The sequence below is a fragment of the Trachemys scripta genome, chromosome 24, assembly GCF_013100865.1.
Source record: "Trachemys scripta elegans isolate TJP31775 chromosome 24, CAS_Tse_1.0, whole genome shotgun sequence".
NCBI classification, from domain to species: Eukaryota; Metazoa; Chordata; order Testudines; family Emydidae; genus Trachemys; species Trachemys scripta.
The window spans coordinates 6,615,910-6,685,794 of record NC_048321.1 but is presented as its reverse complement, the minus strand read 5'-3'; the positions used below and the strand labels follow the sequence as shown (position 1 = coordinate 6,685,794).

General features: G+C 53.9%; 4 protein-coding genes across 4 annotated transcripts in view; 2 read left to right on the top strand and 2 right to left on the bottom strand.

Moving 5' to 3' along the window:
• Nucleotides 1-10,449, bottom strand: part of CDC42SE1 (CDC42 small effector 1) — a 56,110-nt gene extending 45,661 nt beyond the window's left edge. Inside the window, exon 1 of the mRNA XM_034756410.1 lies at nt 10,282-10,449. The gene's annotated coding sequence lies outside the window, so the exon portion shown is untranslated. The remainder of the gene's footprint in view (nt 1-10,281) is intronic.
• Nucleotides 10,450-23,496: 13,047 nt separating this feature from the next.
• Nucleotides 23,497-27,614, top strand: MLLT11 (MLLT11 transcription factor 7 cofactor). The gene is made up of 2 exons (XM_034756724.1): nt 23,497-23,790; nt 26,684-27,614. The coding sequence occupies exon 2, from the start codon at nt 26,690-26,692 to the stop codon at nt 26,957-26,959; it is 270 nt and encodes an 89-aa protein (XP_034612615.1). The 5' UTR covers nt 23,497-23,790; nt 26,684-26,689; the 3' UTR covers nt 26,960-27,614.
• A 15,255-nt stretch (nt 27,615-42,869) lies between these two features.
• LOC117869625 (SLAM family member 9-like) lies at nt 42,870-47,469 on the bottom strand. Its single transcript, XM_034756606.1, has 4 exons — nt 47,273-47,469; nt 45,430-45,795; nt 44,517-44,783; nt 42,870-43,966 (listed from the first exon to the last, which is right to left on the bottom strand). Exons 1-4 carry the CDS (start codon nt 47,328-47,330, stop codon nt 43,830-43,832), a joined length of 828 nt encoding a protein of 275 aa, XP_034612497.1. The 5' UTR covers nt 47,331-47,469; the 3' UTR covers nt 42,870-43,829.
• Nucleotides 47,470-62,717: 15,248 nt separating this feature from the next.
• Nucleotides 62,718-69,885, top strand: part of S100A10 (S100 calcium binding protein A10) — a 17,185-nt gene continuing 10,017 nt past the window's right edge. Inside the window, exon 1 of the mRNA XM_034756656.1 lies at nt 62,718-62,875. The gene's annotated coding sequence lies outside the window, so the exon portion shown is untranslated. The remainder of the gene's footprint in view (nt 62,876-69,885) is intronic.

Genomic DNA, 69,885 nt, shown 5'->3' with positions numbered 1-69,885 from the left:
GGTGCCCTGGCAGAGCTCCATTTCCTTGAAGGAACACTGTGGGCGGCGGGGAGGAGGAGGAGGAGGGAGCAGATGACTCAGGTCCCTTGAGCTGCTCATGGAAGAGAGACTGCGCAGCGAGATCCTAGCTCGTGCACCAGAGCAGGCCGGCTGGGGGGTTATATAGTGCTCAGGGCAAGGCCGGGGGACAGCAGGGGTGAGCTCATATCACTGCTGGGAATATCCCTCTCCCACCTGCGCAGCTTTGGTGCCGGTATCAATCCAGCTGTTTCAGTGGAGTGGCTCCTGATTTACATCGCTGAGAGTCGGATCAGGCCTGGGGCTGCTTGACTCCATTGAATGCCAGGCACTGAGGGCTCAGAAAGGGGCCACGTTCTCTCCCTGGACGTCAGCGTGTTGATGCCGGCAGAGCGGCTGGCTCTGTCACGTTATGTGCAAAACGTCACTAATTCCGATGCAATTCGATGTCCTGACAGGACGCGCTGGGCCCAGCTAGTCCGTTTTGCAGGAAGGGGTCAACACGAACACGTTCGCACTGGCCTCTGTTGCATCCCGGCGCGCTACAGTGGGGACCTGGGGGCCAGGACTCCTGGGTTTTATCCCTGGCTCTGGCAGGGAAGTGGGTTCTAATGGTTAGCGCACACAAAGAGGAGTCCTGACTCCTGGCCCTGGGAGGGGAGTGTCACTTCGGGTCTGTCTACACTGGTCTCTGATTCAGGTCTGAGCCTAAGCCCCTGCTTCTGTCCATTCACAAACCCGCCTGACTCGGGTCAGCACTCAGGACTTGGGTCCTAGGACCCTGCTGAGGGGGTGGGGCAGCACCGAAGTCCTGCTGTGACTTGGGTCCAGTCCTCCTGCAGCGTGGGTGCAGCTCAAGGCACAGACCCCATCGGAAGGTCTGCGTCGCGCAGCATGGACACCACAAGCTCGGGTCCCACCGACCTGGGCTTCGGGTGCGGTGGAGCCAGACCCTGAGCGGTCAGAGCAAGGCAGCGGAAATCAGGCCTCCTGGGTTCTGTCCCTAGCTCTGCTCCTGGCTTTCGGGCAGCCCCTTTCCCTGCTCAGCGAACCCTCGTGCGAAGTGGTGAGGAGACGGACCTGCAGCAGAGAGTTGGGACTGATGCTCCGTCGAGCAAGGAGACCAGAACAGGTAGAGCGGCCTGCAGACCGGCTCTGCCTTCCTCTTAGACTCCATTACCCCTCTCCCCGCCTAACCGGGAACGTCCGATCGCAGCTTGGCTGCTCCCCCCCTTTTGCCAGCTCTAAATTCATTTTGAAAGCAACAGGGCGCACGTCCAGCGGGTAAAAACCAAACTCAGGGCCCGATTCGCCTCTCGTTCCCGCTGGGGTCTGTCGGGAGTAACTCCGCGGCCCACAGTGGCGTTCGAATCCTGTAGGGGAGAGGAGACGAGACAGGGGCCCTGAATCCGACTCGGAAGTGGCCCAGCGCATTGGGTGGTCCGGGCCCGTTGTAGCAGAGCGCGTCTGAGGGAACCGCCGGCCTCCCGTCCACGCGCATCCCCAGGCGGGGGGTCAGATCACTGTGACTCATGCTCCTCTATCAGCTGTTGGGGATTTCGCCCCAGTTCTCCAGTAACAAACTGAAAAGGGGAAAGACACCGACCAGCCAGCCAGACCACCCGCATGACTGCAGAATCTTGCCTCCCCCGCATCCCGGTGCCAGTCCTGCCCCATGTACAACTGGGAGGGGGGGAGATTCTGATCCGGGCTGGGCCTCTGCTGACTCCCAGTTCACACCAGAGAAAGGCAGAGGAGAACCAGGCCCAGGGCTGATGACTAAACGGCTCCTTCCTACACCACGTATCTGCCCTGGGCCAAAGTCACAAGCGGCCGCAGCTCACGGTGATTTCAATGAGACCAGCAGCCTCCTCCCATCAGGGCTAGATCCATCTCATCTGCTCCTGGGACGTCCCGGGGGCAAGAAGGCTGATACAGCTGTGGGCGGGGAGTGAGTCCGTTCGGCCGCTCAGGGTCTGTCTACGCTGCAATGCGAGCCCAAGGTGAGTAGAACCCGAGTGAGCAGCCCCCGGGTTTGGTAACCTAGGGCTTGAACGTCTACACTCGTCTGTAACCCCAGGTTAGGAATTGTTGAACCCTGGATCCCAACCTGCGTCTCCACTGCATTACATGGGCCAGGGTCCAAACCCCCGGACCGCAGCTGGCATCCCTTCGAGAAAAGGAAAAGGCCCCATGTCACACACTCGTTCCAGGGCCTTTCCCTACAGCCCAGTGCTGCCGAAAGCGGAACCTGATGCCAGTCAGGGGCCAGCCCAATCCGCTGACCCAGTAACCCCGGTGCCATCCCATTGGACGGCCAGGCGAGCAGCGAACAGGCGGGGCACAGTCAGCATGCCCTCGACTTGCGCAATGCACTGTTTTATTTAACCGCTGCTGTCGTCTAGCAACTGCGGGGCTGGTCCGACACGAACAGCAGGAGACGGGTGAGGGCAGCGCCAATGGGCGTGACTGCACTGGGGCCTACCGTGCCAAGACAGGTCCTATAGTCATGTGCCAGGGATACATCTAGTGGCCTCCTGGACTAGCATCTCTGGAGGGGCTTTGGTGCTCACTGGTGATAGCCTCTGGTCATGAGATTCAAACGTGCACGAGGCATGTTAGTTTCATACTAATTTAGGGCTTGTCTACACATGGAGTTATTCCCGATTAACTATTCCTGATTCACTCCCTGTGTGGACACACTTATACTGGAATAAGGGCTTGTCCACACAGGGACATTCAGAAAGTTAATCCTAGGGTGACCAGATGTCCCGATTTTATAGGGACAGTCCCAATATTTGAGGCTTTTTCTTATATGGAAGCCTATTACCCCCCCCGCCCCCGTCCCAATTTTTCACACTTGCTGTCTGATCACCCTAGTTAATCCTAATTAACTGAAGGTGGGAATTGGAAGTGGATTAGTTAAAAATCACATTCGATCCCTGTGCAGGTGCTGTGATTCAGATTTAAAGTGGTCTTTATGCAGTTTAGTTTAATTAATTTTGGAAATGAATTAAGACCAACCAAATTAAGACCACTTTAAATTTTTGAACGAGGGTGTTCACACAGGGGTTTAATGTGGTATAGTTAATCCTCTTTAAAATGTACACCCCCACCTTAATCCAAATTAATTTCCCCATGTAGACAAACCCAGAGTCCTAATTTTCCTTCCAGGTGGGTCTAAGGCTGAGAAGTTGGATCGATTCACTCATGGGTGCTGTCGAAATCCAGGCCTGTTGTGCGGACTGGACCTGCAGCACGACCGGATCCACACTACAAACCGGAACGCTGCTTCGCATCGGCGGAAAGCGCATCCACATGGCTACTAGATCCCCAACATGGCTGTGTGCGTGTGTAGCACAGACTGGGCCTCGGCACGCAGCTGGACGGGCCTGGCAACAACACTTTGATTTATAGCAGTAGCCCCTAGAAACGCCAGCCCTGATCTGGGACAGTCCCTGCCCCAAAGAGCTTACCGTCTAAATAGACCAGTCAGCTAATGGATGGGAGGGGAAACTGAGGCACGGAGAGGGGAGGTGGCTAGGTCACACAGCAGGTCAGAGCCAGGAACGGAACCCAGGACTCCTGAGACACACACACACACACCCCCCCAAGCCTAACCACTAGGCCACACTGCCTCTGCAACACCATCCTGAAGGTCAACAAACTCAGGTGGTCAGGCCCAGGGGGGAAGGCAGGTGAAGCAAAGTTGCATGGCAGGGCTGAGCAGACTCTTCCCCCAGACATACCGGCCCAGGAACGCCGAGCTCTGGCCCCCCACACCGGATCTCTGCTGCACAGAGAGCTATCCAGACGCGGCCTCCTGCTTTAGCTCCAGGCCATTCCTCCTTATTTCCCCCTCATCTCATCGGAGACTGAGCAATTCCTATCCGTATTGTTCGGTGTAGATATTTATAGCCTCCGTTCACCTCCCTCCCCCATCCCCAGCCCAGCCTTCTCTTTCCTGGGCCATTATACATTTAGTTCCCTGCTTTCACTACCGCAGCCTAGTGAAAAATCACAAGCGTCTCCTCTGTGGCGAGATCAGCTGGCGGGTAGGAGGGGAAAGCACATGTTCCGGGATCTCTTGCTGGTTTCACTGAGACATGGGGTCCCTGTTCCGGGTTGTCTACAGATCAGATAAGGAGGGGGTGGAAGAGGAGACGTGTGACAAGACAGACAAGAATACCGTGATCTTCTGTAGCGCCTTCAACCTGCACTTCAACTCCACTTTACAGAGTGGGAAACTGAGGCACCACGGGGCACGTCACTAATCAGCAGCAGACCCCAGGAGTCCTGTCCCGTGGTCACTAGACTATGTCGATTTCCACCCCCCCGTCACAGCAGCGAGAGATGTGCCATGGCCCATGTGCCATGGATGATACACAGCGGTAAAAGCGAGCCCGGTTCGCAATGCCAGGGCCCTCAGCGCTGGGGAGGCACCTCTGAAAGAGCCGTGAAGGAGATGAACAGTTCTCCCACCCCCCGCGGAATCACTCATGCCCGTGCAAAGAGGTGCCCTCCCAACTGGGTAGCAACTACACCCAGTTAACCCTGGCGTGCAGCAGCTGAACTGATCGAGAAGCCGCCCGGCCGCAGCCCCTGGCCAAACCTCGTGGCCCAAAATTCCTACGTGCCAGGAGGTCACCATGGGCAGACCCCTCTGCTCAGCTCCCAGCGTGAGCGGGAATAGAGGCATCTACAGAAGTAGCTTTTATGTTAGCTGGTCATGGAAACAGAACAAAAATGAATAGAAAGAAAAAAAACCTCCTCCCCCCCGAAACACACTCAAACCGGTTTAGAACGTAGCTGCGCTCCAGCCTGCCCCTGGGGTGACCTGTCTGTGCACAGAGCTGCCACACGGACCTAGCCAGCCCTACCACAAACGGCCGCTCTGTTCCCCCCAGCAGGGCCGCGGCTACGCTCAGACCCAGGGAACTCTTCAACGGGGCAGCTGCTAACAAGGACGCTCACGAATGACGTCTGCCTTGGAAACGCCAGCTCCAAGCCGCCAACACAATTCACGATTCGGCTCCACCGGGCCAGACCCCCAGCTGGTGCAAATCAGGACCGCTCTGCTGACATCAATGGAGGAACACTGATTCACATTGGCTGGGGAATCTGAGGCAGAGAGAGACAGGGGCTGCTCCAAACAGCAGGTGCTGCAAAGCAGAAGGTCCTTGCTCCCACAGGGGAGAGAGGGTGCAAAGGGATAAAGAAGAGGGCAAACAGGGAAGCGAGCAGGGGATGGGAGAGATGCAGGATAGAGGGCAGCAGGTGCAGAGGCGAAAACTCTGCTGACCTGGGTAGAAGGAGCAGAGAAAGGGGCAACTGGGGGTTAGCAGCAGTGAGTCCCCGGAGGGTTTGAGACGCATGGGAGACAATTCTGAACCACTGGTGTGAGTGGCAGAAGTTCTGAGGGGGCCGTGGTGGAAAACTGGGCATCTGAGCTCAGGCAACAGGGCCCGGCTCACCCTGCGTTCAGGGCGAGGGGGATCAGAGGCTACGACGGAGGAGAACGAGGTTGCCCTGGACCGGATCCTCAGCTGGTGGAAATCAGCACAGCTCTGCTCTTCGCCGTATCTCGTGACAGAGTGACGCTGATTTCCACCAGCAGAGGACCCAGCCCCACGTTTGTCACTTGCTACTGTGTGTTCCAGCTCTGTGTGCATTTTCTTTGCCCCTCGTCTTCCTCTTTGGGAGCCTGATTCGGATCTCACACCTCTGGAGTCACCCCTGATTGACGCAGGGGTGAGAAGAGAATCGGGCCTCTGGGGTCTGTGGTGTGTCAGGCAGTGGGGAGACAGAAGTCACGTCCAGGAAAGTACGCCCTGATAGTCCCTGCAACCTCAACGTGGATTGTCTCTTTGCTCTGTCTCTGTACAGCGCCTAGCGCATTGGGGGCTGTACCGTTGACTGGGGCTTCCTACTGCAATGCTGTCAGTCATCCCCGTATCCCCCACACCGTGTTCTCACCCTCAGCCTGGGAGAAGGGGGTGCAAAGGCCTCTCTGAAACCCACCCATGTGCTCCCCACCCCCTCTGGTAAATGACTGAGGTTGTTCCTCCCGCAACTGCTGAATGAGAAGAAAGTAACAGTCCACAAAGACGTTCCCTCCTCCTCCCCCTCCACGGTCCACTCTTGCGAGCAGAAAATCTGCTCGGCCCCAAAGACAGAGCATTCCTCAGCATGCCAAAGGCTCATTGTCCCCTGGCCCAGCCGCTGGCATTTGCAGAGCTCGGCTAAATTCCATTAACCCTCTGCGGGGCGCGCCGGACTAGCCGGGCAGTCCCCATTCCAGTCGGGCTCCCTTGGACCCGTCACCAGCCCACGCATCGGCCCCAAGCTAAGTGCCGAGCAGGACTGGGCCTCTTTTCTGCCCTCAGCGTCACAGCCGGCTCTCCCGGGCTTGAAGCCTTGTGCGTTAGTCCAGTTTCGAGTGGCTACTCCGGAGCAGCAGCGTTCCAGCAGCACGGCCTGGCGGCGAGTCACACCTGGCACGTCCCCGTGCCGCTGGCAGGAAAGACGGTGAGATGGGACGCTCCATCCCTTCCCCTGATCGCCTTGGAGTCGAACCGCCCTTCATAAGAACGCTGGCCAGCTGCACGCAGGCCTTGTGGTCATATTCAGGTCACCTCTGCTCCGGGCCAATCATTCCCCTTCACGCCCCTTAATCCTGGCCTGATGGCGTTAGGACTCAAGAGATCTGGGTTCTGGGATCGGGCTGCTCCACTGCCCTGACATTATCCAGCACGAAGCTCTCTGGGTACGTCTCCACTGCAATGAAAAGCCCACGGCACCAGGCCTCAGAGCCTGAGTTGGCTCAGTTCTGCAGGGCCAAAAACAGCATTTGGGCTTGGGCTGGAGCCTGGTTTCTGACCCCCTCCCTGGGTCTCAGAGCCCAACCTGAGCATCTACACTGCAATTATTAGCCCCCGGAACCAGCTGACCCACGCCAGCCGCTTTGATTGCAGTGTAGACGTACCCTCTGCAACTCTGTTTCCCCTCCCGTCCTTTGGCTGTTGAGACCAGGTGCTCGTCAGGATAAGGGGTGTCTGTGTGTCGCCCAGCACAAGGGGAGCCCTGCGACCATCTTTTCGGTCTGTGTTTGTACCGCCCCTGGCACCCGGGGCTCCTAGGTACTATAGGAACACAAATAAAATATTATTTAGTACCATAATGGAGGCAAACTTGCCCCAAATCAGGGGCGACTGGATCATCCGTTTTGGCTCAGCTCACCGTAGTGATCACAGACGGATAGGAAATTCATATCCGGGTGCCCCTAAAAAAATCAAGTGGTGTCTGGATCCCCTGGCGAGGTCTGGGCTCACCACTAAGGCGAACACACGCAGCCTCTCTCTTCAGAAGCCGATGGGCCAAATCCTCACCTGGTGCAAGTTAGTTTTGCCTCACTAAAGTCAACGGCGCAATGAGGATTTATTCCAGCCAGGGATCTCGCCCTGGCTTTTAAAGAGATGGGCCAACCCTACGATATTCAGCTAAGAACTGAAGGACCAAGTTCTGCTCGGATACCTGCCTGTCCTCTTTAGTCCAGCTGAAGTAAATCGACCTGGCTCCACCGCTGCTGGTTTACCCCAGCCGTGGATCGAGCCCTTTGACGCCCGAGCTTTGCACAACCGCAGCTGAGAACTGAGGCTGCACCCAGGTGGGTCTGAAAAACCAGGCTAGAGACGGCAAGATTTCAAACCCGCGTCCGCCCCCAGCCGAGAATACTGTGAGAACGAGCCTTTTGCGCAGCGTTTCTCCTGCTGGCCCCCGGGGAACAGCAGAGGCAGCACGAGATGTCTGGTATTTAATCAAGATCCTTTCTTGCTACTGTGTGGAAAAATGGGTGCCCAGCACGCCACACGGGGTAGCAAAATTAAACCCTGCTACTGAAAAATGCAACACAGTTTAATTTCCCTGTTAAGTCCTTGGGAGGCCGTGAGAGCCGCAAACCTGCCCAAAGGCAGTGAGTCACTGTGTTTATTCTGCAGGGCTGACCAGAGGAGTTTCTTCATAGAGCCACAATTCTAAAATCAGACGGGACCCACGGTGACCACCTAATCCCACCTCCTGCACAGCACAGGCCAGAGAACCTCCGCGAAATCATTCCTGTTTCAGCTACAGCATCTCTTTCAGAAGAGGAGGCTTGAAGAGGTTTAGGTTGGATATTAGGAAACACTATTTCACTAGGAGCGTGGTGAAGCACTGGAATGGGTTACCCAGGAAGGTGGTGGAATCTCCATCCTTAGAGGTTTTTAAGGTCCGGCTTGACAAAGCCCTGGCTGGGATGATTTAGCTGGGGTTGGTCCTGCTTTGAGCAGGGGGGGTTGGACTAGATGACCTCCTGAGGTCTCTTCCAACCCTAATCTTCTAGGATTTCAAAATCGCCAGTGACGATGGAGAACCCACCACGACCCTTGGGGAATTGCTCCCACGGTCTAAAGTGTCTCATTCAAACACACACCAAAAAAATCCATCAACCCATCCTTCATCACATGAGAGACTGCTTAAGAAAAGCAAAGGCCTTACAATGAATCCACCCTAAGGGAGTTTCCCCTGCAAAGGACAGAGGCTGGACAGGTCTGACTCTCCAAGCCACAGGCTACATTCTGTCCTCGTCGCCAGCGGCGCATCTCCACCAAACGAGGCCAGAATCTGACACAGGTTCTGCTGAGACGGGGCTGGGGTGGAAGGTAGGTTTCCCCCACGGGGGGCTTTGAGGATGTGCAGACCACGTTTTGCTGACAGGGAAAGGCTCTGGGGACCCAACCTTGCTTCCACGGACAGCACGTCTGGGCCTGCCTGTTCCTACGGCCCTTTGGAAGGCAAGGGAACCATCCGGTTCTCAGCTCAGAGACACAGACACACACAAAATGACTTCTCTTGCAGCCCTCGTCTGGCCGCTTTGCTGTTGAGAAATCCTACAGCAGCAGGCAGCACGTCACAGGCGTGGGATCCTGCCAGGGCCGGAGTGCCCCACTGTCCTGGACTCTGGGGGGGGGGGGGGGGTCTGCATGAAGCAATTGTGTAGATACAATCAGAGCTCTAATGCTGTCTTAGTGGGTCTCCAGTTTCTTACTCACCACTGAATCAGCAGGGATCACGGGGGCGGGAAAGTTCCCCAGAAGGCTTGTCAGCAGCCTACATTTTAAGGGGCCAACGCTGGTTTTATTCCTCTGCATTAGAACTAACCTTTGAAGACCCTTATTGACATTTCGGCCACCACCACAGAGGTCCTGGGCTTGAGCCTGACCTCAGGCCAAGGTCACAGCATTGGGGTGGGTCACACTATTGGGGGGAACAAACCGCTCCGGCGCCACAGTCCCATAACTGGGGCAATTGCTGCATAACCAGCCAAGACCCAAACGCACACAAAGGAGAGAGGAAAAGGTGCAGTCCCCGTCCCCGACCCGCTTGGATCAAAATCACCAGTTTCACCATCAGGAACATGCCGCCCAGAGCCAGGGGGTGACCCTGCAAACCCCTCACTGGCTCCAGGGCGGCCGGAGTAAAGGCTGGCTCCATGAGAAAGGGTTCCCACTTCCATCAGCAAAGGAGACACACCACAGCACCAGCCCTCTCCCCTGCCAGCCATTCCTTCACAGGTTTGCAAGTTACAGCCTGCAATGCTTTGCTCCTAGTCACCCTGCCCATTAGTCACCGTGAGAGGAGACAGAGCGATTTGAACTCCCTGCTTCTCCGGCTTGAATTCAAACACATGTCTGAAAAGAGCGAGACTTCCGGCTCCATCCCACCCCGCGCCCCTTTTCTGTTGGGAGCTTTGAATATTTCAAGCCCTGGAAAAGCATTTCACCTACCTGCTTAAAAACAACCCCCCCCCCCCAGCTGTTACAGGAAAGGAGGAGGGGGGGGAAACTTTCCCACAAGTCCCAGTTCAAATCTGAATCAATGGGACGCATTCAAGCCAGGCTCTGGAATGTTTTAAGAGCTCCTGAAGGTGCAATCGGGTTTCACTTCAGAGAAAGTAACAGGCGGGGGGGAATTGCCGGTGAACTGAGCGAAGAGCCATGTTGCCTTCAAACACAGGCTCCTTCCCCACCCATGGGGAAAGGGATCAAGCCAGGCGGGTGCCTTAGCTAAGGCGAAGAAGCCCCTTGTCCGAGCCACTAACCGCTCCCCTCCCCTTGTGCCTGGGTGCCGGGTCTCCCACGCACAGACACAGGGTGAAATGAACCAGGGTGAAATGAACCAGAGTGAAGAGTCTATTGTTTTTTTTAAATCAAGTCATCTCCTTACCTTCCCCTTCTCGCAGCCCGATCCCAGCGGGGCTTTCTCCGGGGCTTTCCCCCCCGGCCGGCTCTCTGTGCCCGAAAAGGAGGAGGAAACTTTCCTTGGGAACTTCAACCCCTGCCCGAGGTGTGGTTCTGTTAGAGCGGAGCGAGGAAATGGTCGGGTTGCAACACTGTTGATGAAAGAGACGCTCTCCGGAGGCACAGCACCGACCCTGGCCACCGGCGGGCATTGCACAAGGCAGGAAAAGATGTCAGAGCAACCCTGCCGCTTTTCCCTTCGTGCCGGCCAGATTAACTCTCAGCTCTCTGGGCTCCGGGCCAGATGAGAGGAACCAGTTTATTAGGGCCAGAGAATTGTTGGCTTTTGGGGGTTTTTTTTTTAAGGCTGATTTTAGGTGCCTGGGTCAAAATAAAAGGCTCCCCCCCACCTCAATTAGCCTCATTTCCTTGAAGTGAATTGAGGCCAACCGAGCCATTGGCCAGTAAGTTGCCCAGAATAAAAGGCCGTGGTTTGAAAATGAAGCTGAGATGTATTTCCCAGGAGAAGTGGTTGGCAGCAGCTGCAGGGGTGTCATGGGGACATCCCCAGGTAGAAGTGGGGAAAGGGACTTGGGTTTAGGGTACAGGGTGCCGGTACAAATGACTCTACAAGGTGCAAGACAAAATCAGGCCCAGAAAAATCACAACCATATTTCTGTCCATATTAAACCATATTTATTTTTACACCCATTTTGCCCAGAACACTATCCCTGAGTGTTCTTACACAAGTAACTGCCTCAGTTTCCCCCACTGGGCTAGTGAGACAAGCCCTGTGAATACTTATGCAGGTGCTTAATTAATGGTCTGCTCGTTTGAGAGAAGGTAAGTATGCATGCCATTGTTGGTAAGCGCAGGCCTTAATACAGTTCGGTTCTGAGGATAAATTCTTTAATGTGCCTAAAGTACTTGGCGATTGTCAGTGATGCCTGGCCTGGAGGAGTCGAGAGGGAACGAGACCTGGGGCATGTCTACACGACAGCTGCAAGGCTTCAAGCACGCCTCTCCGTCCGGGTCGATAGACACACGCTCACTCTGCTCGCGTTGGCACGCTATACATCACGGTGTAGGTGTTGTGGCTCCGGAGGTGGCACAGGCTAGCCACCTGGGCATGGACACGGGGTCGGTCGGGCATGTGCTCTGGTGGTGAGCTGTGCTCAATGGCCACTTGGCTGTTTTAGCACACTAGCTTGAGCAGAACCAGCATGTCCGTCTACCCAGCCTGGGAGGCATGAGTCCCTGCTGCAGTGTAGACGTACCACTTGCATTCGGCATGTGGCTGAACCTTTCTGGGCCTTGGTTTTCCCATCTGCAAAATGGGTGTAAAAATAAATATGGTTTAATATGGACAGAAATATGGTTGTGATTTTTCTGGGCCTGATTTTGTCTTGCACCTTGTAGAGTCATTCGTACTGGTGCAAAATGGGCATAAAGCACTATTCTTCTTGTCGCACTGGAGTAAATCAGCATCAGCATCATCCCTAGCAGATCTCAGAGCACTTTGTACAGGTCATCGGTATCATTATCCTCATTTTACAGATGGGGAAACTGAGGCACGGAGCGGGGATGTAGATAAGAGACAGGATAGCGCCTCTGGAGATCTGAGTTCAGTTCCTGGCTGAGATTAAACTTGCCTCTGATTCCAAACGTGGGCTTGCTAGGACGGAGCTTGCGTGGTCACTGTCCATCCTGTGCCTGTGCTGTGGAGATCTCTGGGGCTGTCTATAGGTGCTTGAAGTGATTTTCATCCTATCCAGGGTTTACAGTTCAAGGCTCTCGGCACCCCCACTATACAAATTATTCCAGCACCCTGGGCAGTCAGTCCCATTCTGTTCCTTCCTGAAATGGTGCTAGCTTGCCCACAAGAGAGGAATCAGGGAATGGCAGGAGAGGAAACACGGGAATTGCGGCGTTTGACCCCCAGGATTCCAGACCCTTTTGCTTTGTGTCCCACAATGCACGGCGAGGGATGTCCCAGAATGCACAGAGCCCAGCGATGAAGCAAAGCACTGGGAACGTTGCATGCTTACCCTACACAAAATCCCTGCTGTGTAGGTGCCCTGGCCGGCTAGATCCTCAATGACGCTGAGGTGCCTCCCTCCCATCAGCTGTGCCCTCCCCCGTGAGTGTCAGTCTTCCAGGGAGGGCACAGCCGATGTCTTGTAGGACAAGAACCCCCCTAAGGGGGCATCGAGGGAGAACCGACCCAATTGTTTCAAAGGGACCCTGTCCAAGCACTCTGTGGAATTTAAAAAAATACCGGGCCAGATCCCCAACTGGTGTAATGTAACATCTCTCCACTCCATTGCAAAGGAACTACAATGATTTCCCCCAGCTGAAGATCTGGCCCATTGTTTTTCATTCACTGCGCTTTTAATAACAACCCAGTTGGGGCTTCCTCCCGGTGCATGCACCGAGATTTATTATTGTAGGGTTGCTTCAGACACATTGTTAAAAGGAAAAATAAACTCCAGGACACAGCAGGTCTGAATTCCTGTTGTGGCTGCCAGCCTCCACAATCCACAGCTTTGCCCAGTAGAGAGAGGGGGGCGTCTGGACCAGATTGTGAGACGCTGAGGCCAGAATTTTCAGACGTGACCACCGACTTCTGCAATGCAATTCGTGGGGCTCCTAATCACTGCGGGCCGGCTCAACTCGCGCAGCAGCAAGGAATTGTTTTGCATCGTGTGAGTAAAAGATCATTCGTTTTGTCACTATCCCTGTGGCAATGATGGGGCAGGGGAATCGGAGTCTGGCTTTTTGCAAGGCACAGCCGGTCTCACACATCCCTCGTGTCGAGAGATGGCTCTCGGGTTAGCTCCAAACCCTAAACACCTTTGAGGATGTGGGCCAAAGTGCCTTATGGCCCACGCAAACGGCCTCACTTTTACAGCTGAAAATGATTCGCGTCACCAATGCCTGGTCCTGAAGCTGCGGTTAAAGAGACCGACAGGCCCAGCTCTGCAAAGCTACCTAGGTTCCTCCCTTCCATTGATTTCAGTTGACGTTCGGAGCTGTAAGTCTGAGGATCAGGGCAGAGGGCTTGTGTCATAGGTTCAGGCGCGTTGGGCCCAGCCTCATCTGTGATTGACCAGGCAGCTGGGATGGATCAAGTGAGTACACAAGCCAGCAAGCGGCTCTATTGAGGAGGAGAGCGACAGAAAGCAAGGTGGGTGAGGGGAGGGGAAAGGTCGGTGGGCGCCCGCAGCCTGCTTTGTGTTACTTTGTGAGTGTCGCGTTTGAAGATGCCAGAGGTGCCCTGATGGAAGGTGACAGTTCTTGCGCTGGGAGAACAGGCTGGTAGCTCTGCCGCGTTGTGATTCTATAATTATACTGCTCTCGTGCAGTTCCCCCGGAGACAAGCCCGGCTTTACCCCAGGGGAAGGAATGCCAGGGCAGTTCAGGTTTCCTGCATGAATAATGTCGAGGCTCTGTCTCCCACACGGCATCCCCCCCATTTGGGCCTTGGCAGTTTGGTCGGGATGTTGCCAAGCAGAATGTATCATCGCCTCTTTGGACAGCTGCAGACCTTGGGCACCCGCTGTCCCTGGGCGTGAGAAACCCAGGCTTGTTCCCAGAATGGAACTTTGTGGCAATGCAACTGTTACACCAGGAACACTCCGGAGCCTTTCAGAGCCCCCGGGTTGCGCTCAGAATGTGTTAACAGCCCGGGGGCTGGCACGGCTCCTCCGGCCGCATGGGAACTGTGGGCTATCGCTCCGCCCATGTGTAAGGATGGTGGTAAGTGGGCCGATAGGACATCACTGGTTAGGCCTCCGAGCAATCTCCCATCCCGGAAGCTCAGCTTCCACTCCTCGTTAATTTCATTAATTTTTCAATGGCAAAATGCTTTTTGGGAATGAATTATAGAGCAGCTCTGGGCTCAGCTTATGTAACGCGCTGCAACCGTTCTTTCTTGGCCTCTTCCCACTCTCCCTCTCACCTGCCCCCACGGATTTCGTTTCTCAAGGTGGGTTAAAGGCACAGACTCGACAGGCTGCAGTCCTCCTACGGGAGAAGCAATGCAGGAGATTCAGGAGCGGGGGGTGGGGGGTGGGAAGGAGAGGACTGCCAAGTAGCGCCCCATAGATCTGTGGGGGCCGAATCCCTTTGTTGTGCCAGGCTGTTGCTCCAGAGAGAATGAACCATGGAGTCTCCCTCATCTTCATCCTCTGCAGTAAGTGACACCGCCCCCTGCACAGAAATCAGAGCTGGGATAGCCTAGAACAGGTGCTCCTGGGCAGTGCTTCCTACGGCCTCGCCTTCGCGCTGCGCCCAGCCTCACGGTCAGTGTCTCCAGGGATGGCTCTTCATAGAATCCTAGAAGATCAGGGTTGGAAGGGACATCAGGAGGTCGTCTAGTCCAACCCCCTGCTCAAAGCAGGACCAATCCCCAACTAAATCATCCCAGCCAGGGCTTTGTCAAGCCTGACCTTAAAATCCTCTAAGGAAGGAGACTCCACCACCTCCCTAGGGAACCCATTCCAGTGCTTCACCACCCTCCTAGTGAAATAGTCTTTCCTAATATCCAACCTAGACCTCCCCCACTGCAACTTGAGACCATTGCTCCTTGTTCTGTCATCTGCCACCACTGAGAACAGCCGAGCTCCATCCTCTTTGGAACCCCCCTTCAGGTAGTTGAAGGCTGCTATCAAATCCCCCCCTCCCTCTTCTCTTCTGCAGACTAAATAACCCCAGTTCCCTCAGCCTCTCCTCATAAGTCGTGTGCCCTAGCCCCCTGATCATTTTTGTTGCCCTCCACTGGACTCTCTCCAATTTCTCCACATCCTTTCTGCAGTGGGGGGCCCAAAACTGGACGCAGTATTCCAGATGTGGCCTCACCAATGGCGAATAGAGGGGAATAATCACTTCCCTCGATCTGCTGGCAATGCTCCTACTAACGCAGTCCAATATGCCTTGAGAAACTCTTCCACAGTCTAATGGGCTGGGAATGAAACAGAGGGAAGTGCCCCTAGTGGCACTGGATCCAACTATCCAGCTCTCTGCTCACCACGCCCTCCATCAGGGCTGGCTGGGAAACGACTTTCGGGTTTGTTCCTGGGGAGAAAAAAATTCAACAGAAAAGTTTTCATTTTGGGGGAGGGGAGAATCCAAAGATTTTTGGGGTTTGTTGAAAAACTGAAACCCCCAACTCAAAAACTGTCAGATAAAAGGAGGTGGGCTTTTAATGAGATCCTGAAACATTTCATCCAAAACAGACGTGTCCGGTGGAAATTTCTGTTTCGATGGGAAAGTGATTTTTCGTTAAAAATTTATCAGTTGAAAAGTTTTTTTCCATCAATTCTCCCTCCCCCGCCCTGCCCAGGAGCGTTTGTCCTGTAACAAATTATCCCCTGACCACACCTTGGCCTTTTAAAATATACATATATATTTCCATCTATTCACTACTGGCCTTAGGAAAATGAAAATCTTTCAAGTGTCTCAGGTTTCCTGCAGTGCTCAGGAGAATAGGAGGTTCTCGCTGTCCCCAAAAGAAAGTCCAACTCCAAAGATTTGTATGGAAAAGAGCCTCCTGATTTCCCCACTAGGTCATTCTGGTTTTACACTGATGTAATTCCACAGATTTCAATTAGGGCTGCCAACTTTCTAATTGCTGAAAGCCTTGTCCCGCCCCCGCCCTGCCTCTTCCCCGAGGCCCCACACCCTGCTCACTCTCCACCTTCTGCAGCTCACTCCCCCCTCTCCCAGGACTCCCCTCCTACCTGCAGAACAAGCTGGGAGGAGCTGACACAGAGCCTGCCCACCTGCCCAATTGGGGCACAACAGGGCGGAGGGGGGCCAGGGCACAGCGGTACACGGCGGGGATCGGTCCCCGTAGCGAGGGGCCGGGGCAATCGGAGCACAGTGGGGCAGAAGGGGGGGCAGACAGGATTCCCTCCCCCTGGGTGGCGGCACCTGCCTCTTGCAAGCCAGCCAATGCTCTGTCAAGTTTCAGCAGCTGAGCAGAAAGCAGCTCCTCCATGTGGCTCCAGAAGCCGCTGCTGCTCTTTCCGCCCCCCAGTGGCAGAGGCTGGGTACTGTGGCTAACCGGACTTTTAGTGTCCGGTCAGCTGTGCTGACTGGACACTGCCAGGTTCCCTTTTTGACCGAACGTTCCGGTCGAAAACTGGACACCTGGCAACCCTAATGTCAACGGAGTCCTGCTGGGGTCAAAATGGAGAAACTGGGGCTATGTCTAGACTTCAATCTAAGCTCTGACTGCTGCTGAGATAGGCATCCCAGAGCTAGCTTCACCCGCAGTGGCGTGGCTAAATAGAGCCGTGTAGACGCAGTGCTGGTGAGATGGGAACGCAGCACCCCTGGCCTGCTTGCACTGACCATGCTGAGACGCACTCCGCCACATTTGCACTGCCATTTTTAGCCATGCTCGTGTGGGGACGTGTACCCGAGCTGCAATCACCCCTCAGGTTGTGGTGTAGACACAGCTGGAATGGGGAATCCAACCCAGCATTTCTTTATCTTAGCTTCACCTTGGGCACTTTCCATCCCAATCCACACCACTGCCAGGTCAGCTGGAACCGGGACAAAGATCCTGGCACAGGAATAGAAAAGTTATGATGGGAGCACTTAGCGGTTCCACTCAAGACTAGTCAGGCCGGGTGCTGCACTGACACGGAGTGAGAGACAGTCCCTGCCCCAAAGAGCTTCCAGTCTAAATAGTCAAAGAGTGGGAGGGGAAACTGAGGCACAGAGTGGGGAAGTGACTGACCCAGGGACACCCAGCAGGTCTATGGTAGAGTTGGGAAGAGACCCAAGGTCTCCTGAGTCTATGTTTAGTGTCCTAGCTATCACACTGCGTTGCCTCTCTCTAAGTTGAATTCAGATTCCTCATCGGGGAGTCCACGTGGCCCAGGAAGGAGGGGAAGGGTTACAGCTCCCTGATCTTCGGAGTCAGCCCCAAAGAACAGATGGGCTGCATTAGCTTATGCCCCAGGCACAGGGGCCCGGCTCCTCAGAGGTATTTAGGTGCCTGAGCCTCACCACCTGCCTTGCGTCTCCTCTGCCCTGCGCCTGGCACAGTCCTTGATACCAGTGCCAAGTGACCCCGAAGCAAGGAGGCAGTGCGGCATAGGGGACTGCGATTCTGTTCTTGGCTCTGCCACTACTCAGCAGGGGGCTTTGGGTAAGTGACGTAAGTGACCCCCATGCCTCGGTTTCCCCATCTGTAAAATGGGGGTAATGATACTGCCCTCCTGTGTGAAGCGCTTTGAGACCGACGGATGAACAGCGCTATAGGAGAACTCGGGGTTATTGTCACCTGGTGTGAGCGCACAAGGCACGGAACCACACCAAGCCCTGCGTATACGCTGTCCGGGATCAGCAACTACCTTCGTGAGTAGCCGCACGTTTACCAGGCACCTTAAGCGTGCGGGCTGCAGCGGAAGGGCTCTCAGTGGGAATAGAAGCCTCTTCTGCTTGCCAGCCACATGGGGAAATAATTCACTGCTTGGGGCCGGGCTTTGCCGGGAGTGGGCAGAGGGCATCATGCGACGATGGGTAACATTTTCAAAAGCCCGTAAGGCAAGAGCCTCTGTCCCATTTTCAGCTGCCACAGAGGCACTCGGGAGCCTACGGCAGTACTTAGACCCCGATTTTTAAAGGGACTTAAGCCTTGCTGCACTCAGCATTCCAATGCCAAACTGATTTAGGAGCCTAGATGCCTTTTTGATTCTGGACCTTTTGCAAATGAAATTACCCGTCTTATCTACACCAGAGAGCTGTCCCCCGTCAGCGATCCCGGTGTAGTTAAAGCAGAACCACCGCCTAGTGTGGCTGTGGTCACATCAGTATACAGGTGCTTCATAGTGGTACAGCCGTTCCCATGCAGGAAGGAGAATAAGGTATAGCCGTATACAGCACCTTTAAACCAGTATAACAGTGCCCACACCAGGGGTTGTACTGGTCTTACTAAATATCAGTTAAAAAAACAATCACACCCTGGGGGTGTGTCTGACCTGGAGCTGGAAGGTGGAATTCCCAGCTCCAAGAGCGAACATCTATTGCCATGGCAGTGCAAACAGTGGGAGGGGGCTCTCCGCCCGGAGCACGTTCCTAGTATCCCCGACAGGATCGTCCTTGGGCTAGCCCCACCCGCTGCTCGCACCCCCGTGGCTACACACTACCTGGTTATACCTAGGACGGAGTACGGCAGAAAGGGATCAGGGGGTCCGAGTGGACCACAAGCGAAATATGAGTCAACAGTGTCACACTGGGTGCCCAAAAAAGCGAACATCACTCTGGGCTGTATTAGCGGGAGGCTTGTAAGCAAGACGTGGGAAGTCATTCTTCCGCTCTACTCCGCGTTGATTAGGCCTCAGCTAAAGGATTGTGTCCAGTTCTGGGTGCCACATTTCAGGAAGGATGTGGACAAATTGGAGAGAGTCCAGAGAAGAGCAACAAAAATGATGAAAGGTCTAGAAAACATGACCTAGGAGGGAAGATTGAAAAAACTGGGTTTGTTTAGTCTGGAGAAGAGAAGACTGAGAGGAGACATGATAACAGTTTTCAAGTACATAAAAGGTTGTCACAAGGAGGAGGGAGAACAATTGTTCTTGTTAACCTCTGAGGATAGGACAAGAAGCAATGGGCTTAAATTGCAGCAAGGGCAGTTTAGGTTGGACATTAGGAAAAACTTCTTAACTGTCAGGGTGATTAAGCACTGGAATAAATTGCCTAGGGAGGTTGTGGAATCTCCCTCATCGGAGATTTTTAAGAGCAGGTTAGACAAACCCCTGTCAGGGATGGTCTAGATCAGGAGTGGTCTAGATCAGGGGTGGCCCATGCCTCCAGAGCTTCAGAAGTTAATATGCGTCTCCTTATATTGGCACCGACTCCAGGGCTGGAGCTACAGGTGCCAACTTTCCAATGTGCCAGGGGGTGCTCACTGCTCAACCCCCTGGCTCTGCCATAGGCCCTGCCCCCACTCCACCCCTTCCCGCCCCCTCCCCTGAGCCTGCCGTGCCCTCGCTCCTCCCCATTCCCCCCACCCCGAGCATCCTACACGCCACAAAACAGCTGATTGGGAGGTGGGGAGGGAGCGGGAGGCGCTGATCGGTGGGGCTGCCGGTGGGTGGGAGGCGCTGGGAGCGAGCCAGGGGGGGAACTGATGGGGGGCTGCTGACGTATTACTATGGCTCTTTGACAATGTACCGTGGTAAATTCTGGCTCCTTCTCAGGCTCAGGTTGGCCACCCCCTGGTCTAGATAATATGTAGTCCTGCCTTGAGTGCAGGGGACTGGACTAGACGACCTCTCGAGGTCCCTTCCAGTCCTACAATTCTATGATTCTACACCAGGACAGACAGTGTGTGCAGACCAGGCCTTAGGCTGCTAAGTCTCTTAAGTGCTTTCAGAAATGTCACCCCATGCAGATGTCATTCTGATAGGAGTGGGGAAAGTTTTGTCGAGGAGGAAGGTTTTGCAGTGATTCCTAGAGTAGCTAGGCTCTCCAGAAAGTCATTCCACATCCCCCCACTGAGCACGCTTTGTTCCCCACTCTCATCAGTTTGGCAAGCCAGGCAAATGGTGCCTCTCATGAAAACTCCCTTCTGAGCTCAGTGGAGAGGCCGGCCTACAAGCCAATGGCATAACGTGAGGCCACGTCATTTATAGACATGGGGCGCTGCAGCCCTGTTTCAGACAACAGTGGTGTAGGGATTGGAGGTCGTTCCAGGCTCGATCTTGACTTCGGTATGTCGCGCCGTCTGTCGCGACGTGCCTCGTCTGGCGAGACCTGCGTGGGTTCAGCTGTCTGAATTTGGCGGCAGGGGGTCCTTCCGTGCTCCGGGTCTTCTGCGGCGAGTCCTTCACTCGCACCGGGACCCACCCCCGAAGTGCCCCGAAGACCAGGAGCGTGGAAGGACCCCCCCCACCACAGAATTGCCAACAACGACCGGGAGCGTGGAAGGACCCCTGCCTAGGGTGCCAAAAAACCTGGTGCCGCTCCTGCCCAAAGGAGTTGTGACACTTGTCAAAAGGCATCGCCTCCCATGTCCGAATGCATCGAGTCCCTCCAAGAAGCTCATCAGGCCGTGTGTGTGTGTACTTGTGCGGTGCACCAGCAAAGAGAGACCTAGCGCGCTGGGAGTGGGCGGGACTATCGGCAGTGACAATAATCCCTACCTCTTATCTAGCACTCATCAGTTGAGTTCAAAGTGCTTTACAAAGGAGGTTAGACTAATCCCCATTTTACAGATGGGGAAACTGAGGCACCGGGCAGCATAGTGACTCGCCAAAGGTCACCCAGCAGTAGGGTGACCAGACAGCAAATGTGAAAAATCAGGACAGGAGGTGGGGGGTAATAAGAACCTAAGACCCCAAAATCGGGACTGTCCCTGTAAAATCGGGACATCTGGTCCCCCTACCCAGCAGGCCAGTTACAGGGACAGGAATAGCACCCGGGTCTCCATCCTGTGCCCTTTGTACTGGGGAACGCTGCCTCCGCAGCATGGCACCTCCACAGTGCGCACACACATAGCACTGGGCGACTGCCACGGGCAGACAGCCCTGTTTCCTGTTATGCACCCCTTTGAGAGCAGGAAGCAGTGGGTGTCTCCTGCTCTCCCCAGGGATGTGGACCCAAGTGGATTGGGTCAGCTGAACAGAAAGCAGCATGGGCCTTGGCACTGTGAGGGAGGCAACAGTCATTCCATGGCAACATCCAGTGATGTGCTGGAGGAGTGGCGGACGCTCCCTAAAAGTAGGGGGGGGCCACCAGCACCTGCACCACACCTGCACCACGCTGCCCCAAGCTCACGTCCCTTTCCCCAGAGGCCCCGCCCCATGCCATCCTTCTCTCTGCGCCCCTGCCCTCACTCCACCCACTCCATGCAAGGCCCTGCCCCTGCACTGCCTCTTCCCCCCAAGTGATGGGGTGGTCCCCTGTGCCCACGCCCTTGGCTGGAGGGGTAACTTGGTGACATTTAATTGCCTGTGATATGCCGGAAGTCAGAGTAGATGATTTAATGGTCCCTTCTGGCTATGAATCCATGAGGGAATCTGCTGACAACCCTAGCTGCCCACTTGGTCCCTAGCTAAGGGTCTGGTTGGAAGGACTAGATGCAGCTCTGGATTTTCCCCCTCCTTGGTTTATCCCATCGAATCTGTGTGCTCCGGATCAGTTTCCCACAGGGTCTGTCATTCGGCCTCCGTCAGCAGAAAAGCAAAGGAAAACAAAGCTACTCGACCTCCTCGGAAAACACCAGAGAGAAAAAGGTCACCAGTTTCGGCAGCAGAGTTCTCACACCTGCTAGGTTGCGCAGCCCCCTCCTCCACCCCAACCCCAGCTGGGCGAACATGACGGAACTAAAAGTGGGTCTATTTAGGGAGAGAGAGCGGATCCTCACTGCTCCGCTAATGGCCCAGGCGCCGAGATAAGTGGATCTGAAAGCAAAAACAAGGAGGCAGAAATAGACAGTCTGAAAACCTAACGCAAAGGGGGCTTGGCTTTGATGGGAATTATGTGCACACAGCAACAGGAAAACCACTCCAGCTGAGGACCCAGAAGAGAATTCTAATCCTATGCCAAAAATATAAGGTCTAGGATAGTAGAGGCAGATTTTATATCCTCGGGAATTTGCTAGGAAGCCGGAACAATACAGCCTTATTTGGTATGGGGTCTTTTCAAACAGTGTCTTGAGTTAATTAATTCCTCCCTTGCTGAGCAGGTTCTAAGGGATTCACAGGTCAGTTTCCCCTCTGGAGCAGAACTCGGGTGCAGTCTCAGGTATTTGTTTATTTGCAAAATGTCCCCAGCTCCTCTACGAGACCTGCCCCGAAACCCTTCCCAGAGCAGAGCTTTTACCAAAAACACCCTGTCTTGATTTAAAACTGGTCAGTGCCGGAGAATCCACCACGAGCCTCGGGAAATTGTTCCGGGGGTTAATTGCTCTCCCTGTTAAAAACGTGCGCCTTATTTCCAATCGGAATGCGTCTGGCTTCAACGTCCAGCCGTTGGAGTGTGGGCTCCCTTTCTCTGCAAAACTGAAGAGCCCCTATTAAATATTTGTTCCCCATGTAGGTACTTACAGACCGTGATCAAGTCGCCCCTTAACCTTCTCTTTGTTAAGCTAAATAGATGGAGCTCCTGGAGTCTATCATTGTAAGGCAGGTTTTCTAATGAATCATTCCCGTACCTCTTCTTTGACCCCTCTCCAGTTTATCACCATCCTCCTTGACCTGCTGGCACCAGAACTGGACGCAGGATTTCAGCAGCGGTGGCGCCAGTGCCCAGGGGTGAAAGTAACGGGGAAGACTTACCGGTACGGGGGCCGACTCTGGTCCCCGGAAGGGACGGGGCCTCGGGTGGAAGGGGCGGGGCTGGGGGTTCAGCATCCCCCAGCTAGCCCATCTGTGTGCTGCCTGGCTGGTGCCAGCCAGGGCTCCAGCGGCGATTTAAAGGGCCTGGGGCCAGCCAGAGCCCCGGACCCTTTTAAATCGCTAGCCCAGGGCAGCTGCTCCTTCCTCCCTCCCCCACCGTTGGCGGCCGGGGGGGAGGGGGCAAAAGGCACAGCTGGGTATGGGCTGGTACCGGTGGCCAATTTTTACCGGTATGCCGTACCGGCCCATACCGGTTTACTTTCACTCCTGCCAGTGCCAGATACGGAGGTAAAATAACCTCTCTGCTCCCACGTGAGATGCCCCTGGTTATGCCTCCTAGGATCCATTCACCCTTTTGGCCACGGTGTCGCACTGGGAGCTCGTGGTCAGCTGAGCACCCCCCATGACCCCCAAATCTTTTTCCATCACTGCTTCCCAGGAAAGAGTCCCCCGTCCTGTAAGTACGGCCGGCCTTCTTTGTTCATAGATGTATACATGTAGCCCTATTCAAGCAGACAGCGTCTGCTGGCACCCAGCTTATCGAGCGATCCAGCTCGCTTTGTATCAAGGAACGCCCGTTCGGTTTCACCAAAGAGCCTCCGGATCCTACCATTTTAAAATGAACGTTGCTTGCAGTTGTGAGCGGGTAGAAAGGAAAAGTATGGCGCTCCTCAGACCACACCTATTAGCACGCAGAAGATGAAATGGGAGGGACCCTGCCCAGGTATCACAAGATTGTTCTATTTTAAAATCCTCTTGGCATAGGTTTTCCCTAACATTATAGAACCTGCAACTAAGATCAAGTGTGTGGATGAAGTCAGATCGCTTCTGCTTTCAAGCCCGCTCCCCCACCCCGACTATAATAAATCCTGGGTGCACCACTCAAATAGCAGAGCGTTCCCACAGCTGAATCATCGGCCCACCAGCCCTGGGAGGAGGGGTAATGAATCTGCCTCTTCAGGAGGGGCTGCATTGCGGAGACAGACAGACACGCGCGCACACTCGCACCCAGACAAAAGCAAGGCAGAACATTCTGCAAGCCTGCCTGACGCCCAGCTGCAGCAGAAGACGCTTTCGGCACAAAGAAGACCCTGTCAGCTGGGTTAGCAGCCACCAGATCCGACCCTTCCTTAAAACAGGTAAAAAAGCATCACTATTCCTTAAAAAGAAAGCTTGGGGGCGAAGGGGGGGCGTTGCTGAGGCTTGGATTGCTGGTGTGTCAACCCTCAGAGGTTTTCCATGCCTTTGAAGAAGTGGGGTTTTGTACCCACGAAAGCTTATGCCCAAATAAATCTGTTAGTCTTTAAGGTGCCACCGGACTCCTTGTTGTTTTTGTGGATACAGACTAACACGGCTGCCCCCTGGTACAGGGAAGGAGAAGAAATGGAACATATAGGATCAGTTTAGCACTAGGCTTTCACTGCAGTGGAATAAAGGCTCCAGTCCCCCATCGAACCTGGCTGATTGCCCGTTAACATGATTCCATTAATCAAGGTGACGCGCTTCTCTTTGGCCCTGAGGACGACAGGCAACGCAGAGGAATTTTTTTAATATCTGCCTCTTTTTTTAATATATATAATTACCCTCCCGCATCACGGCTTAGAGGCTGGCGTCGTTGAGTGCATTTCTAAATCAAGCAGATTGCCCGGTGCTAAATGCATCACGGAGCTAATTTTAATAATCTGCTGTCCTCTTGCAAAAAGAAAGCCGGAAATATACCCGTGAGCAGAGTGCTATTAAAAAAAAACCACAGTTGTTCGTTTTATGGAAGGGGATGACACACAGTCTTTGGGTTTTTTTAAATTTAGAAGCAAACTGGTCCCTGTGTAATTTGATGGGAATGTGAGCGCCCAGTTGCAGGGGATGTCGGAAACCCAGTGGATTCAAGCCTCGTAAGAAACAGTCAGTGGAAAGCAAGGGAAATCTAGATATATAGACTGATTGGTGCTCGCTGTCTTTGATTTTACAGTCAAAGGACAGAGTTCTGCCAGGGAAACGCACATTAAGGGTTGGATTCACTTGGACTAGGGTAGGCCAGGTCTTTGGGGAGTGGGGAGAATTGTATTTTAAGGTGGTATCAAAGTGAAGAGCAAGAGCGGGGGAGGGGCGCTGCAGCAAATCCGTCTGGGTGGGGCAATTGCAGGAACCGTCTGGCTCGGCACACAATGGATGTCGCGTGATGTGCCGTGCAGCGGGAGGTAGGGGAGGCGTCTCAGGTGTGTGACGGGGGGCCTAGAAACCCCAAAGCAGAGCTCTGTTCCAGCCGATTGGGTCCTGATTCTGCTCTCACATCTGGCGGGGAGGGGGCTGGACTGATGTCAGTGGAGTGACTCCTGATTTGAGCAGGGGCGTGGTGGAAAGAGGATGAAGTCCTTTGTCTTTGTGGATGTGTGTGGGGTTAGGATGTGTATACACACCCCCTCCCCACAGATACACACGCATGCCCACACAGATATACGCACACATACCATGGCAATGCCTCTTAGACGCTTCTCATCAGAAGAGCTCAAAGTGCTTTACAATGGAGGTCAATATACCTTGAGGAAATGGGCCATTATCCCATTGTATAGATGGGGAAACTGAGGCACAGAGCTGTGACGTGAGCTACTCAGCAGGCCAGTGGACAAGACAGGAACAGAGCCCAGATCTTCTGAGGCCCAGGCCAGCGTGCTACTCACTAGGCAACACTGTCTCCCCCATAGGCATAGGTGTGCATGTACACACACACACACACACTCTAATATATATATTATATTCTATCCGGAGAGTTATAGTCAAAGGATAGCAAGAATTTGTTGTGCGTCCTTATCATGAATCCTACTAACCCTAATTCTATTTCTGTTCCTGTTTTATTCCCATTGTCCACACTTAGTTCTCTTCGTGTTCCCCGTCACCCGCAAATTTTCAGCACTAGAAACAAACCACAGGGGATTTTATTTCCACGCCCCACATGATTAGTTTCCTACCATGCAAACATTAGGGTGGCTCCTTCCGAGAACGTCTGTATCTACATATCCAAGGTAAATGCTATAGCGAAGCCCATCGTAAGCCCAGATCCTGAAAGGGAGTTAGGCATAAATACCTTTGAGTAGCTAGGCCCTAGCTCTTACCTGGCACTTTTCATCAGCAGCCCTTAAGGCACTTGACAAAGGAGGTCAGTGGTGTCACCTCCATTTTATAGATGGGGAAACTGAGGCCCGGAGCAGTTAGGTGACATGCCTGAGGTCGCCAGGAGGCCCGTGGCAGAGCTAAGACTAGAACCCACCACTGCTGAGTCCCAAGCCAGTGCACTAGGCAGCGTTGCTTCAACAAGCTGGTTTTGATCCTTTATCAAAGCAGGACAAAACGGCCGCTGAGGTGCAACACGTGGCTGCTGGGATAGAAGGCGGCTGTAAAACCAACCCTGGGCAGCCCGGGGAGGGGAAGATCCGGAAGGGCTCGGGGGCTGGGACCTGTCCCAAGATTTGTGGAATGTTTCCATCCCATAGTTTCCTCATTAGGAGGTGTAGGCGGTGGTACCACCCAGGGACCCCGTGATGCTACACAGACACAAAGTAAGAGACAATCCCTGCCCTAGAGACCTTACGATCTCCCTAGGCCAGACAGAGGAAGGCACCAGTACTAATTTACAGATGGGGAGCTGAGGCCCAGATCTTCAAAGGTGCCTGACAGCCTGGGCCGAAGGGACCTGCCCTAGAGCACAGAGAAGGGCGCTGGGACAGAGCCTGGACTAGAACCCAGTGTTCCTGGCTAAGGCCTGCTGCCTTCTCCACCTGCCCACACAGCAATATTCTTCGCCGGCAGCATTGATGGGGGAAGGGACCATTGTACCCCCAAACCTCTAACTGTGGTGAAATGGGCTGAGGGGATGACGTATTGGGGCCTCAAATTTCTCTCCACGGGCCCTGTTCACAGGTTCAGGGCCTGGGTAAGCACGAGGCAGTAATGTTTTAGCTCATTCCTTACCCCGAGTGGCTAGGACTGCGCGGTAACCTGTGTCTCCAAAAGACTTTTCCGTCCTCTTCCTTCTAGGCGGAGATGTTGGACACGGCGAACAGCCAGTACAACTCCTTTCTCTATTGGAGGATGCCCATCCCGGAGCTCGACCTGGCGGAGCTGGAGGGGCTGGGGTTGACCGACGCGGCGCTCTACAAAGCCAAGGGAGGTGTGGGCAAGCGGTCCGGGGCCTGGAAACAGCTCAGGCAGGACATCTCCGAGGAAGAGGACACTCTCCTGCAGTTCAACAGCTTCAATTTCTGGCGCGCACCGATAGCCAGCGTTACCGCGTTCGATTTTGATCTGGTCTGATGCCAGCGGCCCAGGCACGCAACCGGGTCTTTTTGGTTAGGTCTCTGTGTTGTCCTTTACTTTGAAAGTGGTTGCTGACGATTCTGATTAACGAGTTGCCCAGTGATGACGCCTCCAAGGCTCACCGTCCGTGTTTCCCCATCCACCCACCTTCTCTCTTCTCAAGGGTATGTCGACACAGTCAATGCAGGGGTAGGCACACCTGAGCTAGCGTTACTCTAGCTGGCATGGGTAACCATCGCAGGGTAGATGCGGCAGCCGGGCCATTTGTCCCATTTTAAGCCGGGCTGTGCTGTTTTTCTGTGGTTGGGCCTCTGTCCAGCACTGGGATAAAACCAGACATGGGTTTGTCCAGTATCAGGCACAGAGGACACCATGTTGAAGAGTGCGCCCCTCTGCCCCTGCCAGTGTGACTGGGGTCAGGGGCAGTGAAGCCTCCCCCAAAGTGGGGGGGACAGGGACCCCTACCCCCTCCGTGGCACCGCCTCTGCCCCTCCTCTTATCACTGAGACCCCACACCTGGCCAAGCCAGAAGCGGGGCTGGGGAGCCCGGGCCCCTCCACTTACCCAGGGTACAGGGGGCTGACCCTTGTTCCCACCCCCTCCCCAAGCCCTCCACCCAGGGCAGGTGGAAGGTCCGCGGCTCCCTACAGCTGCCCAGGCTCCCGTTGCCGGTCTAGCCAGGGGGCGGGGCCTCAGGGGAAGAGGAGGGGCAGGGACAAGGCCCGTGGCAAAAAATGGTCCCTGCCCTCCCCCGTTCCAGTGTCCCTGACTGGGGTGCTCTTCAACATGGCATCCGTAGGGTCATGCCAAAGGGGCAGTGTCACACAGCTGAGGTCGGCCCCACGCCATTCCCAGAAGTACTGAAACGTCTGGTATTTCTGGGGATGCATCAGTGGCCCCCTTAACATCTGGTGGCCCAGGCTAGCCACCCCAGTACTAGCCTGCCAGAGTCCCGGGGTGCCTATTTGGGTTGCCAGCCCATGCCCAAGTCCATCTCACCCTTTTCTACACTGCTATTGTTACTCACGCTGGCTAGACCAGAACGACCCGGGACGTGCCGAGCCGTACTGCAGTCACACCCTCACGTGCCCGTGCTGAGCTCAGAAGTGTTGGAAGCCACAGTCAGTTTGTCTTGGTGTGAGCAGGCATTGTGCGATAGCTCTGACCGTACCTGTGCGACAACGTGCTAGAGAACCACCAAGTAGCGGTCGGATCCGAGCTCATTCCTATTGTGTTTTATTAAGAAACGTGGGTGCAAACAGAAGACCACCTCACCTATCCAAATTCTCCTCTTAGCTGAAGTCCGATTGCATTGCCCTGGGGAGGCGGACATCCCTGCTTCTCTAACCCCCCGCTCCCATTTTTCCAACCCGTGCTCAGTTCCCCCACCCTTTCCATTTGGATATTCAATGGTTTCTCTGCCGGACATCGCCAACAGGCCCTTTGTTCTGCTCAATTCTGATCAGGCACAAGCAGGAGTGCTGCCAGCTTTTTTGCCGCCCTAGGCGGTGGAAGGCCCCGCCCCCAAAATGCCGACGACGACCAGGGCGGCCGAAGATCCGGCCGCCGCAGTCGCCGCCCCCCAAATGTTAGTGCCCTAGGCGACCGCCTAGGTCGCCTAATGGGTTGCGCCGGCCCTGGGCGCAAGGCTCATTTCTGAAAAGAGTCCCAGCTTGTCCGCCTTGTGTGTCCAAAACCGCAGAGCAAAGAGAAAACCAGCAGTGTGAGAATTTTGCTAGGAACGTAGCTACATTTTCATTAGGATGTAGAGAAATGTCTGGGCCAGAGCCTCAGGAGGTATTGATGGAGCCGGTTTCCACCAGCTGTAGATTTGGCTGCCTGACCCACTAAAACCAAATACAGCCACCACATCAGTTTTGCCTTAAAGACTTGGGGTTAAATATTGCTCGGGCTCCCATCCCCTGAGATTACTGCCACGCTGAACATGGGTCGCACGTGGGCTCTGAGGACCCGATTCGGATTGCCTCGTAGTGCCTCACGCCATGAGCCGGGCATTGGCCGTCTAAAGCCAGGGAGCAACACGTTACTCCGCATGAGTGCGGCCATCAGAGCCGCTCTTGCTGCCTGTATCACAGGAGGGCCACCCTGCGAACCCTCTCGCTGGTGATCATCCGATTCCCCCCACTGAAATATTTTGGGGATACGTCTGAGTAGCCACTCGCCAGTGGGATGAAGACCTTGGCAGCCTGCTTACTGAGTCGTAAGTGGCTCTGCATGTTACTCTAGTCGGGGCGGCTTTGAGCAGTAAGGCTCAGAGCCACAAGACTCATAGGACTGGAAGGGACCTAGAGAGTCCCCTGCTCTCGTGGAGTTTTCGGATACTCATGGAGTAGCAAGAGGATTAGGCATCGTGCTTTACCCACACTGGCTTCACGGGCGGCTGTGGGGTCCGTCGGCCCCGCCTTGCTACACCTGGCTGGCGTCAGGCTTGGAGCGAGGGGAGAGCCCAGCTCAGATGAAGGCTGATTGGGGAGGAGAGCGGCTGAGCCTTGCAGAGCCTCCCTAGGGAAAGGCAGGAGAGTTGTGGGACCATGTTGGGATCTATGTCAGCCGTGAATGACCTGCCCCTGCCCCTGCGTTAGTCTGCTGCAAGTGGTGCTCTGCCTGAAGGGGGCGACTGCTTGGGAATCGACCTTTGGTTTCCTTACGCCCGACTGCTAGTGCTGACTTGTCCGGAGCCTAGAAACAACCTGACCGCAGCTGCCTAGCGCTTATTGATTTCAATGGGGGTTAGGTGCCTATGAGGATCTGGGCCTTAGGGGCTACTTGGAGTGAGCAGCCCTCAGGTGAAGGGGTTAAAAAAAAGTTTTTCCTCCCCCAAGTGCAAAAGAAGTGTCTGCAAACAAAGTGGTAGAAAATCTGGGAGGTTTTTTTTATGGCCACATAAATAAAAAAAAAGGCCTGTTGGCTGGATTGTTCGTACCTGTGCTGACGCCAGGTATGAGAAATGTTAGTCCAAAAGGCAACAGGACAAGAGAGATGGAAAAGGCTGAAGAGGAGGGTTTGTGCTGAAGGGTAGCATTGCTCCAATGTACGTGCTGTTTATGGTACACAGTGCTGCAAGGGAGGCTAGGAACGTCTATTCTATATGGAGATTAATTGTAACAAATCTGTGGCAACGTAGGACTTCAAAGAGGTCACCATGCTGCATCCGGTGGTTGTTTGGAATTTCAGAGTGATAGAACTCAGAGCCACTGCTCCAGGCTTCTACAGTGTGAGCTCAGAGTGAATTTCCTTTAGCAGCGACCAGTATAGGGTCTATGACCCACAGTGGAGCAGTTCTGATTCCACCCACCAGAGGGCAGGGGTGCAGCTGCATGCTAGCCGGTTCTTGATGTTATGATGTTAGTCGGGAAATTCGAAATGTGCAGCAATTCAAAGCCTTCCTGGAGCTTGCAGAGTATGTGACATGTAGAAGGGAACGAGGCAGCCTGCACTAGTAAACGGCCGGGAAAAATGTAAATTCCACATACAGAGCATGGCTATTTCACCTTCCAAAAATAGCCGGGCTGCTGACTATAAGATGCCGATTTTAAACTGGAGGTGAAGAATGTAAACTTTCCTTCACAGGCCTGTATGGTTTTGTGTCCCAAGCCAAGAACCCATGGAAACCAGGGGCGAGGTACTTAGAATGAAACTTTAAATAAAATTAGTTTTAAAAAAAGTACGCATTCCTGTGGACACTTGAAATCCATACAGACTGGAACAAAACGCTCTTTATAGTTGTTATTCCTCAGCTGCCTTTAAACCGTTTAAAGTTCTTTTAACTATATAAGGTTAACAAACATGCCAAACAGTGGGTGCGCCTTGTCTGAAACGCCTGCCTTCTTGCCTGGGGGAGTGAAAAATCAAGAGGCTTCTCAAATAAAGGGTCTGCTTCTCCTTTACCCTGCACCAGTGCCAACTCAATGTAAGAGACAGCTGTGCGGGAAGTGCTTTCTGTTTCACGAGAAATCCTGCCATTTTGAAGTTTTTCCCCCCATTCCAGAACAAAACAATTCAAAAATTTCCTGTGAAACAAAATTTGGAGGGTGGCGGGGCGGTGTGGGGACACTATTTGGGGTCGATCACAATGTTTCACTCGGATTTCAGCTTTTTCAAAATGTTATAGTCTGTGGTCTAAAGTCAAACGATTGGACAACCATTTTGAAATGGAACCTCGGGACGTTCGGCTCCAGAAGGAGTGAAATGGAACATTCCGCCGTTAGCGGAATGCGCCATTATGATTTCGTTTCTGAAATGAAACGGTCAAAATTGACACGTTCCCGACAAACGTTTTGATTTGGATGAAACGGCATTTTCCGAAGGAAAAACATTCCGCTGGGAAGCTTCCCAGCAGCTCTAGTGACAGACACTGCCATTCTGAGCACTTGATATCCACTTGGCATTGGGGTAAGTGCTATACAAAGGTGCAGGGTACCAGGGAATTGGGCCCAAAGTCTCCAAGACCGACCTGTTTAAATGTTCAGTGTGCCTTACAAAAGAGTAAGAAAGCAGGTAATGAATGGGAGAAAGCTACTAAATTAAATTGAAACGAAAACCACTGTATTCTCCATCCATCCTTCACTGCTGGTTTGGTGTCAGTGCTGATATAAAAGGCCTCGGAATGGATTACAGAAACCTGCCTTCATCTTGGTTTCTGTGTGAATTCTGAGGCTACGTCTTCACCCTTCATGAGATCTTTCTATGTCCTGAATTTAGAACCGGGATGCTTCCAGGGACTATATATTCCTCAGATCTCACAGAGAAACAAAGGTGTCCTGATCAAGCCAATATGGTCAAGGGGAGGGTGTGTGTGTTTGGTCAATAGGTACTGGGGATCTATGGTTCACGCACACAATCTAATGGACCGCAGCAAATGCTGAGAACTAGAAATCTCAATATCTGGGTGGACTAAGTATCATACGTTGTATGCAGAATGTAATGCTACTGTACTTTGTCCTAGACCATGCACAGCTGTATAAGCGTCCAGTAGTCCTCTTACATACAGAAATCGGCAGAGTATAGACACCAATCCTGTGTATGGCTCTCTCGTACATTGCAAGTGGCTTCTGAGTAAGTTGTGTTAGTGAGGAGTCCTTGTTTTACCTCCCCTTTTATAAGGACAGATGCCTTGTTTGCCTTCACAAATTGTTCAGTCTTCCACTGGCCCAGCTGTCTAGCACTTCCACGGCCGCTTTGTGTTCTCCAGGCCAGACTGAGCGAAGCCGATGCCAGAGGTGTTTTCCAAAATCTTCAAGTGTAATGGTCCCAAACTCTAACCGATGGCTTCACCTGGCAGTCTGTCACCGTGCTGCCTCCGAACAAATGTTAAGAAAGTATTTCGCCCCAGAATGACGCTAAATCTTCTCTGCGTGAATATTATGCCATGATTCGTATTCTTTGAACTAAAATGTTTATTGCGGCAACAGATTCACCAAACTGTCACTCCGCTGCTTTTACGGTCTATTGCTTTTGCCGGGCATTTAGAAGTCTGGCACTTTCGCTACGATTTCAGCTGCCTCACCACTTTGTGCTCCATAATATCATCTTTTAGCTCTCTTGCCATTTCATAATAATAAAAGAGTATGAAACTAAGCGGCTGTATCTGTAATTTCTGGGGACCACTCTCCCCTGGCTGGGTGCAACTATGGAATTCAAGTGTGTGGAGACATCAAAACAAAGATCTACTGGTTTTCTTTATGGCTGTTTTCTAGTTGTCGACTTTCCCATCCGAGTGGGCCCAATCGCTCAAACGGTTGTAGGTTTATTTCCGTCCTGTCTGATATCATTATAACTAGACTTGGCTGCAACAAAGGAATTTTCATCCTGCTGAAGATGCCAAGGTTTAGGGGAAAATTTCATCCTAAATTGGAGTAAATCTCAATTTTTCTCATGGGACAGAAAGTCTAAAATAACCAAAATGGAAATTTCTTTTGGCTTGCTGGCTGCCTTCCTTGTCAATTTCATGGTCCCCCTGCCTGGAAAAAGTGAAATTGACAAGACCTTTCTCCATGAGCTTTCAGGGTTCCAGCATTTGGATTTTTTTCCAATGGAAAAATTGAATTTTTTCAGCCAAACTGAAATTTTCCCACAGACAATTTTGATTTTTGCACAAAGGGCCTATTTGGTTGGAAAACTGCAGCCCAGAACTAACTGTAACATCACATTCTCTCAGATCCTTGGACTTTGTGACATTCCCACAGAACGGGCATCATGTCAAATGCAAGCAGTCCGTCTTTAAGAACATAAGAACGGCCACACTGGGTCAGACCAATAGCCCATCTACCCCAGTATCCTGTCTTCCAACAGTGGCCAGTACCAAATGATTCAGAGAGAAAGAGGAGAACAGGCTAATTAAATCAAGTGATCCATCCCCTGTTGTCCAGTCCCAGCTTCTGGGAGTCAGAGATTTAGGGACCCCCAGAGCATGGGCTTGCATCCCTGACCATCTTGGCTAATAGCCATTGATGGATCTATCCTTCTGAACTTAGTCTTTTTTGAACCCAGTTATACTTTTGGCCTTCACAACATCCCCAGGCAGTGAGTTCCACAGGCTGACTGTGTGTTGTGTGCAGAAGTCCGACCTTTGATTTGTTTTAAAGCAGCTGCCTATTAATATCATTGGGTGAGCCCTAGTTCTTGTGTGTTAGGTGAAGGAATAAATAACACTTCCTTATTCACTCTCTCCACACCGTTCAGAATTTTGTAGACCTCTATCATATCCCCCCACCTTTAGTCATCTCTTTTCTCAGCTGAACAGTCCCCGTGTTTTTAATCTCTCCTCCTAAGGAAGCAGTTCCCTGCTCCTAATTAATTTTTGTTGCCCTTCTCTGTACTTTTCTCAATTCTATTCTATCTTTTTTGAGATGGGGCGACGAGAACTGCCCTGCGGTATTCAAGGTGTGGGCGTACCAGGGTTTTAGATAGCGGCATGGTGATGTTTTCTGTCTTTGCATTTGAAGGAGAAGGAAGGAAGGTTGGTAAAGCATTTGGAAGATGTAAATCTACACCGTGCGCTTGATTCTGCATCTCCCTGCACCTGCTGCGGTAATGAACACAAGCACAGAGTGCAGGTAAAATGCTGCCCGATCAGGATGGTAGCATCTTGCACTGCGCTCTGGAGTAAATGGCTGTATAAGCTGCAGGAGAATGGAGAGCCAGGGCCACAAAGCGTTAAGTGTATCCTCTTGGTCTAGATTGAGCTCTTCGAGGTAAGGGGTCTGTCCGTTGGTTTTCACCAGGTCTGTTGTATGCTTGCAGTGGTCTATTGCCCTGTGTGCGCAGCTGGTATAGACCAGCATAGCTCCACTGATATCAGTAAAGCTACCAGCCCAGGATCTGTCCCATCATGTCTTCTTCTCTTTCGATCGTGGTGACTGGATCTGTTACAGGCTTCACTCACCGCAAGAGCGCCTCTTTCCCGGCCTGGCCTTGCGTAGCAGCTTTCTTTCTATATGGCTCCCTCTGCCGATGGTCACTCCATCAGCGCGGCGCTCTCTCTCCCACAGCCCTCTGGCTAGGTCGCTATATGATCCCCCCTTCCAGGGGCTCAGAGTCTCACCAGGCACTGCCAACAACCCAGTGGCTGGTAGGGGAACTCCGGCCATCCCTCTACACTGGGTTCCAACCCAGAGTCTGCACTGTCCCCCTCCTTGTTGCTGTTAGCCTGAGAAGGCAGGGTAGGAAGAAACCCAGGTTTCTTTCCCCACAACTCCTGTGGGGTTGACGCTCCTTCCAGGGCGTATTCTCCCTCCCTGGCTTTCCTCCTCCCCACTTCCCTGCTGCTAGAGAGCAACTTGCAGCCTCTCTCCCGGCTCTTACAAAACTCTTCACACAAATCTGACATCAGGAATCATAACATTCAAAAACCAGTGGGAGAACACTTCAACCTCTCTAACCACTCAGTGACAGACTTGAAGGTGGCAATTTTGCAACAACAAAAAAAACAACTTCAGAAACAGACTCCAAAGAGAGACTGCTGAACTTGAATTAATCTGCAAATTAGATACAATGAACTTAGGTTTGAACAGAGACTGGGAATGGCTGGGTCATTACACTAATTGAATCTATTTCCCCATGTTAAAATATCCTCACACCTTCTATGGGTCATCTCGATTATCACTTCAAAGGTTTTTTTCTCTCTCCTGCTGATGATAGCTCATCTCAATTCATTGGCCTCTTACAGTTGGTATGCGTACTCCCACCTTTTCATGGTCTCTGTATGTATAAATATCTTCTTTCTGTGCGTTCCAGTCTATGCATCTGATGAAGTGGGCTGTAGTCCACGAATAAATAAATGTGTTAGTCTCTAAGGTGTCACAAGTACTCCTGTTCTTTTTGCGGATACAGACTAACGCGGCTGCTACTCTGAAATCTTCCCTTTCTATTCCTTACCCAGTTCTCCCCCTGCTGGCTTCCCTCAGCAATTAGTATTTATAAATCCCTGGGCCTCCCTTCAGGTGCCTCTGGGAAAGCGAATTGGCCTCTTGGGGCCACCGTAACCCTTTCAGGGCTGATGTGGGGTGATCGCCTTTGGCACTAGTGCAGGGGTGGATTAGCCACTGGGCCAACGGGGCCTGTCCCCAGAAGGCGGGGCCTGGAGAAATGGGCACCCCCGCGCCCTGACCCCACTCCCCAGCAGGAGCACTGGGACCCCCAGCTGCGGCCGCAAGGGGAAGGGGCAAAGTGGGGGTGGAGCAGAGCAGAGATTGGGAGGGGCCCCCTCACTTGCTCTGGCCCAGGGCCCCCCCGAAACCTTAAGCCATCTCTGCTAGTTAGGGTCACAAATAAAGTTGTTTTTTAAACAAAATGCCAGCTCTGTTTTCCCAGTCCCTTGTCTTGCGAGACAGGCTCCCCACCATACAAACTTCCAAGCTGCCAGGTTATGAAAAACGAGAGAATTTTCCTTGAAACCCCGTGGGCACAGACACACCTTTGTGCATCAGTTCACAGAGCTTTGGCAGGGTGACACGCTCCTCAGCCAATGGGTAAACAGTCTGGGGAAGAGACGGAATTTCATTTACATTCATTAAAAAAACTAGAGGCTATAACACACATGTGCTTTTGACACGCGATCCTATTGGCAGCCCAAATGTAACTTTATTCAGATCTCCAAACCTCTCAATCTAACCATGCCACATATTCATGCTTCTTCACGAGAAGTTTCCTTTGCAAAGCCCATATATTTTGTCTCAATTCTCAGTCCGTCTAAGCCTGTATATTCCCTCTGCATTCTGCAGAGGTTCCTGTTGGATGTTTGGCCCTGTGTCCAAAATTTCTGGTTTAAAAAGGCTCTAAAATCCACAGGCAGACTTCGATTTTTCTGACGGAGTACAGTCAAGGAAATCAGCACTGATTCAATAGAGGGAAGATGAAAGACTCCAGTAAGCAGCCAGGGATATGTAATCCTGACTCACTCCTCAACCATTTCCTGGACAATGGGACTGAGCGTAATCAAAGGAAAGCCAGTGACTGGGTCATTTTGACAAGTGGTTCTGGACACACAGCTCCCCTAACATGAGCAGACGGCACATAGAATGTTACCTTGACCCACTCCATTACTATGGGGACTCTGCTGAAAGGACAGCCCTGCTGCCGAACTCCAGCTCCGGCCCAGGCTCCCGGCAGCTCCGACACCTGCACTCCTGATCCCGGAGCCCCTCAGAGAGCAGATGCTGCAGTCCTGCCCACCAGGTTGATACTCCACATCAGAGGGCCTGGGCACCTGTTCCAGCATCCAGGGGAGGTGCTGAAGGGGCTGGCAAAGGGGGAGTGCAGGGGAGTTACTATGTACGCGTGAACAGCGAGCGAGCTCATGAAGTTGCCAAAATGCCAGTTAGATTTTAAGCTGACATCTAACAAACTAGATTTGGCAGTTGGATAAGTGTTGTAGCCAATATTGTGATGGAATTTAACTAGGATCATACCTTTTTAATGGAGTCCAGGGGAGGGTTAGGTTACTGTGGGGGGTTTAGTACCTCATCAGTCCCCTTAAGGTAACCCCACCTCTCTACGCCTACATCCATTTTCTAAACGCCCCCCCCCTCCCTCCCAGTAGTCAACACAGTGTGGCCCAATGGCCAGAGTCCATCTACTGCCTCTTCCCGAGTGGGATAGCTCAGCCTAGCGGCCAGAGGCCATTCAATGTGCCCCAGAGTCCACCTAATTCCCCTTCCCCTAGTGGGATAGCCCAGCCTAGCAGCCAGAGTCAATACAGCCACCTTTGGAGGCAGGGTAGGGTGGCCTAGTGGCCAGTGCTTGGGGGCCATCACAAGGGGGTGGCATCCCCCAGTAGGGGGGCCCAGGCCCACCTGACTCCACTGGGCCCCAACCCAGGGTCCTAACAGTGGCAGAGCAGTCCACCACAGGGTCAGCAGGGAATCCCACCGAAACACATTGCCCTCATAAGGGTGGGAGGTACAACTCCCTCCCCGGGTCACTTCCTACCGGCTGTCCTGCAGCCATAGTCGGTATCAGGGTCTCCAGGCTCCTCAGCACCAGACGCTCCCTGGGGCTCCGGTAGCGGCAGGCCTCTGGTCCGGGTTTCAGGCTCTTCCGCTCTCGCCGGTAAAGGCTGTAACAGCTCCTGGGCTGGCACCCCTACTAAGTGTCCTTCCTCCTCCACTGTCTGTCCTGACTGAGCAGGCTTTTATACCTGACTTCCAGGTGGAGCATGCCCAGCAGAGCCTGGGGGCGGGGCTTCCTCTGCTAGGAGGGAAGGATTAACCCCTTCCTTACCAGTGCGGGGCCAATCCGCCCCCTCACAGTTCCTAATTGTAATGATGGGTTCTTTTCAGGTCAGCTTTTACCTCCAATCAACAGCTTATTAATTTACCCACAGACACATATGTATGTATTCAACAGTTTATAGATCAAGTTGAGGGACACCAGACTTGTACTGCACACACCAGTACACTCTTGCAAGCAGTTGTCATGGATTAGGGTCGAGGCTCAGCCATTAGACCGGACAAGAATGCAAATCACTGTGGTATTTTTATTACATTTACTTATGATCCTCAGTTCGTTAGGACCTCTAACACTTCTCACGCTTCCAGTCCTCCTCCCAGGAGTAAGGAAGTATTTGTGTTAAAGACAGGGCCGGCTCCAGGCACCAGCTTACCAAGCAGGTGCTTGGGGTGGCCACTTCGGAGAGGGGCGGCGCGTCCAGCTGTTCGGTGGCAATTCAGCGGACGGTCCCTCACTCCAGCTCGGAGCGAAGGACCTCCCGCCGAATTGCCGCCGCAGATCGCCATCACAATCGCGGCTTTTGTTTGTTTGTTTGTTTGGCTGCTTGGGGCAGCCAAAACCCTGGAGCCGGCCCTGGTTAAAGACACTGTTAAGAGCGTGTTCCCTGTTATCTGAATGGCTTTGTCTGAAAGTGCAGGTTTAAAATATCAAAAGCAATTAAAGTTATTGCTTAAAATCACTCTTAGGCCAATTTGCTTGGGCTTACAAAGGAGAGCATGCGAACAGCACCAGTTAGCTAAGATCTAATACGAGGTGTCACTGAGAAGCGTAGAGCCAGCCAAAGAACCTATTCAGTGGTTTGAGCATGGGCCTGCTAAACTCAGGGTTGTGAGTTCAATCCTTGAGGGGGGGCATTTAGGGATCTGGGCCAGAAAGCTGTCTGGGGATTGGTCCTGCTTTGAGCAGGGGGTTGGACTAGATGACCTCCTGAGGTCCCTTCCAACCCTGATATTCTATGATTCTAAGTGTGTAACAGGGGAAGGCTGGTCACCATCCTAGCCTGAGTGAGCAGCACTCATCACTTCTGGAATTGTGCAGCTCGTTCGTGGGTTCTGTCAACTCTGAGGTCCACACAGTGGTGGCCCTAGGTTTATAGACACTGTTTCTGGATCTGTTGGAAGAGGCCAAACCTCTGATTTCTATTGGGTATTGACCAGCGCCGGTATATTCAGATTTCAGCTCCCTGAGTTTCTCTGCTGCTTCCGTCAGTATCCAGTAGATGGCATCGGTGTAAGACAAACTTCTTTTTCCTCATAGGGTTTAATATTTGATTCATGTCACGGACAGTATGTCAGTATTAGCCCTGGCTGTTAATGGGAATCTCCCCGTTTTAAACAATTTCTCTCAATATTCCAAAGTTATACTCCGACTAGGTGCTTAGGTCTTTCAACCCTCTATGGCCCAGGAAAATCTTGGTGGATTTTGTTTAGCCTTTTTAAATGTTTGTATTTTTGCTCAGAAGATTCGGGTAAATGATCCCTTCTTGGAGTTATTTGCCGGCCCTTACAACACACAGGCCCCTTGACCCTGCTGGATTTGAACGCACCGGCAATCTAAATCAATGCAGACTTATCACGCCCCTGGTCAGTGACCCCCCTAGAAGAATTTCTTCCTTCTTCAAGTGTCTTTGATCAGGGCAGGGCGGGGTCACTCACAGGGTTGCCTGGTTCCACTGAGAGTGCACAGAGAGGATCAATACATTACTGATTGGGCAGTGCTCGGTTACTGTGGGAATAGGAGCCAGATAAAGACCACAGACAGTCAGGCCGGGGCCCAGCCCAGCCATAAAGATGAACTAGCTTCTCTTTTGTCTTCGCTTTTCCTCTCTGACACCAGCCCAGAAAGCAATGGGCCCACAGAGCCGAAGGCTCCTTGCCGCCCCTGGTTATTGGTGATGTCACAGAACAGTGCATCCTGGGATAGCTGCAGTGTGAACCAGAGAGTCCCTCGGGGACTTCGGAGGAGAACAAAGGAATGATATTAAAAAAATGAGTCAAGCTTTAAAACGGTCCCCACGCTAGCCTGGCACAGAAACCTGCACTCTCCTCTTTCTTTGGTGCTTATCTGGACCCCATTAGAGTATTATCTGAGCACCTCACAGCCCTTCTGTGGGGGAGGGCAGTGCTGTTATCCCCATTGTATGGATGCAGAGCAGAAGCACAGAGAGGCTAAGTGACTTGCCCAGGGTCGCAAAGGAAGTCAGTAGCAGAGCAGAGGTTTGACTGAGAGCCTGAAGAGGCCCAGGCCAACACCGGCTTCTCCTTCCTTCCTGACTAATTTCATTCCTATTTAGAGATGGGGAAGCTGAGGCACAGAGCCCTGCCGTAGGCCACTGAGCACCAGCGGGGTCAAGGCTAAAAGCCAGGTTTGCTGAGCACAGGCTGGCCCATGCAGCCTCCGTACTCAACGCTCACCTCTGCTTTGCACTTTGTATTTAACAAGCAGATTGTGCACCCGGCTTCCCTGGCTCTGCGACGCCAAGTGTCTGCGGCAATTAACCACACGCCCCGAAAAAGCCGGCTCAGCAGCAAGACGGTCAGTCATTAATTCTGGTTCCCAGAAGCTCTTTAATGAGACAACCTTGAGCAGCAAATCCAGACAAGACCGTCTGAAAGCGCTAGTTCAGCATTGCGCGGAACAAGCAGGCAGCAGGCCCCTGAGTGCAAACACTCCCTGAGGCTGGATTTAAAAGCCCAGTCCCTGCACAGCGCCTGCAGGTCCAAGCAGCACAAAAATCTGCCCTGCCCTCCAGTTTCACTTTGCTTCACTGTGGGCCAGATTCACACAGGCCTTTAAAAGTCCGGTCGGCAGTGCGGCAGGGCTAAGGCAGGCTCCCTACCTGCCCGGCTCTGCGCGGCTCCCGGGAAGCTGTCAGCATCTCCCTCTTGCTTAGGGTGACCAGACAGCAAGTGTGAAAAATCGGGACAGGTGGTGTGTGTGTGTGTGTGGGGGGGTAATAGAAACCTATATAAGAAAAAGACCCAAAAATCGGGACTGTCCCTATAAAATCGGGACATCTGGTCACCCTACTCTTGCTCCTAGGCGTAGCAGCAGCCATGCTGTCCCTGCCCAGACCGCCAGCTCTGCAGCTCCTATTGGCCATGGTTCCTGGCCAATGGGAGTGGCAGGAGTGGCGCCTGCAGACAGGGGCAGCACGTGGAGCCATCTGGCAGGACCTCTGCCTAGGAGCTGGAGAGAGATGCCGGCAGCTTCCCGGGAGCTGCCTGAGGTAAGCACCACCCGGAGCCTGCACCCCGAATCCCCTCCTGAGCCCCAACCCCCTTTCTCAGCTTGGAACCCCCCCCACATCCAAACTCCCTCCCAGAGCCCAAACCCCCTCCTGCACCCCAACCCCCTGCCCCAGCTCTGAGCCCCCTCCCATAGCCACATCCTTCCCCGAGCTCGCACCCTACCCTCCCTCCCACACCCCAACCCCCTGCCCCAGCTCTGAGCCCCCTCCTATAGCCACATCCTTCCCTGAGCTCACACCCTACCCTCCCTCCCACACCCCAACCCCCTGCCCCAACCCAGAGCCTCCTCCCATACTCTCAACCCCTCCTCTTCAGCCTGGAGCCTCCTCCTGCACCCAAACCCCTCATCCCCAGCCCTGCCCCAGAGCCCGAATCCCCAGCCGGAGTCCTCCTCTCCTCCTGCACCCCAACCCCATACCCCAGCCAGAGCCCCCTTCCTCATCCTGAACTCCAGAGCCTGCACTCTCCACCCCAGAGCCTGTACCCCCTCCCACACACCCCAACCCCCTGCCCCAGCCTGGAGCCCCCTCCCACACTCTGAACCCTTCGGCCCCAACCCCCAGCCTGGAGGCCCCTCCTCCACCCCAACCCCTTATCTCCAGCCCCACCCGCCCAACCAGAGCACTCACTGTTATACCAGTAAAAACTAGCAGGATCTTATTAAAGGGGACAAGATAAAGATGCCACATTTATTATGATAACAATTTGATTTATGACCAATAACAAATATCTTAATCCTTATACACACACATTATACCTAATACCTATTCTCACACACACACACACACATCCATCAGATGTTCTGCAGCTGCTGCATAGTTACCAGTCCTGCTTGCATCTGTGGCTTGAGTTTGCAGCTTGGGTTCGTAGCTTGTGGCGGCTAACTGGCCAGGAAAGCCGGGCACAAGGACGAGCTGGGTCTCTGTTGGGCATACACCGATGCCCTTCCATGTTGGCAGCAGAATGTTACCCTCCTCCAAAGCTTTCCATCTCACCCATCCTTTTTGTAGGCTTTAGTTTGAATCCAGAGTCTACAGGTCTTGCTGTGTCACGCTGCCTTCAGGTTTGGTGATTGATCACCCGTCAATTGCAGACATGACTTTCAGCCTTGGACCGGGCTTTGATCTTCCTTCTATTGTACCTTTTCTTTTTAGGGTGGATTCTTCTTACTTTGTTAGGGCTCTTGTCTGTATCTTCAGCTGTTGGTGTTTGAATTCTATTTAATCAGGACAGGCTGGGGCTGGAGGTTGATTCCATCATCCATACATACCTCATTCACACATTTAAACTAAACTAATAAGATTACAGCAGGGTTTGCAAAAATGAAGGTTGCAGCAAGCCCTTACAAAATGGAGTAAGCGTTTTAAAATGGGGTTTGAATTCCAATATGGCGAACAGTGAACAGAAGTTACAATATAGACAAGTATAATGGATGGCAAACAGTGAACAGAAGTTACATTGCAACAGAGGGTCCTGTGGCACCTTTAAGACTAACAGAAGTATTGGGAGCATAAGCTTTCGTGGGTAAGATGTCTTGCATCTGAAGAAGTGAGGTTCTTACCCACGAAAGCTTATGCTCCCAATACTTCTGTTAGTCTCAAAGGTGCCACAGGACCCTCTGTTGCTTTTTACAGGACCCTCTGTTGCTTTTTACAGATTCAGACTAACACGGCTACCCCTCTGAGAAGTTACACTGTAGGCAAGTGTAATAAATGGTGAACAGAAGTTACAATACTGAAACAGTGCAAGTGATTAGTGATTTAAGCAGGAATTGGATTGATAGTGAAACTTACAAAGGCAGCTGACTGAACAGCTATGGCTCTTAACAAGCATCTTAATTGTTAATTAGCCAGTTATTGGGGTAACTGGTTTTATGAATTAATATTGTTTCATTCATAAAACTTTACTTATGAAGTTACATTAAGAAAGTGAACAATTAAAAACAATTTCATTCATCAGTTCTACATCACCCCCTCTCACACCTCAACTCCCTGTCCCTGTCCAAGCCCGGTGAAAATGAGCAGGTGAACGAGGGTGGGGGAGAGCTAGTGACGGAGGGAGGGGGGATGGAGTGAGTGTGGGCGAGGCCTCAGGAAAGAGGAGGGGCAAGGGTGTTTGATTTTCTGGGAATAGAAATTTGGCAGCCCTACGCATGGGCAGAGCTAGGCGCCCAGGGAAGGGCTTTTCAGAGCAGATCAGGAGTGAAATGCAGAGGAAAGGGGAGCGGTTTTAGGGCCCAGATTCACAGTTCCTACTGATCTTGGCCTTCCACCCCGCAGGGACGGCTGGCACTAGGTGCCTCTCTCCAGCTGGGACCCTCAGCCATGAACCCTCGCCTGGAGATGGGGACCTGAGCCAGCTCGCCATTTCTCAGATAAAACCAGAGTGAGAGCACGAGTCCCTAGTCCCCATCGCCTAGAGGTCAGGGCATTCAGCTGGGATGTGGAAGACGTGGGGTCAAATCCCTGTGCTGCCTGATTCAGAGCAGGACTTGAACCCAGATCTCCCATGTCCCCGCGGAAGGCCCTGTGCACCAGGCTGTTTGGGAGGGTGTGTCTCAGTCACTCCTATCACAGCTGTTCCACTTTCTATACATAACTCCATGGTCACTGGGCCAGAGAGAGACTCCGATCCTGGAGACACCCCCCCGCCCTGTGCCCCAGAACAGCCGGGCGGAGGATCAGGGATTGCTACACGTTTGGCCAAGTCTAGTGCAATAGAGTCGCTGCTGCTCTTGTTCCCTGAGGGGGAGGGAAATGGAGGCTTTTGCAGTTGGCGATGGAGCATTCTCGTTCATTAGCCAGCCCATGTGGGAAACTTCAGCGGGGTGGGGGGGATTGACAGCCCCAGTGGAAGCTCCTCTCCTCTCAGGGCCGTCTCTGCTCCCTTGCGGCGAGGATGTGCACCGTGAGGATCCCAGCCAGCAGGGTTCCCAGCACCCCCAGCACAAGGATCCCCTTGGCGCGGCAGTAGGACAGCGCTGGGGTCTGGGGCAGGGCGGGACCTGAAGGAATAAATCAATGTTTAGGGGGTTCACACCATCTGGAAACCTAAATCCGCACCGGGTGCCGGGAGCTCCGATTCCGAAGACCCCAGTGAGCTGGAATGCAAACACCCAGAGGCGTAGCGAGCGCCTTCCGTACCCTCCGACCGGAGGGGGCCCCACAAGGAAGGGGGCCCCTAAAAGTGGCAAAATAAATACCACATTCCAGTTTCTGCATTGTAAGGGGCCCCGCCCGGACATATGTTCGGAGGGGGCCACCGTTCGGAGGGGGCCACATTCTTTGTTGCTACGGCCCTGCAAACACCCAGCTGTTCCCTTTGGGCCAGACCCTCGGTGCCCCCCAGTCCCCCAGTGACAGACCTTCCTGCCCAGCGCCAGGGTGGGGTGTAGGAATTGGGGAGTAGCTCCTTAAAAAGCCTGCGAGCCCACTGGTGGTGCTCACTGTGCCCGAGAACCCAGCCAGAGCAGCGGGGGGGGGTGTACAAGCCAGGCCCGCACAGGCTGTTCCCTGCTGTGTATGCTCGAGGGGGAGGGATGGAGCGAGCGTCACCTTCACAGGCCGCCTTGGGGGAGGCACTGGCCGAGCTGTTGCTGACGAGGTTTGTGGTCGTGCAGGTGACGGGCGAGTCCTCATCCCCCAGTCTGTGCTGGACCAGCAGGGATACCTCAGTGGAGAGAACGGCGCCTCCTGCTGGGCGTGTCCAGGTGTAGATGAGGTGCCTGGGCCTCTCCCCGGCGCTGCAGGTGAAGGTCACATTGCAGGTGCCGTTCCCAACCATCACAGGGTGGACCCTGATCTCCGGCTCCGACAGTCGCTCTGGGGGCCAGACGGGGGCGGGAAATACAAAATAACATTGTACAGAGGCTGCCGTGGTGAGAACCCGCTGCAGGCCATAAGTGCCTACTTCCCCTCTGCCCAGTAGATGCTTGACACCCCCCCGGCCCTGCCCCTGCCCCTGCCCCGCCCTCCAGGGACGGCTCCAGATTTTCTGCCGCCCCAAGCGGCTAACAAAAAAAAGAAGAAAACGAGCGGCGGCACTTCGGCAGCAGCTCAAACAGGAAGAGAGGGAGTGAAAGACCCGCCACCAAAGTGCCGCTGCAGACCTGGACGTGCCGCCCCAATACTGGATGGAGTGCCGCCCCTTTGAATTGGCCACCCCAAGCACCTGCTTCCTATGTTGGTGCCTGGAGCCGGCCCTGCCGCCCTCACCCCACCCCCATTCCACTCCTTCCCCAAAGTCCCCGCCCCATCCCGCCTTTTCCCACCTCAGCCCCACCTCCCTGCCCACCCACCATTACACACACACACACACACACACACACACACACACACTCCGACACCAAATGGTCTGGCTGCATCATTAAAAGCTTCCTGTGAAGTCCGCAACTCATTTGAAGTCCACATTATGGTCTCTCACTCCCTGTGCCTGCCCCTCCCCCCATGCACACCCTCAGACACTCACTGTAGATGTACAGGGGATAGTCACAGTTGTATTGATTGTTTGCAATTAGAGTTTGCACTACTTCATATTTGCCCTCATCTGCCATCGTCAGGTTGCTGATCTCCAGTGAATAGGTCTGGCCGTAGAGTCTCAGTCGCCCTCTGTATCGCTCGTCCTCCACATCAAGACGGGGCAGGGCTCCGGGCGCCCCCGGTGTGACGACAGCAAGAGGCACCGTTCTGCCTGAGGCTTCGTCCTGGCGAGGGCTGGGTGCGGACCACCTGATGTTCTTGAACATCTCCTTGGAATTAAGCGGGAGGACGACTGATTCTCCCAGAATTCCTTTCATCAATTTGGGGGAACAGCGTGAGATAGCAGGACTTGTGTCTGACAACACAGAATAAAAGGGTCCAGGAAACAGACCAAGCCCAGCCACCCCCGCCCCTGCACTGCGACTCCCTCCGGTCACGGAGTGCGAATTACAAAAGCCCTTCCCTAGCACCTCACTGGTTTGAGTCCCTGGGCCCCTTACGCCCATCCATGAATTCTCGGGCCTGTCTTAGATGGGAGGTCAGACAAGGGTCTCTTCTGGCCTTCGAACCCCTGAATCAAGCCACATGGCATGCTGTAGGTAGGAGGGAAATACAGTCCTGTCCCTTTAAAATTTCTCCTCTCCTGTGGGTGGGTGGGGAAATTTCCTTTCACACAGGAACTCAGTGTTACCCAATGGCATTCATCATGCAGGACTGGAGGAATTTTTAAAGGGCCAGTGATAAATTATATCCAAGTGGGGAAACTGAGGCACAGAGTGGTGCAGTGACCTGCACAGGATCACTGGCAGAGTCGGGAACAGGAGGGGAGAGTTCTGGGGCCGTGAAGCCAGGCTGCGGGTTTCATCCCCTGGCCACCTGTTCCTTGCTCTCCCTGCTGCCTCTGCTGGGGCGGGGAATGGGGGGAGGGTGCTGAGGTTACAGCAACGCTGGGGTTGTAAAGGGAGAGAACCCAGCTCTCCTGTTGGCCAGTTCTGGGCTCTCACTGCTGCGCCCTCCTGCCTCTCCCTGAGGGTCGTTGGCTTGTTTAACAATGTGGCCGTGACCCCCCCAAACCCTCAGTCCTTTTCATGGAGGCAGCAGCCCCGGTGAGTACCCCAAGGTGGCTGAGGCTCACTGCCTGGCAAACCACCTTCTTGGGAACAAACACCCCACAGGGCGAAGGAGAGAACCTCCAGCGGGGACGGCACAGGGGGTGGGGGGAGCAGAGAAGAGGCCAGCCAGGAACGAAGGCCGAGAGTAGGCACCGGGTCTCTCCAGCATTCCCTCTGCCTGGGCAACATGTGGGTCAGGGATGCAGGATCAGACCCTTGTGTTGGCTGAGCTCAGACTGCACCGGATCCCTGGGGGCAGAGAGACCCCCAGCCCGGCCCAGCTCCTGGGCCTGGCCCCTCTTTTGTTCCCATCCCCTCCCAAGATCAGGGCCGCCCAGAGGATTCAGGGGGCCTGGGGTCTTCGGCAGCGGGGGTCCTTCCACTCCGGGTCTTCGGGGCACTTCAGCGGTGGGTCCTGGAACGAATGAAGGAACCGCCGCCGAACTGCCGCCGAAGACCCGGAGCGGAAGGAACCCTCGCCGCCGAATTGCCGCCAAAGACCCGGAGCGGAAGAAGCTCCGGGTCTTTGCTCCGGGTGTGTTCGGCGGCACTGAAGGACCTGCCGCCAAAGACCCACCGAAAACTCTTGTGGAGGCCCTTGCAGGGCCCAGGGCCTGGGGCAAATTGGCCCCACTTGCCCCCCCTAAGGCGGCCCTGCCCAAGATTCACCCTTTCATTTCTAGCCCCCCGCTGGGGTGGATACAGCCCCGCATAACTTACCCCTGGGCTGGGAAACCAGCAGGAGGAAAAGAAGGAAGGAACGGGGAGCTCCTGCCATCCTGGCGGGCTGCAGAACAGGAGAGTCAGTGCCCGTGGAGTGATGGGTCAGAGACTGGGACGGCCGGGGCGGCCGGGTCTGGGTGCCAGGGTGATTCTGGGATCACCCCACTGAGCGGCGAGGGCTCTGTGAGGCTGAACACAACGTCAGCAGCTTTGAAACTTCCTTTTCACCAGCCGATCAACCTTGCGACAGGCACAGGATGAGATAACCCCCTGCCCCGATCTCCCTTCCCCTTCCCCCTCCCGGAGCCTTCTCCCTCCCAGTCGCTCGCACACAGGCTCAGCCCGACTCTGACACCCCCAAGCCATGGGGCGCCCTTGGAGACAGTGACAGGGAACCGGGATGCCTCTGGGGAGAGGCAGCCTAAGTCGTCCTTTCCTAGCCCCTTCCCAGTTACACCTTGCTGGGCTGATCGATCGTGTGCATTGCAGCAGTGCCCGGGAGCCCGAATCACTGAGCAGGGCCCCGCTGTGCTAGGGGCTGTACAGACACATGACCCTGTCCAACATTCCTCTCCCCGGTTGGTGTTTACACTGCAGATAGGCCGGCAATTCTTGTGCCTCCTCTTGCATGACAGCCTGAGGCTGCTGGGGGGGTGGGGGGGTGAGACCTGGGGACTCCTCACACCAGGAGACCAACCCCCACGTGTGAAAGCAACTCCCAACCTCACCCAGTGACATGGATGGCACAGGGCAGGGGTCATGCTGCCAGCCAGGGACCTGATCCCACCCAGGGGAGGGGTTTAGCCGCCCCCCATTCTCCCCGCAGGGCAGATCCAGATTCTGCAGAAGCTACATTTCCACTCATGCTGTGAGGCGGGTTGAGTTCTTTCTTGCCTGGAACCGACCCTTGGGTAATTGCATTGGCTACGCTACGGGTTTGCCTGGCTCTCTTTGCTATAGTTCTCCACCCTTCCCACTACTCTTCACGGAGCAAGCTCCAGTTAGTCAATATCACCTGGGTGCAAGGTGGGGTCCAGGATTAAGGGACAGTCCCAGGAAGGGGCCTGCTCTAGACCCCTTTTGTGTCCTGGTTTAAACATGTCAGCTAGAAGGTGATTTTTTCAAACAGATCTAGTTACACCGGTACAACCCCTAGTGTGGACACAGTTTGACTGGGATAAAAGGGCCTTATCCCCACATGGCTCATTCCCCTTCCCATATGGGAATAGCTATAGCGGGATAAACACCGTCATACCCATATGCCTGCACTCTAGGGGATTTGCACAGCTTTGCCTTCCCCGGGAGAGTGACAGCGGCCAGGTCTGGCTCACAGCCGCGCTCACGCTGGGCAGCGAACGTTCTGGCACTGATAAGGCATCTCAGCCCAGGAACTGACACAGCGAGATACAGGAAAGGAGATAAGCGACTCTAGATAGACAGAACCTGATGCTGTATCCCCCTGCAGCCCGCTGTGTAGCAGTGGCAAAAGGAATTGATTCCCTGCAGATTCTCCAGCAATTGACACACACTGGCCAGTGTCCTCACCGGCTGGGGCCTTTCCAATTGCTCCAGCCACAGACTCAGTTTGGTGGGTGGCTCCGGCTCTTAATTCCGGTCTTGGCGTTCTCCCCAGCGCTGCAGTTTCATGTGGTGTTCGGGTCACAGCGTGACTAGATAATCTCTGATAGCTGCTTAGTGGGGGATGCAACATACAGAAACAGAGACACAGATGTAAAAGGAAATTACCACAGATTCTCACATACTGACACTGCCTGGGTGTCTGAGATGGGATACTGATCTAGACACAAAACTTTGTTCAGGACGACCCGCAGCTCACCCGCTGTGAAACCCTGTAGTGAGCGAAAAACCCCAAGGAGCCATGATAGAGACAGAGACAATTTAGAATTCTGTTGAAACGTACAAAAAACTCCAAAGCTTGAAAGTCTGGAAATTCCCAATTAAGCCCTCAATGCCCTTAACTCTGCCCTTCTCACCCTTCCATCTTCCCTTCCTTGCAGGTAGGGTATCAGAAATGTGCTCCAGAGCCCATATAGTTGTTCACACAGCTATGAGTTGCTCTGCCCCCGCACTGACCACTGCTATTTCCATAGAATCGTGTGATGACTTGATCTGGGCCTGGTAAGTTTGTACAAGGAGATTTTCATAGATGCAGATTGTAAGGCCAGACGGGACTGTTAGATCATCTAATGTGACCTCCTGTATAACACAGGCCATAAAAGTGATGTGTCAGCTCTGGATGTAATGGTCCTCGGAGAACTAGCTGGCACATGGGACTCTGAGGCCAGTCCTGCCAAATGCGGAGAATTGTGAATGACATCAGCCCAATTAAGGAAAACTGAGCTAAACCCAAATTCTCTTAGGGCTAGTCTACACTACAGAGGTTTTGCTGCTACCGCTGTATATGGAAAGTCCCCAAGTGGAGACGTAGCTTCTACCAGCTAAAGGAGTTCTTTTGGCAGTACAGTTAAATGACAAACTATATCAGCGCGGGTATAAGCTGTGTCTACACTGGCAGAGCGTTTCAGTGTGATTTTTTTCATTTTTCTAGCCACCCTAGTTATGTCGGCAAAATTCTGTAGCATAGACCTGGCCTTAACCCTGCCATAAGAGATAGAGCCGGGGTCTCAAACTCAATTTACCTCAGGGCCAGGGCCAGTCCTCAAATCCTCCCAGCGGGCCCATAACGTCACTGAAGATGGTGTTCAGAAAAGAAAACGTTTATCTTGTATTTTTTATTTCAAATTTCTTAGAAATAATAAAACTGTCATACAACTTTATACAATTCGTCGCCTGCCAGAGAGTTTTTAGTGTTTGCCAGACACCTGTTTGTTGATGTTTGGCCTCAGTGACTGAGCAGTTGAAACCTTCAGGATTGCAGCAAGGTGTGCATCAGAAAGTTGGGTTCGGTATTTTGACTTGTTTATATTCATTGTGGAAAAAAGTGACGCTGCCTCCATGGCTGACTCTGCCCGGCGACTAGTGATGGTATCTCTGTCCCTCTCCCCCAGCCAATGGGAGCTGCGGGGGGCGGCGACTACAGCAGATATTGCCAGCAGTGTGTCTGCCTGCATCTCTCCTCTGCGGGCCACAGTGGGGAGGTTCTCGAGCCGCAGATGGCCCACAGGCCGGGACTTTGAGACCCCTGAGATAGAGCCACACCACCCTATCAAAAGCCTTTTCAGTATCTGAGTTTGTTGACAGGCAACCTGACAGCTCATTAGTCCAACAGGATGGCTTGCTGGAGTAAAAGTATGTACACGTGTCACTATCTTCAGGATCAGGGCCATAGAATGGTTTTAGACCAGTGTAATTCTATAGGCTTCCCCAGAATCACTCCTGATGTATATCAGTCTGAGGGAGAGGAGGCATAAATAGCCCCCTATAAGGTACGTGAGTCATTTACGTTTTTCCCGCCAATGTGCCTTACTTTGCATGTGTTGATGCTGAATTTCCTTTGCCCTCGCGTTGCCTGTTCAGACCTGCTGGACCGTGTGCTGCAGGCCCCGCACTACTAGTGGGGATTCTAGAACTGCAGTGTGGGGGCCGGGCTGTGCTTTGGACCTGGAAGATCTGGGCTCTAGCCCTGCTATCTGCGAGTGGGGAGAGCCAGGAAGGCCTGGATGGCTCCAGGTTTGTTACTGTGCTATTATCCCTCAGCATCTGCAGTGGACTTACCAGGACAGAGCCCATGAATCCCGTCACATAGAACCCGGGCGCTTTCCAGAGAGCTCAGCACCTGGTCCCCCTGCCCGGGAGAGATGGGGACGTGCAGGAGAGAAGCTGTTTCCAGCATGCTGGCTAGAGAGGGTTTAAAGAGAACAGGAGGAACAGCTCCACTTCCTGAGACACAGCAGAGAGACGGGGTGTTTAAGACACAGGGCCTGATGCTGACTGCAGATTAGGGTACAAAAACCCGGGACATCTGGGACGATGCTGAGCCCACAAAACTGGCCAGTTGGCCATGTACACTGAACACCTGGGCAGATACATCAGAAAAGGGATGATCCTGGGAGAGCCTGGACAGGTGGCTGCCTTATCGCAGGCACTGGTGTCAATCCAGAGCCAGCCTCTGGGTTCACTGGAGTGACTCCAGATTGAAACCAGTGTTCCTGCGAGCAGCAGCTCAGCGATTGCCCTTCACAGGTGATGTTCAATCCTCCTGACCCGCAGCTCTCCCAGCCCCCAGGTCTGCTGACCTCTCGCAATCTGCTGAATTCAAGTAACAATGAATACATTTATGTTCTGGGAAAATGGGAGAAAGAATGGCCCAGAACAGACCCCTGATTTTGGCCTGACCATCAGAAAGAAATGCGCCCCTCAGCCCGCTGAGTTTGTGCTACCTGAAATACGCCCGTCAATGTACAAGGTCTGTGTTAATTGTAGAACCACATCCCGAGACAAAAAGTCTGTTCTAAAGTGACATGTTTACGGTAACAGGGCAGGACTCACCCCCGCAGCGCCTCCTGCTGGTTCCTAGGAATTAGCTCTGTTTCCAGCTCCGGAGCACCCTCTGCAGGCCAATGTCCCGCTTGCCGCTGGCCCCCCGTGTCCTTCCCAGACCCCAGTGCCATTTTACCTGGGGTGCTGCCCCTCCAGGCAATACGCCACAGATCTGGGTCTCCCCTCCCCAGGGAACCCGCATCCTCTATCCCCGCCTCGCCTCAGCCTATGGGCTACTGCCAGTCACCATCTAGCCCCCTTTCACTGGGGCCGACTGCAGTCTGTATAAGCCAGTCATCATAGGCAAGGGAGGTGTTGACCTGCTGCCTTTCCCTGCAACCCAGAACCTCCAGGGGCCTTGTATCATAGAATCATAGAATATCAGGGTTGGAAGGGACCTCAAGAGGTCATCTAGTCCAACCCCCTGCTCAAAGCAGGACCAATTCCCAGCTAAATCATCCCAGCCAGGGCTTTGTCAAGCCGGGTCTTAAAAACCTCCAAGGAAGGAGACTCCACCACCTCCCTAGGTAACGCATTCCAGTGTTTCACCACCCTCCTAGTGAAATAGTTTTTCCTGATATCCAACCTGGACCTCCCCCACTGCAACTTGAGACCATTGTACAAGGCCCTGCAGCCTGGGGAGTTGCTGGCCCGGAGCTCCCCAGCTCCTCTGGCCTTTCCCCAGCCCTGCTCCACTCCAGTATCCTTTAGCATTCAGGCAGCTAGGTCCATCTCCCTCCTCAGCTAGAGGGGGACTGCCTGCTCTTGGCCCACTGCCCTCTTATAAGGGCCTGCTGGGCCCTTATTAAGCCAGCTACAGCTGTGGCTACTTTCCCAATCAGCCCAGCTTCCACGCTGCAGCCCTCTCCAGGGCTGCTTGTACCCTTCCAGGGCCGGAGCGGGGTGATCACCCCGCTACAATTACCATCAAAGACAGCTGCTGTTACAACTGTTTCCCCTGAACGCAGGAAAAAGATCGGTTAACCCCCCACTCTAGCATTTTTATCTTGCTTGTTTTCTTTTCCTCTGTAACGAGTGGTATGGACAGGTTTGTTGGAGCCTGTCATGCCCCAGTGATTTGAGAATGGTTATGTTAAAGAATGAATAGATAATAAAATATAGATGTGATGAGGAAAATGCTAAGTGAAATAGAGTGTGATTGCAGCTGTATGGTTGGATGGGTAATAAAAGGTTGAGGCTCCAGCCTTATAATCATAATAAACGACACCACATCTGGAGGAAGAAAAACAACTAACCGTTTGGCCGAAGAAAGCACTGGGCGATAACCTGGAGGGCACACCGGAATCCACCCCCAACTGCCCCAAGGACAGGGAGAGCGGAGAACCAAAGAGCAAGATACCGACAAACCCAGGAGCGGCTCTATGTTTTTTGCTGCCCCAAGCACGGCAGGTCACGCGGATTCGGCGGCATGCCTGCGGGAGGTCCGCCAGTGCCACATCATAGGCGCTCCCGCCACCGAATTGCTGCCGTAGCCGCGGGACCGGCGGACCTCCCGCAGGCATGTCGCCGAAAGCCGCCTACCTGCCACCCTCACAGTGACCGGCAGGCCGCCCCCCCGTGGCTTGCCGCCCCAGGCACGCACTTGCTGCGCTGGTGCCTGGAGCCGCCCCTGAACAAACCGTCATTGCTGTGCCATCTGCGTGATTGACTATCACTTCAAACGTGAGACCAGCATGACGAGGCCAACCCCATAGACTTGTATGAGGACGGATCTCTATAAAGACAGACCCTGAAGACTGAGGACTTTGGGTCTGGTTCTGCAACCAACTTCCAGGAGCATCGGATGCGCATCTGATAAGGCCCAGCTCCACCCTCGTGTCCAGGCCGCCTAGCCAGTGACTTGGCACGAGCAACTCCGAGGCTGGTAATTATAATAACAACCTTGCAGAACTTGAATGTGTGTGTGGATGAATGTGTGCGTGAGTGGAATGTTACAGCTATAACTGATCGCTTACTCTGATTTTTTCTGTATTCACGACAAAGACGGTGTATTGCCTTAGCCCCTGAACAAGATCCCGCTGGTTTTTATTTTCTAAGTATAACAAACCCTGCCTGCAGCAGCCGCTGCTATCCCAGTCCAGGGCCTTCATTCAGATCTCCTATTGGAACCTGTTAGCACCCCACACCCACAATGCCCCAGGTGTAAGGGACGACCCAAGGTGTGGGGGAAGGGAGCCACCCGGCCCTGTACAGCTCTGGGTGGATGAGTTGACCGTCTTTCCAGAACTACACAGCAGACGGTGCAAAGAGGCAAAAAGCAACAAGCCTGTGTCAGTACAACACCCCAGGAGAGGTGAATGCATGGCTGATGATCAGAATATCCAGCACTGTTCTTTTTATTTATTTTTTTTTGTTAGTTAAGTTTTTATCAGAGTTTGCTTTTTGATACAAACATCATGGAAACAAACCCCACGAACATTATAAACGTATAATGCCCGCCTGTAACACCGCACAGCGTTAACATACACATGCAAAAGCCATTCTAACCTCGTTAATATCAAACGATACAATGAAATAGATCCACACTTTACAGCTAACCAGGGAGGGGACAACCCAGATAAGGCCACACCTAGCTCTTCTACAGCGCTTTTCATGCGTGGATCTCAAAGCGCTTTCCTTACAAAGGAGGCCAGTCTCATTATCCCCATTTTACAGATGGGGAAACTGAGCCCTGGGGCAGGGAGGTGACTTGTCCAACGTCACGCCGCAGGCCAGTGGCAAACCCAGGTTTTCTGAGTCCACTTGCTCAATCCATTAGGCAACACTGCTTTCTCTGGGTTTCCAGCTAGAGTGGGCCTGCCCCACGCTCACCCCTAGTTAAGCAGTGGGTGTGCTGCGATAGCTGCTTGTCACACTTATCTTGCTGTTACCCATTTCTTGGGGGGCCCCATTTGTCTCTTGTCTTAGCCCGAGATCAATGAGTCTCCAGCTTCTCCCACCTGGCAGCCCCCTTGGCATTACAGGAAGGGCAAGTAGGTTGCGACCCCCTGGCACCGGTGTGTGAGCCCCCAGGGGGGTTCAAACCCCTGACTTCGATTGTAAGCGCTTTGGGGCAGGGACCGTGTGTGTGTCCAGCACCCGACACAAGGGGCCACGGTCAGGATCTCTAGGTGTTACTGCAATTCCAGACCTGTTGAGTGCCATGCAGCCCACGCGGCACTCCTGCGTTGTGCTGCTCTGGGGTGTGTCCCACCAAGGGGGCCATTTCAGATTTTGGGGGGCAACTTTAACCGGGGGTACTTAGGCACTTGAAAACTCCAGTTTTTTGACAGGAGCCCTGTATTTAATTCCTTTATAAAAGAAAGAAAATGAAATCAATATTAGACCCGCTCAGCTCTAATAACAACATGTTCTGACGTCTTGTGGCAAGTCACTTAAGGGACACTGGTTAGGTTTAAAATTTGAATGTATATTCTTACTTTATTACTAACTCTGTGGAGAGAGAGACCCCGTCAGGACTCCTGGGTTCTATCTTAGCTCTGGGAGGAGCGCGGGGTCTAGTGGGTTATAGCGAGGAGCAAATACATCTGGGTTCTATATAATAACATTAGAACGGCCATACTGGGTCAGACCAAAGGTCCATCTAGCCCAGTGTCCTGTCTTCCAACCGTGGCCAGTGCCAGGTGCCCCAGAGGGAATGAACAGAACAGGGAATCATCAAGTGATCCATCCCCTGTCGCCCATTCCAGCTTCTGGCAAACAGAGGCAAGGGACAGGCAGAATTCTATAACATGTTTGTGGGTGATTGTCAAGATCCGCCCACTCCTGGTAACACTGAGACCAACACACAAAACGAAGGACCCCTCCATCCCCTAACGCGGTACGGAATTTCTGGACGGCCCTTTACCCGGGCTAACAGCCTGGCTCTTTGTCCATGGATAGCGAGTTGACCACGTGCAATGGTTTCCGAGCCTGCCGCAACCTCAGGGCTAATGTGCCTGGCCATTTCGCTCAAACGGGAGAGGCTTTTAGCCAGCACTTAATTTGTCCCGAAAGAAGTGCCGGGACTCAAGCAATGACATACCTGATGTGGCAAGCCCAGAGGTGCCGGGGCTATGAGTTGCCAAGCCTAGCGGTTTAAGCCCTGTCTTTAACTACAGAGAGCCAGGCTGGGTCCCTGCAGATGGCCCAAGCAGCGGTGTCATTACACTTGGCTTCACTGGCTCTAACCACTGGTTGGTGCGCTGGTCTAGGACCCTGGTCACCTCCCATTGCAGTCCTAGGCCCAAACAGCTGTATCCCCCGGGGCTGCTCCGGAGGAGAGCAGCAGGTTTTCTTCTGGCTGCTCTGGTAACTGATGTAAGAACAGCCTGGGTTGAAGGCTGTAGAGTTTGAGCTGGGCTGTAGTGTCTGGGCTGAAGGCTGATGAGCCATTCAGGGGAGGGGGGACTAATGCGAGACCCCTGGAATAATGATGGGAGGGGGGTTTACGCTGCCAAACGTTGGAGGGGAATTTGGATGCTGAGTTGACAGGGGTTTAGCACTGTGTATGGAGGGTTTGTAGTTGGTTAATGGGAGCTAGGGTGACTAGATGTCCTGATTTTATAGGGACAGTCCCGATTTTGGGGTCTTTTTCTTATATGGGCTCCTATTACACCCCCACCCCCGTCCCGATTTTTCACACTTGCTGTCTGGTCACCCTAGTGGGAGCTGTCCCTTTAAGAGCAGAGGCTGGCGGGCTGAGAGTGGGTTTGAGACTGTGTGCAGTGCAGGACAGTGGGTGTTTCCCTGGGGACAGAGTGGCGGGGCCTGGCTTGGGCGAGAACCGTTCCAGAAAGCAAACCTCCCACTGGCCTGGCCGTGCTCATGCGGACCGGTTGCCTTGGGGCATTGCTCAGGCACGGCAGGGCTGGCACTGCAGGTCCCCCCCAGCACAGCGGGGACCGATCGCTGCCCCTGAGCGAGATGACGTTGGTGGCTCTCTGCTCCGGCCCCCATGTTACAAACTGCATGGCCCGACAGCACAGAGGCTGAGAACAGCCTGGGCTACAGGGACTGAGCCCTCCCAGCCCCCCTAGAAAAAGGTCCCCCCAGATCAGGGCAGGGGAAGCTGACCTGATAGATACACTGAGAGCTCCATCCCCAGAGCTGTCTTCCCCCACCACAAAACCTGCCCACACGGTTTAAGCCAGAGTGATATGCAAATTAGCCCATGGAATAATTTGCATTCAAACGTCACTCCTTGCGCACCACAAAGCTCAGCGGGAGGCGATGCCCTTCAGCGAACATAGAGACCCACCCGCCCGCTCGGACGCCATGGGGTTAATAACTGTAATTAGCATCGGTAGCTAATTAGGTGCCCTAACCACCTGCTGGAAGCCTCCCAAAGGTGCAGCTGATGTCCTGCCATGATCAGAAAGGAGGACGTGCCACCACGCCAGGCCCATCCCCCGCACCCAGGGGGAGATGATGGTGCAAAGGGAGCCAGCAGCTCTCTGAACCAGGAACCAGCTCTGTGAACCGGGCTTTGCATATTAAATACTTTGGTCCAGACCCTCAAAGGTATTTAGGTGCCTACCTCATGGGAGTCAGGTGCCTAAATACCTTTGAGGATCTGGTCTGTGGCCCAAATCCAGGGGTAGGCTGGCAAGTTGCAGCTGTTTACTCCAGGCTGCCGGCTGGCCCACAGTCTGCAGGTCATGCAGCCTGCCCTGGGAACTGAGGTAAGAGCCAGCGAGCAGGGCTCAGCAGCGGAGTGGCCGGATCCCTCACATGCATCCGCCATCCATGACCCTGCCCCGGGGGGATCCTTTTCAGCACCGCCCAGGGCACCAGTGCAGCCTCAGCACCAGAGAGGCCAGCATGCGAGAGGCAAAGACGGAGTCCGGAGCTGTCCATGCGCTGGGGACGGTTCTGAACCTCCCTCCATGGCCCTCAGCTTCTAAGAGCTGCCGGGTGGGGTAGCAGGACCCTCTGCCCATCAACCCTTGGGGAAACCCAGAGGGAACGCCCCAGTTTGCTTCTGCCCCTCAATGCCACTGGGATACACCTGGGCAAAGCAGCAGGTCAGGGATGCAAAGCACAGACCCGGTCTCCGGGGGGGAAGGAACCGTCCTGTGAGAAGCAAAACAAGCCGCCCGAACAAGGGGAAACAGGAAACACCTGCAGCAAGTGATTGGAACAAAGTATTGACGGGGGGAAGCAACGCAGTGTGGAAAAGGAAAGTCCTTCCCTGGGGGGCACGTGAGCGGGGCTGGGAGCCGGGCTGAGCTTCCGGCATCTTGCGCTGTTCAAGAATTATTGTTAGTTATTATTACAGCCCCTAAAAGTGAGCAGGGCTCTGAAAAGGACAGACAGACAGAGTGACGCTGGCAGACTGGGCACCGGCTCGTGCCCAAGTCGCCACGGCCCAGCTGAACGCTGACAAACACACAGCTAGAATCAGTCTGGCTGACCTGGGTAAAATAGCTATCAGGATTATAAGAACTTGTTCAGCGGTTAGACATTATTGCATGCTTGGGAGTTGCTGCCTGCATTAATCTCACTGATAACATCTGTATCCCCTATTGTAAGGTAATATTTGAGCGGTTGTATTCTGAGCCTCTGTGAATATGTAAATCCCTGGACAGGAGAAAGAATGTGAGGCGCTGATCAGCAACAGAAGGTGTTACCCTCTCCCCAACAAGAAAAGGTCAATCGACACCTGGTGGATTATTGTGGGACGTCTGCGCGAATTAGGCCTCAATTGGAGTACTGTGTCCAGGTCTGGGCGCCACATTTCAGGAAAGATGTGGACAAATTGGAGAGAGTCCAGAGAAGAGCAACAAACACGGTGAAAGGTCTAGAAAACATGACTTATGAGGTTTGTTTAGTTTGGAGAAGAGAAGACTGAGAGGGGACATGAGAACAGTTTTCAAGTACATAAAAGTTTGTTATAAGGACAGGGAGAAAAATTATTCTCCTTAACCTCTGAGGATAAGACAAGAAACAATGGGCTTAAATTGCAGCATGGGAGGTTTAGGTTGGACATTAGGAAAAACTTCCTAACTGTCAGGGTGGTTAAGCACTGGAACAAATTGCCTAGGGAGGTTGTGGAATCTCCGTCATTGGAGATTTTAAAGAACAGGTTAGACAAACACCTGTCAAGGATGGTCTAGATAATTAGTCCTGCCGTGAGTGCAGGGGACTGAACTAGATGACCTCTTGCAGTCTCTTCCAGTCCTACCATTCTTTGATTCAAGAGGACAACAGACTTTGTTTTCTTCTCTCCCCCATCCTCACCCCCAGGAAGATGAGTCATGCAAGTGGATTCAGCTGAGTTTTCAGCTCAGAGCACATGGCAGGAGGAAGATAAAAACCCCAAAGAAAAGGAACGAGGGATCTCTATGCTGCTTGGACTCTGAGAGGGGCAAAGTGTTTCTAGGCATAAGTGAGAGATCCCCCAACTACTTGGTCTGGGTTAGCTCTTAAAGACATATAGAGCTTGCTTATTATTCTATTACCTTTTGAAGCTTAAGATTGTAACTCATTGTGTATGTTTACCTGCTTTAATCTTGTAATAAATACACTGGTTTCCTTTTCCTTTTTAATTAATCTTCATATAGAGGGATAGCTCAGTGGTTTGAGCATTGGCCTGCTAACTCCAAGGTTGTGAGTTCAATCCTTGAGGGGGCCACTTAGGAATCTGGGGCAAAATCAGTACTTGGTCCTGCTAGTGAAGGCAGGGGGCTGGACTTCATGACCTTTCAAGGTCCCTTCCAGTTCTAGGAGATAGGATATCTCCATTAAGTCATAGTTTATTCTAGGATTGGCTACAAGTGTTGTCTTTGGTGTGAGATCTCAGGTGAGAGAGACAAGGTGACCTGAAGAAGAGCTCTGTGTCAGTTTGAAAGCTTGTCCCTTCCAGCTGTCTCTCTCTCCACCAGAAGTTGATCCAGGAAAAGCTATTACCTTCCCCATCTTGTCTCTTTAGTATGGCATTATGGTAGTCTTTAATTACATGGTCACAGATTATTTCCCTGACTTTGTTGTCGGAAATGACTGAACCATTTTAGTTAAAACTTTCCAGCAGAATTCAGCCAGAGGCAGACCCTCATCACAGAAGTTTCAGCCCAAACAGTTAAAGTTTGACAAAGTTACAAGCAACTGAAAACATGGTCTTCCAATGGGCAACTTTGTGCAGCCCTGCCTGCCCCCCAGGGTAAATCAGAGAAGCTTCGGGTTGGCTCTAATTTATGCTGTGGTCCCGATGTGCCCTGGGGAGCAGAGAGCAGCTCCAGTGCAGTGTGGGTTCAGGGCCCTTACTCCGGATCTGGCCCGAGAGGCCCCTGTGCAGAGGGGACCCTCGGGGGCCATTTCCAGCCACTCTGATGCCCCTTTACGCTGCCACAGTGGCATAAACGAGGCCTCGGTGCCAGTGAGCATCGCCTCAGGCCCGTAAGATTCTAATCCGGGGCTGATTCTGAGGGTCCCAAAGCTTGGGGGTTGGGCCTCAGGGTTTGGCCCAGACGCACTTGGGCACGGAAGGTTTCCGTGGAACAAGCCTGAACCGTTTCTCCCAGGCCCGGGCAGCGGGCGCTGAAACCATCCATTGCGACTGGCAATCAGGGGAAGGCTTAGCATGGAGACACGAAACTCTGCCAAGCAAGGACTCTACCCACAGGGAAATCATTTCCCAGCCTCGGTGGGGCTGATCCCTCCCTGCCCAGCCTGGCAGGGAAGTCCCAGCTCAGCTCCTAGGAGAGGATGCGCTCTCTGGCTGGTTCTTAGCCCAGGCATAGCTCGGCTGTCCCAGGGGTCCTCTATGCACAGCAGGGAAGTGGCTGGGCTGGCAGTAGCCTGGTGCTGCTTCCACTGGTGCGAAGAGATGCCCTTGTTTCTCTGCTGCGGCAGGTTAGCCTCGTGACGTCTCCTGAGCCTTACGGGAAGCTACCACATTGGTGCCCTGGCTGAAAGAGCCCTGGGCCTTGCCCTCTGTGACAGCTCTGAGAACCTCCCCTGTGCTGAGGCCTCCCCAGCCAGGGTGGGGCGGGTGTAAGTGCTCCACTGGGGGCCCTGCTCCCAGCCCCTGGCATGGGGGGCGAATTGGGGGAGTGCCCAGAGCACCCTGCACTCTGCCTGTCCTCTGCTCCCATGGGTAGAACAGTCCGCAAGTAGCCCCAACTCAGACCTAGTCGGGGGCCGGCAGGGCCCTGTCTGGACCCAGAACATGGAAAGCCCAAAGGTGACTACCTAGATTGCAACATCTTTGGGGCAGGGAACATCTCTTTGTTCTGTGTTTGTACAGCACCTAACACCATGGGGTCCTGGTCCACCACTGGGGCTCCCGGGCGCTACTGCAAGACACGTGATCACAAGAATTAAAGCCACTTTAATCCCCCACGTGCCCTGGCCTTCCCCAAGCACAGGGATGGGGCACGTGGGGATCAAGGCCCCATCGATCATTTCATTGGCATTGCTACGTGCTCAGCGACCACTGGAGACCCTTGCTCAGAAGGCCCAGACTCCAGAGCAGCTCTCTGGCTACGCCCATGGCCGGCTTCCTCTCTCGCCTGTGCTGCCATTAAAAGCAATTGCTGCATTTTTCCCACAGCTGCCCTGCGGAGTGAGGCGCTTCAAGAACTAGACAGCCTGGGACTTCAAGCAGAGAAGCCTCCAATTAAAACTCTGGGGACTCGGAGTGAGATAGCGGGGGCCGTACGTCTTCGGGTCCCCAGTGCAAACCCAGCCTCGCTTGGCAGGGGCTCAGAGCTGCTTGGTGCGCCCCCAGGGAGATGAGTTCGGGGGGACTCAGCCCAGCTCGCCCAGGGCTTAGTGACGGTGTCGCAGTCAAGTGCCAATCACAGCTGAGGTGCATCGGTGGCTGCAGCTAAGGACTGAACAGGCATGAAGATCCAACCGCCCGGCTGCACGAGATGGAGCCTGTCTGAGGCCCGGTGCCAGGGGCGCAGGAGGGGAGTTTACCCGGGCGCTGCCCTCGCTGTATGTGTTCGGGCAATAAATAGATCCGGAGCGGCAGCGCCGTCATTCCCACAGGGGCTTGGAAGTGCCAGGCCGTGAAAGGGCCGCGCCCAGGGCAGGGCTGGGAGCAGCAGGGGCGGGAGTGATTATCACAGGCCAAGAATAACACCTCGGAGCAGCCGTCCTGCCTGGCCCAAGGAATGACTGAGAGCGAAGGGGAGGGGAAGGATGGGGACGGGATGTTCTGAAACCCCAGGGAATGGGGCCAGCTGGGTACCTGGGTTAAAGGGAGAGGGTGTGTATGGGCTAGATAGAGAGATAGGCCAGGCAGGACTGCTGCTCTGAGGTGTTATTCTTGGCCCTGCCCCACGCTGCTCCCAGCCCTGCCTTGGGTGTGGTCCGTTCAGGTCCTGGTGCTTCTTTCTTTCTTTCTTTCTTTCTTTCTTTCCCTCCCCAAACACCTTATCCACCTACCTATCTAGTCCCATACACCCCCCTTTTCTCTTTAACCTAGGTACCTAGCTGGCCCCATTCCCGTCCCCATCCGTCCCCCTCCCCTTCGCTCTCAATAATTCCTTGGCAGGGCAGGGCAGGATAGATAGATAGATAGAGGGGGTGTATGAGGATAGATAGCTAGATAGATGGGGTGTATGGAGATAGATAGATAGATAGATAGATAGATAGATAGATAGGGGGTGTATGAGGATAGGTAGATAGATTGATTGATTGATTGTATGGGGATGGCTGGACAGACAGAGAGGAGCTGGGGATGGCTGGACAGACAGACAGGAGCGGGTCGGGGACAGACAGACCCACACAGCTGGACTGGAAGGCTGGTCGGTCTCTCTCACCAGCAGGCGCTGGGCCAGGACCAGCTGTTCCCTCTCCCACCTGGTCTCTCCAAGCCCCGGCCGCCCCGGCTCCGCCGCACTGCCCCAGCCGGCCGGGGCGGGGCAGGCAGACGGGCTCTCGCCGCCCGGCGGCTGGGCGCAGGCGGGCCCGGAGCGCGGTGCCAAAGGCAGAGGGCACCAGCGAGCCGGGCTCGGGGCTGCAGGGAGCCTCGTGTGACTCAGCCCGGGCCGGACTCAGGTTTCCCCCCGCCTCCCCCCGGATCTCCTCCCTCTCCGGCATAGTCTAGGGCCGGCGGCTCCAGTCCCACCCACACTCGCTGCGCCTCGGTCCCCGCACGGCTGTTCCGCTCCTGCGCTCCCAGCCAAGGTGAGTCGGGATCCCCGAGCCCCTCCTGCAGCGCACTGACCGGGGGGGGGGGGAGAAAAGCCCCCATCTGTGGACCCACCTCAGCCTGGGGGGCTCTGGGCTGCCTTCTTGCCCCCCAGCCCGGACGCTTCAGCTGGATGGGGGAGGAGGAGGTGCCCCAGCTCTGCCCCCCGCCTCGGAGCCAGGAGTCAGAACGGCTGGGGGTACCCCAGAGCCTGCTGCTACAGGAATTGGGGGAGGCTGCAGAAGATGGATTTAGGAGGGGGGAGCCCCAGTCCTGCTGCCCCCGGGGAGGGTAATCCCAGCCCGGGCGCCCCAATCCAGCCCCACTGGCTGTGGAGATGGCACTAGGCTGTGGTCACACCCAGGGCTCTAGCTGCTGCCAGAAGCCCAGAGCACCGGGGGCAGGGACACACCCTGCAGAACAGCGGCCTGGGCATCACTCATTCGGCAGGGAGGGCAGCCGCCACTAGGGGGCCAGAGGGTCTGTCTGTCTGTCTGAGGTGGGGGCAGAACTATGGAGGACAGGCTGGTTCCTAGTATCTGTTGGTGCCACTTGCCCCCCGACACGGAAAGGGCTCTGGGACGCGGCCCCTCCCTGGGGTCCCGCTCAGGTGTGAACGTTGCCGTGGGACGGAGAGAAATCTGCACTGGGATGGGATTCTGCCGCGGGACCCCAACTTTCTTTGGGAGACTCAGATGGTTTAGACTTTTTGAAAATGATGCATCTATTGGGACCCTGTCCTTGTGCCGAGCTTGTTGGTTTGTTACGCTCGTCTTTGCATGTGTTGCGTGGGGTGGGGTCTCTCCAGCCCTCTCTTCTTTTCATGCTCCCCTCTGCCCCAGATCTCTTGGGTGTGTCTAACCAATGGCAAAGTCCCAAAGTTGCTTTGCACTTCTTCATACCACTCGGGCTGCGCCCCCTTTGCTAGTGCTCAGGATGGAGCCAAACCCAGGCCGGGGGGACCCCGCTGCACTCAGGGGAGTCACCCCAAAGGGTGAATGTGCCCTGTGTGTGCGTGTGCCTAGTTGCAGTACAGCTACTCACACTACACAGCCCCGTTCACTTCAGCCACCAGTCTGAGCGAAGCCTTCACGAGCTCATCGACTTCAAGCTCAGAAGGGACCATCATGATCTGGTCTGGTCTGACCTCCTGCACATGGCAGGCCACAGAGCCTCTGACAGTCAGGACCCAGGTACTCCCTGCTGCCAGGGCTGACGAGGGGGGGGAAAGCTGGTACAAACTACCAGGGCCCGGCGGTCCGGAAGGGGGCCCCGGGGCCTGGCTTCCCTCCCTCCCCCGTCGGCCCTGTTTAGCCGGTTCGCCCTTGCTGGGGGGCTCAAAAAAATTCCAGAAGGGGGCCCGGGGCCCGGCTTCCCCCCCTCTTCGTTGGCCCTGTTTAGCCAGTCCGCCCTTGCTGGGGGGGGGCCCGAAAAATTTTTTTCACTGGGGCCCAAACCTGCTCTCGGCGGCCCTGCGTGCTGCAACAGTGACTAACTGGTAACTCGCTGCCTGGGTTGTGCCATGTCCATAGCAGAACTGGCATGAGCGTCCCACGATCTGGGAAGCCTGGGTGTGGCCCCTGCTCTCAGACACTGGGCAGCCGGGAAGCGAGGGCACAGGCCCTTTCTGAGCTTCGCAAGGGGATGCGAACAGCTTGAATGCTTTCGATGGCTGCTGTGGGGCCAAGGGAGGGCACATGAGAGCCAGATCGGTGCTCCCGCAAGGTACCCAGATGCAATACTTGCTATACAGATGCCACTGAGCAAGCGAGCAAGATAGATGGAGAAGAGAGAGAGGTGGTTACGTGCAGGGATGTATAATCACAGCATTGAAAGCCGGCCAGTTTTTACCACAGATTTTGAGGACGCGCTGTTCTTTTCCAAGTGCCGCTGCGCTGCTCAGACACTCCGAGGTTCCAGGCTTCCAACTGGAGTTGCTTTTCTTGCTGGGCGCATGGGATGATTATAGATACCAAAGTCACTTCTCCTTTTGAACTAGAACAGATCTTCTGAAAAATAAAACCCACCCAATCTCGAGATAAAAGTGGCCGGTGACAGAGAATCCACCCTGACTCCTGGTCAATTGTTCCAATGGTTAATTGTACTCACGTGTTAAAAATGTATGCCTTATTTCAAAGATTTGTTTGCCGCCTCCCTACTTGCTGCCCTCTCTCTGCACAGCGTCGGTTTCCTTCTCGGGGCTGGGCCTGGGCTCTCCCAGAGCAAACCCCAGGCTCCGCTGGGGTTGCCCTGCACCCAACTGCTCCAGATGCTCCCCTGACTCATCCCAGTGGAATTGGGTCACACCCGTTTTGCATCGGTGTGTGTGACACAGGGCTGGCTCCCATCTCTAAGAACCCAGACTTTGTCACTGGGCAGGGAGAGACAGAGAGCTGGGTCCGTGACTTGACTGAATAACCCTTTGGGAAGAAGGCTCCCTCTTCCTACACTTGCAGTCTGGCTTCCAGTCGAGTGCCTGCTCCAGGAAGGCGCCTTTCAATAGGATCTCCCTGATCAGCTCCTCAGAACCTGGCCTTGGGCTGGAGGGTGCATCGGGGCAGGACTTTCGAGGTGCTGCTGTTCTCAGATTGAGAATGGTGCACGCCCTGCCAGACTCTAGCAGGCAGAACAATGCGGCGGAGCTGGCATGAGCCCCAGTTAACGATCCAGGAACAGAGGTCCTTTGAGGAGACTTGCATTCCAGCCCCCCTTCTTTCCTGGATCTGGAGGGATGGGCCTGCCACTCCGTTCCCAGGGTTTTTTTCCAACTGAAGTTAGAACGTGGAGCTGATGTGGGGAAGCACGTCTCAGCTCTGGCCAATTTTCCAGGCAAGCAGCCCCGAGCGCAACGGGCACAACCGCCAAGCCTGGCTGGGCTTCCTTGTTTTTTCCATCGAGGTTTTCAGACACCAGCTGCAGATCTGAGGGCAAAGCAGCCTGAAGCAAACACAGAGCTAAGAAGCCAGTCAGGGGCCAGATCCTAGCTTGTGCCAGTTGGCATCGCTGCATTGACTTCAGTGGCACTATACTGATTCACACCAGCTGGGGATCTGGCCCACTGGCTTCAGTGGTGCTACAGGACAGCCCCCAGGCCTGGCAAGGAGCGGGCTGCTGAGACAGACGCCGCTCTGGAAGGGAATACAAAAACCGCTCCCCTCGAAGGCAGCCCTGCTGTGTTTGGATAATTCAGTCCGAATGCTGTGTCCTTATTTATCATGTTGCATCTGAAGACCGCACAGGAGAGGCAGCGTTTCACAGATGGGGAAACTGAGGCACAGAGCCTCACTCCATGGTCGCACAGGCGGAGTCAGAAATAGAACCCAGAGTCCTGCCCCCCAGCCATGTGTGGTAACCAGTAACTCCCACTCCAGAGCCAAGAATAGAACCCAGAAGCCCTGTCTCTGCACTTCTCTAACCACTCCCCCCCTGGAAAGAGAACCCAGGAGTTCTGGCTCGCAGTCCCCCGCTCTAATTACTAGGCCCCACAGCTCTTATCAGGCAGCCTTGTGTCCACCCATGACATTTTATGGCCAGTTTCACAATATTTGGTGTTTTACTCAAAGCCCCAGTTTCCGGAGCCATGGCCCAGATCCTCAAAGGTATTTAGGCACCTAACTTCCATTGATTGGTTGATTTCAGGATCTGGGCCCATGAGAACGTGAGCTTTCCTTTTTTTTTTTAAAAAAAAGATAGCTTCTGGCCCTTTTGGTTGTGGAGTAAAGCTTGCAAATGTGACTCCTGGATGCTCAGAAACCAGGAGGCAAAGAAAGAGGGCCAAAAATTTTTTTTATTTTATTTTTTTTTAAATTTCATAATCTGGAAGCCAAGTTCGTGATTTTTCAGAGACCCGACTCATGATCTTTCGGTGGCTGAGGTTGACGATCCTGCTTTGTGGTTCATCTTCAGTGCAGCGCGTTTGTCTGCCTTCCGGTTAAATAGCCACATGGTCTTGAACGGACTACTGGTTAACCACAGATTCCCCAAATCTGCCTGCAGAACATCTGATAAACACGAGGGCGAATCCGGAGTGACCCGGCTAACAAACGACAACGTTCTCCCACTGACGATCGGTGACGTGCGCCCCTGAGCTGCCCCACGGCTGCCACCCACAAAAGACACACTCCTTCACGAGGCAGCGAAGGGGGAATGCCACCCCTGTGCAGAGGGCCAGAACATGAACTGCCCCGGGGGCAGCAGCGGCATTTAAGTGGCACATAGTTCTTGTGCTCTAGCTTCCCTGCGACTGAAAACATCAGTCCCCATAGAAGGAAATTCACTCCGCAGGTCCCAACCACACTCCTTGATTAGTAAAGACAAAACGAGTGTGATGGTAGCACCTTGGAGCCAGTGAGAGATTGTCTCAGCAAAATCATTACAAGGGAAACCACGTTTCAAAATACAGTCCCAGCATTTGTTTGGCTTTTAAAAAAAAAAAAAAGATAAGTGAGTTTTTCCATCATCAGATTGGGAGTCAGGACTCCTGGGTTCTCATCACAGCTCTGGGAGGGGAGTGGGGTTTAGTGATCAGAGCAGGGGGAGGACAGGAAGTCAGGACTCCTGGGTTCTCGTCCGAGCTCTGGGAGGGGAGTGGGCTCTAGTGATCAGAGCAGGGGGAGTACGAAGTCAGGACTCCTGGGCTCTAATCCCAGCTCTGGGAGGGGAGTGGGGTCTAGTGATCAGAGCAGCGGGGAGGACAGGAAGTCAGGACTCCTGGGTTCTCGTCCCAGCTCTGGGAGGGGAGTGGGGTCTAGTGATCAGAGCAGTGGGGAGGATGGGAAGTCAGGACTCCTGGGTTCTCGTCCCAGCTCTGGGAGGGGAGCAGGGTCTAGTGATTGGAGCAGCGGGGAGGATGGGAAGTCAGGACTCCTGGGTTCTTGTCCCAGCTCTGGGAGGGGAGTGGGGTCTAGTGATCAGAGCAGGGGGAGGACGGGAAGTCAGGACTCCTGGGTTCTCGTCTCAGCTCTGCAATTCATTCCCCTGTGACCTTGGGCAAGTCACGAAGACTGACATTTTTGGAAACTTCAGGATGCTTCATTTTGGGGATTCCCAACCCTAGATGCCGACAGGGGGGCTCAGCACGGGCAGTGCCCCTTGAGCCAGAAACTATTGCGGGTGCTCAGCATCTCTGCAACTGAGGCCTTAGGGCTAAAACCGAGTGCCCACCAACTAAAGCGACTCTGAGTTAGAGCCTCTGCTTTGGAAAATGTGAGTCTCCCCCCTCTGGGCCTAGGTCACGTGGGCTAAGGACACTAACCTTCCTCTGCAAAGTGCTTTGAGATCTGCAGATGCAAGCCCTATAGAAGAGCTCAGTGTTGTTATCATCCGCGTTTCCCAAATGTTATTCAACCAAAATGGTGGTGGTGGAAGATTCTTCTTTTTCTTCCAGTGATTTGCAACAGACTATCTAGGGACTGTCTCTTTGCTCTGTGTTTGTACAACATTTAGCCCTGCTGGGCCCTTGCCAACAACTGGGCTCCTAGGTGCTACTAGAATACGAACGGATCATCATGGTGCAACTCATAAGAAGGGGACATTATGCTATCGTGCTTATCTGGCCCCCATGACTATAGTATCTGAGCATCTCCCAATTTTTGGTGTATTTATCCTCACAGCACCCATTTTACAGATGGGAAACTGAGGCAATGAGCGGTTAAGTGACCTACACAGGAAGCCTGTAGTGAGGCAGGGACTTGAACCCAGGGCTTTCAAGTGCCAGGCTAGCGTGCGACCGAGAATGAGTGGGAAGGGGTCTCCGTGAAGAGTTTTGTCCCTTGCGTTCCCCTCCCCGTCCCCAGGCTGGTTGGGTGGCACCCTGCGCAGTTCCTCTGCTATCTGTCCCCACCTCGCTCCAAGCGGTGGTGGCTGTGATGACTGTTTGAGGCAGCAGAGAACCCACCAGCCCAGGACAGGTTGATCCTGCTCTTGGATGGAGATGGAATAATCGGAGTCATTTCCTCAGAGGTTCCTCTGGCCGCTTTTCAGCAGGGCTGGAAAATACTAGCTCAGGCCAGGCAGGGGCAGGGAGGACACCCTGGGATGGGGATGGGTGGGGCATGGTGACCAGCACTGCTCCAGCGAGGACTGCAGCTTCAGGGGGGAGGAGAACCTGGCTAGAAACAACGGAGTCCTGTTTATCACACATCAGGATTATTTTTCCATCCTGCCCTGGGTTTATTTTTCCATCCCCGCCCCGTCAGCAAACAAACCCTGTCTGCGTGGGGCTCCAGCAAACTCCCATTCTGGGACGGGGCTGGAGCTGTAGATGCTGTTTCATTGTATTTGCTCAGACGCTCTCGTTATAGGCTTTGCCCTGCCCTGGGTTGGACAAGCAGGGGACAAACTGGAATACTGACTTGGCTGCTTCCCTCCTGTCTTGCTGTTTGTCGCTCACCTGTTGCACAGCTGGAGTTGGGGAGCTTTTCCCTTGCTACGGGCACTTCACTTCCCACCCCAGCCTCTATTCTGAAGGCCAGCATGAGCACCACATCCATGGGAAATGGACCACAAAGAACAATATGGCCTGAGGCAGTAGATGAGTTGGGGCCCTCATTGGAGATGGGTCTGCATCAGGACCTCGATCCACCCTTCTCCCCCAATCACTTCCAAGTGCCCTGTTCGATTGGCCACCGTACCAGGCTCTCCACAGTTGGAAGCATGAGGTGCTACAGCCCGACCTAAAGCTCTCTAGTTGGGTGTGTAACACACTCACCCCTTGCACAGATCAGGCACTGAGGGGCCCCTCTCCCACCCACTCCGCCGTGGGTCACGTCGAGATGGCCGGGATAACACGGGAACAGCGGAGAACAGATCAGGTCCCCACGTCAGATGGTGGCCATGGGGTCAGATGAGCCGAGCTCAGCGGCTGGGATCTTGTCAGAACAGCCTGTGCAATTCTGTAGCTGCCACGCTTAACCCCAAACGGGAAACCCAGCCTGAACGCAAACCCAACCTCCTCAGCCCATTCCTGGCCTGACACCGCAGTTCACCTACAAAGGGGGTCAAGGAC

Bases quoted from the DNA above. Each gene is read 5' to 3' on its own strand.
- LOC117869625 (XM_034756606.1), bottom strand. From the start codon at position 47,330: ATGGCAGGAGCTCCCCGTTCCTTCCTTCTTTTCCTCCTGCTGGTTTCC. The intron at 45,796-47,272 runs GTAAGTTATGCG...CTGTGTTGTCAG, and splicing joins GCTGGTTTCCCAGCCCAGGG to ACACAAGTCCTGCTATCTCA. The intron at 44,784-45,429 runs GTGAGTGTCTGA...TCTGGCCCCCAG, and splicing joins CTATCCCCTGTACATCTACA to AGCGACTGTCGGAGCCGGAG.
- MLLT11 (XM_034756724.1), top strand. From the start codon at position 26,690: ATGTTGGACACGGCGAACAGCCAGTACAACTCCTTTCTCTATTGGAGG.